Source organism: Phyllostomus hastatus, unplaced genomic scaffold (genome assembly GCF_019186645.2).
Source record: "Phyllostomus hastatus isolate PE091 unplaced genomic scaffold, TTU_PhHast_1.1 phas_contig_549, whole genome shotgun sequence".
Classification (NCBI taxonomy): Eukaryota; Metazoa; Chordata; class Mammalia; order Chiroptera; family Phyllostomidae; genus Phyllostomus; species Phyllostomus hastatus.
This window is the reverse complement of record NW_025333907.1, coordinates 302,123-363,070: the sequence shown is the minus strand read 5'-3', so window position 1 is coordinate 363,070 and position 60,948 is coordinate 302,123. Positions and strand designations below refer to the sequence as shown.

The window sequence follows — 60,948 nt, the reverse complement described above, 5'->3', positions numbered from 1 at the left end:
CACTGAACTACATTCCCCACGAGTCGGTGGCACGTTGTCCTTAGCCATGGGCCGAAATTCATATTAAGAATCTGAAGGGCGAGCGGGGTTCCCAGCATTCGTAGATTCTGCAACTCTGTAACACGTACCCAGCACCGGCACCCCAAAGACTCTGGAAGTACAAGCCTTTTAGGGGGCGTGGCAAGATGCCTCCCGAAGGCTACGCTTCCCACCGAGACGGCTCGTGCGAAGGGAATTGCATTTCCCAGAAGTCTGTGCGCAAAGCTCTTTAAGGCCTTGTAGAGTTGCACGCTGAGGAATTGGGCCGCCGGCTTCCACAACTGAATTCCCGGATTCTGAACTACATTTCCCAGAGGCCTCTGAGGCACGGCTTCCTTAGAAGCGCTCTGAGTTGCATGCTGGGAGATGCGCTTCCAGTGCGCAGGGGTTTTAGGTTCCGGATTCCCTGGACGCAGTCCAGGGCTAACCTCAACCTTGCGCCCCCTCGTGACGCCCTGTTGGTCATAGAGCTCCAAGCGGTAAGTTGTTAGCATCCCAGGTGGAAACCCGCGTGGGATACCGCGGGGGATGGCAGGGAGCCAGATGCCCCGAGCGAGGAGGCCTGAAGCGGAGCTTCGGCCTGCGGCTGCGGGAGCTGCTGCAGAGAGGGTTGTGTGTGTGTGCGCGCGCGTATGTCAGTGCCAGGAACCGGGCCACGTCCCCAGGATGATGTGAGTGCGAGAGTCTGTGAGGGTGACAGGCCGTGTCCCCATGTCTGTGACGCACTTGCGCGTGATTATGTGTGGGAGGCGAGAAGGACACGGCCGCGCCGTGACTTGGTGACTCTGCCTTGAGCTACCTGCCTGCCTGTGTGCTTTGCGGGGGTGGCAGGGCCCGGGTGCGTCTCCGTGGCTGCAGGATGTGCGTTTGCTTCTGTGTGGGGTGGTCAGGGCCGGGCACCGTGACTCTGACATGAGTGTCGGTGAGTGTGACAGGACCAAGGTGTGTCTCCTAACAGTGCGATTGTTCGGCCGTGACCAGTGCTGGATTGTGCTGGGATAACTGGGTGTATGGCCACGATTGAGTGGGCACCGGTGTGTGCGACAGTGTAACCCGTACCTGTGATGTCTCTCCCGCTCCTCTGCCTTTGCTTCCCAGCCAGGTGGCACCTCCTAGACCCAGGAGCCCCAGAGGAAAGTCAGAGCCTGAACCCTGTAATGAAAATGACCAACAAGAGGGGCGCCTAGTCCTGAGACAGCAATTTTAGAGCTAAAAGTGCTCTTCATACAGGCTTGAATAACAGGATGGAAAGGCCTCAGAAATAAGATTCCTGTTTTCCAGGGGAGAGGTCCCTGACTTGGCAGGTGGGGGAAGGGAACAACTACATATTTCAAAAGCCGATCGCTAGAGCCTAGTCCCGAGGAATCTCTGAAATACTCGGATCCGAGTTCCCCCTTGCTTCTGGTTGGTTTTAGATATGACATTTGGACAGGCGTGGTGTTGGAGATGTGTTCTGAGGTAGTCTGTGCTCCAGAAAGGTCCTGATGTCTCATTCTATCCTTCTCTTTCCCCCAAGCCAGCCATCCTTCAGAAAAAGTTTCCCGGGGAGGGAGAAGAATCCTTACACATCTTAAAATCAAGGTTCAGTTTTTGTTGTTGTTGTTGTTGTTGTTGTTGTTGAGTAAATGATTTGTTTATATGGCTTAAGAATATTTGCTTTTCTTGATCTGAAATGCCCTCCCTAACAGTGACCTATCCCAGTAATTCCTTCCGGAGAGGTGTAATAGCGTGCAGGTATAGCCGCCACCCCCCCCCACCGCCCCCCGCAGTGTACTCCCCAGTGACCCACCCTCTCCAGTGAGCACTCACCTCTTGGCCAATTGTTCACACCCCCCTGTATGTTCCTCTTTTCTAGGAATCTGATGGTATGGAAATACCGCTGGGAGGTTAGTGTTTGCGCTTTATTTTAGAGTGTGATTTGGTAAAGAGGATATTTGTTTTTAGGTGGACTCAAACAGTACACATCTTTGGTTTTGCATGGGCCTGGCATTCAGAGCACAATATAAAAGGAGAAGGTTTGAAGATGAAGTAAAACGCTTCATAGGGCTTTTGAGAGTGAGTTTGAGCAAATGTCTGTCATAAAGGCAGGGATTTCTTTCAGTAGTTAATAAATAGAAATGCATTGTATTAAGCCAGGTCTCGTTTGAGTCTCATGGTTTATTTAGTTGCATCTTGTATGAACTGTGAGAAGCAATTGATATTGGTTATAGGTTCTGGACCTAGAGCCCAGGTTGGTCAACTTTTTCTGGAAAGGGTCACATATTAAATATTTTATATTTTTGGTACAGAGAATTCCCAGGTACCCTGCACCCAATTTCCCCCATTATCACCAATTTACAGTAGTACAGGACATTAGTTTTAATGAATGGACCGATTTTGATACATTATTGTTAACTAGAGTCCATGCTTTAGTCTTCATTTTCCTTAGTTGTTATATAAGCCTCTTCATCTGTTCCAGGGTCCCACCCAGGAGACCATGTTACAATTCGTTGTGATGTCTCCTTGGGCTCCTCTTGGCTGTGACAGTTTCTCAGATTTCCCTTATTTCTTCTGATGGCCTTGACGGTTTTAAGTGGTACTGGTCAGGTATTTTGCAGGACACTCCTCCACTGGAGTCTGATGTTTTTCCCAGTTAGACTGGGTCTGTGGTACAAGATCACAGACAGAGGGTACAAACTGTCAACAGGATTTATGATTGTTGAGGTTGCCCTTGACCATCTGGCCAAGGTAGTATTTGTTCATTTCCTCCCTTGGGAAGTTACCCCTTTTTCCCTCTTTTCATATCATACTCTTTGGAAGTAAGTCACTATGTGCAGCTCACACTTAAGGTGTAGAGAATTGTGCCCCCTTCTCCTCCTCCTTTATTTTGTGATCGTTTGTTTTTGTTTTTACAACCCTTTAAGAATGTAAAACCCATTCTTAGCATCTGGCCCTGCAAAAACAGGCTTTGGGACTGTCATTTGCCAAGGCTGATCGAGAGTATTGGGGCTCCAGTCCTGTCTCTACCTCTTCTTAGCATTTTGGGCTTTATAAAGGAAGAGTTGTAAGGAGGATGAGTTAACATAGGTGAAGCCCCTTAGAACAGCCCCCAGAGCCTAAGTGTTCAATGAATCCTGGTTTGCTCTGTTTCATCACTGGAACTTAACATATGAAGTTCACTGTGATGAGTACTTGCAAGTTCTTAAAATGAACCAGAGTATAGAATGGGAATCCTTAGCCTAAGGTTTTTCCTTTAATTTCATTTCCCATTTTCCAAGGGAAATTGTAGTCAGACTTATTGCATATGTTTGTAAGCATGGCTGTCATTCTGCGAAAAAGTCCATAACTTCATGGCATTCACATGTGTGAACATGTCCCCCAAAATTAGACCCTTGGTGTAACCCATGACCCTTTGGCTCACAGTCTGATGCTCAATCCACTGAACTACACCAGTCAGGGCTAATTTTTTTATCTATTGATTTGAGAAAGCGAGGAAGGGAAGGGGGGGGTGGAGAGAGAGGGAGAGAGAGAGAGAGAGAGAGAGAACATCAATTTGTTGTTCCACTTAGTTATGCATTTATTGGTTTATTCGTATATGTGCCCTGACTGGGGATCAAACCTGCAACCTTGGTGTATCAGGATGATGCTCTAACCAATTGAGCTACCTGGCCAGGGCTCAATATGGGCATTTTAGTTGATTATTCAGTGAAGAAGGAAGGGAGTGGGACCACTTTTATTGAACACCTTCCCTGTACCAAACATTCTTCTGTCTGCTTTGCACACTTTCCCTAATTAGTCTGCAGAGTCGCTTAGCTACACTGTTGTGCTCAGGGTCTGATGGTATTGCTGAGACACAATGAAAGGATGTTCAAGATCAGGGAGGTGATTGGTTTGTTAGCTGTTTTTTTCAACACTAGGCTTTTGTCTTACTCTCCTTTTACTACTGTAACATATTGCCACAGATTTAGTGGCTTAAAACAGCACAGATTTGTTATCTTACAGTCCTAGATGTCCGAAGTCCTAAATGGGTCTCACCTGGCTAAAATCACGGTGTTGGTAAGGCTGCTTTCCTTTTCAGAGGCTCTAGGGGGCACTCTTTCCCTGCCTTTCCCAGTTTTTCAAGGCTGCCCAAATTCTTGGAATTACAGCCCATTCCTCTGTCTTCAAAGCTGGCAAGGACAAGTCAAGGCTTCTCAGGTCACATCACTGTGAACCTGCTGCCTCTGTCGTCAGATCTTTTTCTTCTCTGATACCCCTCATCTACTTTGATGGACTCTCGCAATTACATTGGACCTACCTGGATAATTCTGGGTACTCTTCCTATCTTGAGGTCAGCTGATTAGTGACTTTAAATCTGGCTGTGACCTAACACCCCTTTGCTATGTAAAGTAACATATTCACAGTTTCCAGAAATAGGACGTGGACATCTTGGGAGACAGTTATTCTGTCTACCACAGGCCTGTTCATTCAACTTTCCCTTAATGACTGCAATATACTGTATCCCCCCACCTCCTGTAACTATGAGGGTTTTTTCTTTGTTAACTTTCTTTTTAATTTGGGACTGTCTTAAATTATATTTTTTTATAATGGGATTACTGCAGGCCTGCTGCAAAAAAAAAAAAATTCAATTTCCTAAGGAGCTTGTAAAGAAGAAACTCGAAATTACTCGTGACCATATTGTCCAGAGAAAATGACTTTTGATATTATGGTATGTATGTTTCCAGTCCTCCACTTCTACTCTAAGCATATGGTTTTGTTTCAAGAGCACTGAATTCTGCTAATTGATCATGTAAATGAGCCAAAGACTCTCCAGATCTTAGTCTGTACAAGAAATCCACTTCAGCCATGGGTCACATTATACCTGTGTGACCGTGTGGGAAGGGGAGAGGCGTGCCAGCAATCCCCTTCTTGCTTTAAAAACATCTCCCAAGCCCTCCCTGGCTAGTGTGGCTCAGTGGATTGAGTGTCAGCCGGTTCAATTCCCAGTCAGGGCACATGCCTGGGTTTCGAGCCAGATCCCCAGTTGGGGATGTGTGAGAGGCAACTACACATTGATGTTTCTCTCTCTCTCTTTATCCTTTCCTTCCCTTCCCTTCTCTCTAAAATATATATAAATAATGTATTTAAAATGTTCACATAAATCTTCTATATCACACAGAAGAGAAGATTTAGGCACTCAGTGATGTTCTCATTTTGGCCTCTAATGGTCTCAATTTGGCATTGTTTCAGTTTAGATTCCTTCAACTGAATTTTTGATGCAAGATCATAGTTCTCCCTCTTTACTGATGGGGAGGGAACATTTCCTTTTTGTGTATCTCAGAAATTTTTTCTTTTTTGCTAAGATTGTTAATTTAAAAGAATTTCATTCTTAAGAGTTTCTGAAAGTAGTTAGCATCAATTATAACATTTTTCAGACACAGCAGGCTTGAATTTCATAAAAATGGGTTGAGGGGTATTGACATTATTGATCTTCAATAATAATAGCTCACTTGTATTGCACGATTGTTACATATTATTTTGTTTTATATGATTCCGTTCTTAACAGTTGAGATAGTCACACCCGGTAGCTACAGTTTTTACCCCAATCTTACCTGTAGGGGAACAGACACTCCAAGGTCACTAACTGTCAGGACTAAGATTCACATCCTGAAAGTCAGACCACAGGACCTGTGTTCTTAATTTCACCAAGACCTCTCCTCCCACATTACACATACCTTTTCAAACCTGCGTTCTTTGCTTGGTGATTCATCTTAGATTCCTCTCTCAATTAATGAAAGTCAGTATCATTATTAATAAATATCTGCTGTTATAGCAGACTGTATTTATTTACTCTATCCTTTACTGTGAGATATTTATATTTGTACCTTTTCATTTTTTTAGAATAATTCTCTGGAAAATCTGAATAAAATTGATGGAGTGTATCAATCTCAATGTCCTGGTTGTTATATTATACCATAGTTTTGCTACGGAGTACCATTAGGGTAAACTGGGTAAAGGGTACACAGGGTCCCTTTGTATTATTTCTTATAATTGCACATGCATCTACAGTTACCTCAATTTTTAAAAAACTGCTCCATAAAAAAATTCTTTAAAACATTCATGTGCATATACGTGTATACTGTTATAGCTTCTTCCTTGGGATACATCCCCAAAAGTGGAATTTTGAGTCAAAAATCATACTTCTGTTAAGTGCCTGCAGTATGCCTGACCCTATGGTATTAGTATTTGGAAGTATTAGTATGACTGGAAGGACACAGTAGCTTGTCCATTGCTTGTCATCCAGCAAGGAAGGGAAACCGTGAATGGAAGAAGCACAAGGCAGCTGGTGGTCAAGGCCTAGAACTCAACATCAAAGGGTGTGTCGGGGTCCCCAAGGCCACCACCTGGTTCAGGGATTCTCTAGATGGACCCGGAATTCAACACGCCGCCATACTCATGGCTAAGATTTATTACAGTGAAAGAGTCCAAAGGATACACGGCGAAGACCCCAGAGGGAAAAGTGCCCAGGAAACGTTGGGAGGAAACCAAACGCAAGCTCACGGGGACATGGTTAATGCCTCCGCCATCGAGTTCCGACAGTGCACACAGATGCAACATTCTGTATGAGAAGCTCGCAGTCTGAGAGCCCAGGGTTTATATGGCGTCAGTCACACAGGCACCCTCCACCTAGCATCTACCAAAGTCCCAGAAGCAAGAGCCCCTGTTATCAGTTAGGGAGTGCTGGGGTTGCTGGAAGTCCAGCCAAGGAGCAAGCTTGGAAGCAGGCCGAAGGAGAGCAGTTTCAGACCTGCTGTGTTACCTCTCTTCTGTGTGAGGGGTATATAACTTTCCAGGATGGTTCCTTCCATTCTTCTGTTTCTCTTTTTATGTGTCTCTTTCTGTTCATGTCTTATGGTTGGTTTGTCAGTATCTGTGTGTTTGTCTCTGTGTGTGTGTGTATTCATATGTCATATATAAACACATCATATTGTGTGTGTATATATTTATATATAGGGGATATGTTATATATAGTGTATCATCTGGTATTTGTATCCTAATTTTCCTACTGACAATATATCTGAAATATTTTTCATGTCTGAGTATTTCTTCCAACTTAGCAGTAATTACTAACATCAGTGTTTTGCATTGATAGTCTGCATGTGCTTACACAGTCAGCTGGTCTGGGCGCAGAGCGCTGACACTGCCCAGGCATTTCCTTCTCCTCCCTGTCCACCTGCTGTGTCCTGACCCTCATCACCCTATCTAGAGGCCAGAAAAGATTCAAGTTTGAATGATGCAGTCCCTCATGACCCTGGACAATGTGACCAGGGGACACTAAGCACCCTAAACACCCACTCAGGTCCAGCTCACAACCCACACTGACCAGAGCTAGTCCTACTGGGAGGTTTGAGGGTGCAGCCTCTACCCAACACCACCCTAAGTTTTAACACCAAGTGCAGGTTTGGGAGTTTCCAGAAACCAGCCTCAGGATCAGTAGTTCAGGACTAGAAGGACTCCCAAAACTCACTGGAAGCTGTTCTACTCAGGGGTACGGTTTATTACCCAGAAAGGATACAGAGTAGCATCAGCCAAGGAAATAGGTGTGTAAGGTGAGGCCTGGGGGTGTTCACAACATGAGCTTCCAGTACCCTCTCCCCAGGGAGTCAGGACTGGTTACTCTGATGGCATCCGCATATGACAACACACACAGAGCATTGCCAACAGACCACCAATATCCAGGATTCGCTGGGGCTTCACCATGTAGGCACAGTTGACTGATTGATTATATGGATGTATAGACATGATTGATTGATTCATTGTTCAGATGTTAACTTCAGTGTCTACTTCCAGGTTAACTGATACCCCATGACCCAAACCCCTATCCCAAATCACCTGGTTGGTCCTTCTAATATGACAAGATGCAACCTTCAGACTCTTGGGTATGGCCAGCCTTCCCCCAAGACTGTTGGGAATGGCCAACTGCCCCTCGCCCAAGGGTGTTGGGAATGGCCAGCACCCCCAGCCAAGACTGTTAGGAATGGCCAGCCCCATCCTAAGATACAGTATGGCCAGTTGGTACCCAAAACAAAGACTTTCCTATCAAGTATGAGGTAAATTACCTCTCAGAAGTTGAGGACAAAGGCTGAACCTGTCTTTGGTCAAGGCCAAATTCTTTTTTTTTTTTTTAAGATTTTATTTATTTATTTTTAGAGAGGGAAGGGAGGGAGAAAGAGAGAGAGAGAGAGAAACATCAATGTGCGGTTGCTGGGGGTCATGGCCTGCAACCCTGGCATGTACCCTGACTGGGGATCGAACCTGTGACACTTTGGTTCGCAGCCCGAGCTCAATCCACTGAGCTACATCAGCCAGGGCTGGTCAAGGCCAAATTCTTAACATTTACCCCCTAACAGGGAGCTGGCCAGAAATCCTCCTGCTGAAATGCCTGGGTCTGACTTCAAGGCAATAAATAAATAAATAAAAGCTCCAGTCTTCTATTCTGTGTCACTGGGTTTCCTGGAGTTTGAGAGTGCTTGTTATTGTTGTTGTTTTTCCCAGAATCCTTTTAATCTGTTCCAAATGTGTAGTGTTTATGTGTGGGTGTTGGAAAAGGAGGTGGGGGTTCTCTGGAAGCAAAGGTGGAGGAACACAAAGGTTGTAGTCAGTCATTTTGGGAACTAAGGTGCACTTACTTCAGTGCCTCTCTCTCCTCATCCAGCTCTGGCTTCTCTGGATTCCCTGGATTCTGTGTCTTCGGTAAAAGAAACCCCTAGGCAACTGATCTGTTCTTGACTCTAAAACTATGGCCCACGTAAGTATGTATTTCTCTTTCCTTCTTGAAATGTGATGTTCAAGTCCCGTGGCTGTTTTTACGAATTATCTGGAAGCCTCCTGCCCAAGCAAGTCCCATCCCAATACCTACTTCCCAGTCCGTCCTGTTCCAGTGAACAGTGATGCCACGTCACCCCATGCCCACCTGTGTGGCTAATGTTCACACAATGTGGAGCTGATTACTCAGTATCCCCCTTGTCCTCAGTTTTTTGTCAAGAGGAATATTGGAGCAATGGAGGAAGAAAGTCTTTTGAAAGAAAGATTTGAATCAGATCTATGGTTTGATTAGTTAGAGATGCTGGACCCATTTGCCCACAGGAGAAAATGAAAAGTCTGCACTTATCTTTTTTCCAGGCAGATAAGAGGGAATATTCCTCTTCACTGGTCTGGGGCTTAGTGTGTGGTGGCCGCCCAAGCTTTATGAGGCTTTAGAATCAGATGGAGGTGTGATTGCGCCATTGGACTCAGCAATCATGGTCTTGCCAGGGAACCTGAGAGGTCATTGGTGTTGTTGAACCAAACTGCCAGACCTGTGTATGCGGAGGCATCATCTGATACCAGTGTCTTTAAGTCAGGAACCAAGGAGGGACAGGGGCAAGGGTGGTAACAGGTAAGATCATCCAGGACAGAGAAAGAGATGATCATACCATCCCAGAACTGGGGAAAACCTTAGTCATCTGTCCAACCTAAGTGTATAACTATAATAATTAGAGTCTAATCCATCCTTATGATGGAGGAAAAAAATGTCTTTGTCATCACCGAGGAAGACTGCTTAAAAGATAACCTGGCCAATAATGCACTTGAGGCTTGAAAACATTCAAACATGCAAATCCCATTTTCGAAGATAAAAGATCTTATATAACATTTCTCAAACAAAACCATAGGAATTATCTTCTTTCCCCTTAAAGGGCAAAGGCTGCCACAGGAATCCTCACCAGCTGAGAATGTGTGGGAATGTGAGGCAGGCATGTGGCAGGCTCTGTGCTTGTGAGTGGGGGGGAATCTGGGATTGTTTCATCCATGCTCTGGCAGGGTGGGTGCGTGGGAATCTCTTCAGTGACATGAGGGATTCTGCTTCTCTCAGTCCTTCCGTACTGTCCCCTATCCATATCACAAGCTTTCAGTCTACGCACTGTATCCACTCTACCCAGCGCATAGGCCTTCCTCTCCTCTTCTCTCCTTCCTCTTGAAACCGTGCCCTTTCATTTCATCATTATGTTTTCAGGGTCTGGTGATGTTCTCAGATGTGGCCATAGACTTCTCTCAGGAGGAGTGGGCCTGCCTGGACTCGACGCAGAGGGACCTGTACTGGGATGTGATGTTGGAGAACTACAGTAACTTGGTCTCCCTGGGTAAGTTACCTGCGTCATATAACTTAGACTCTGCCCCCTGGAATGTCAGCTTCCTCCAGTGTGAACTTTAGGGCTGTCTTTCAAGAAACAAGTTGAATCTTCTTCCTGTTCCTGGGAATGCTTTAAGCTTTGTCAAGTTGAAAGTAGGTATACACACCTTTCCCTTGTCATCCATCAGTGATCTTCCCACCTTTGTCGGGCCCTTCCTGCAGTTCCCACTCTCTTCATGAACAAAGGATGAATTAGAATTCTGGAATATTTATTTCACAACCATCTCCAAGGAAACCAAGCTTCATACTGTGATACTATGTTAATCCCAAATTACCTGTGGTTCTTTGGGGTGACTTGATTTTCTCTAGTAAAGCAGCCTCTATGTCTGATATGGAAGTGGACTGAACAAACAATTCATGTAAAACCAAAGTGGGTATATTCCATTTCTGACATGTTGTACCTGAAGTGAGGTTGAAGGTTATAAATCTGTGAACTCTTGAGTTAAACGTTGGGTGATAATATCTTGTTGTCTCAGGAAATTTCTTGGCCCTGGCTAGTGTAGCTCAGTGAATTGAGCGTGGCTGTGAACCAAAGGGTCACTAGTTCGATTCCCATTCAGGGCACATGCCTAGGTTGCAGGCCAGGTCCCCAGCGGGGGCCACATGAGAGGCAACCACACATTGATGTTTTCTTTCCCTTTCTTTATCCCTTCCTACCCCTTTCTCTAAAAATAAATAAATAAAATCTTTTTTTAAAAAAGAAAATTTCTTATTTTTCTGTTAGTAAAATAACAGCCATGATATTTATGGCTAATATTGTGCTTTCTCCATACCAGGCATTGTTCTAGGCATTGTGTGTATGTGTGTGTGCAAACACATTTCATTTCATCCTCACAAGGTTATGAGATAGGCAGTATGATTGAGTCTGATTTGTAGGTGGTTATGCTGGGGCACCCAGTGACATGGTCAGACGGAGGCAGAAGCAAGATGAATGTAAGAATTCTGGCCCTGCCCTGGCTGGTATGGCTCAGTGGACTGAGCACTAGCCTACAAACCTAAAGGTCTCCAGTTCGATTCCCAGTTAGGGCACATGCCTGAGTTGCTGGCCAGGCCCTGGGTGGAGGCTTGGGAGAGGCAGCCAATCAGTGATTCTCTCCCTCTTTTTCTCCCTCTCCCCACCACTCTAAAAATAAATAAATAAATAAATAAATAAATAAATAAAATCTTTAAAAGAAAAAGGATTCCAGTCCAGAATCCATACCATCAACTACTGTGTTCTACTTGCCTCCAGGTAGCATGCCATCAGCACTTTAAAATAAGACCTTTTCCTTTTCTGTCTGGTCCACCTGTTCTCTATCCCTTTCTCTTTTTTGCAATCTCTGATTGTGACTTTTAGGTGGTTAAAAAATTCCATTTTCCTGGGTTTTCCAGGTATGTCATCACAACATCTACAAATTGTGCTTTTTAATCTCCATTTTTGAGATTTCTTCCTCTAATGTCTTTTGCTTAATTGTGTCAGCTGATACAAAACAGTAGGGCCAACAGTCAGTCTTCAGTGTTTCTTCATTAAACATTGTGGTGTCAGACATGGACTTCACATTTTAACAAAGGTCTAGCTGATTCATCTTCATGAAGTTTTATTTCTACGAGAGAAGTTTTTGGTTTGTAGCTAGGTTTCTTTGTTTGTTTTGTTTTCCATAAAAGGAGAGAAAAATATGTTTTTTCCCCCCAGATTTGGAGTCACCATATGAGACGAAGAATTTACCTACAGAAAAGGGCACTTATGAAATACATTTTTCCAGATGGAACCCAGAGGGGAAAAGTAAATCCCTTGGCCTTGACTGGATGTGTGAAGGTGAGTTGGAAGAAGCACAGGGCCCTCGAGAGGGATATTTCAACCAGATGAAAACCAGCTGTGCAAAAAAGCCCTCTGAGAGAGAAAATCCCTCTACAAGACCACACCAGAGACTTCATAATAGGGACAATTCCTATGAATGTAAGGAATGTGGGAAGGCCTTTAGTCGTGGCTATCAACTTACTCAACATCAGAAAATTCACACTGGTGAGAAACCCTATGAGTGTAAAGAGTGTAAAAAGGCCTTCCGTTGGGGTAACCAGCTGACTCAGCATCAGAAAATTCACACTGGTGAGAAACCCTATGAGTGTAAGGACTGCGGGAAGGCCTTTCGATGGGGCTCGAGCCTCGTTATTCACAAACGAATTCATACGGGCGAGAAGCCCTATGAGTGTAGAGACTGTGGGAAGGCGTTCAGACGTGGTGATGAACTCACTCAACATCAGAGGTTTCACACTGGCGAGAAAGACTACGAGTGCAAAGACTGTGGGAAGACCTTCAGCCGCGTGTATAAACTAATTCAGCACAAGAGAATCCACAGTGGTGATAAGCCCTATGAATGTCAAGACTGTGGGAAGGCCTTCATCTGTGGTTCGAGCCTCGCTCAACATAAAAGAATTCATACCGGTGAAAAGCCTTACGAATGTCAAGAATGTGGGAAGGCCTTCACACGAGTCAATTACCTTACTCAGCATCAGAAAATTCACACTGGTGAGAAGCCTCATGAATGTAAGGAGTGTGGGAAGGCCTTTCGTTGGGGTTCAAGCCTTGTTAAGCATGAGAGAATCCATACGGGTGAGAAGCCATATAAATGCACAGAATGTGGGAAAGGCTTTAACTGTGGCTACCACCTTACTCAACACGAGAGAATTCACACTGGTGAAACACCTTATAAGTGTAAGGAGTGTGGAAAGGCCTTTATTTATGGGTCAAGCCTTGTTAAACATGAGAGAATTCATACGGGGGAGAAACCCTATGAGTGTAAAGAGTGTGGCAAGGCCTTTAGTCACGGCCATCAACTTACACAGCATCAGAAAGTCCACACCAGTGAGAAACCCCATGAGTATAAGGAAGTTGGAAAGGTCTGTAACCCTGTAAATCATTTCAGAGCACAGCAGAGAATTCACACTGTTAGCAAACCTTTTGAATACAAAGAATGTCTGTCCGTAGGCCTCAAAGGAACATTCATTCCTTCCACAACATGAGGGAAATTTATGATACGATTTAACATCAGAATGTATTCCCTGGTCTCTCTTCTGCTTATAGAATATTAGGACAGCCATGATAGAAGCAGATTTTGAGACTGGAGAAATCACTCTTCCTTCATTGTCAGAGCATACTCAGCATAGGCATTTTTTTTTTTTTTTACTGGATGGGTTTAATGGATGCATAGAAGCTTTCCAGTACCTTTCAGTCTCATTTCAGATTCATTCTGGGGGACAACATACACACACAAGTCTTTCATCATGGTACATACCCTGCCTACCAGTTGTCATGACAATCCTGCCTCTTGACTCCCTGTGAGACACTGGGAAAATCAGCTGTTACCCCTCCCTGTGCACCGTTTTTGAAATGGGGGTCACCACACCTGCCTAATACTGCTGTTGTGGCTGAACGAGTTTGGTATGTGTAATTCCTTGAAAGTGTATCTAGAATATTGTGTAAGCTCAATAAATATTAGCTGTTGTCATTCTTACTGTCATTACTGTCGGTGATGCTATTAGTGAATTATTACAATACCCCCTGTAGGGATGGCAAGTTTAGAAAAGACTATCAGACTTCTAGAAGAAAATATAGTTTTCACAGCCCTGGGGCCAATGGTGTTTCTTAGGATACAAAAGACACTAAATGTAAAACAAGATTAATGAATTGAGCTTTATCAAAAGTACAAAGTTATGTTCATCACTCACATCATGAATGAAGTGAAAAGGCAAACAGCAGACTGGGAGAAGATATTTGTGTATACCCAACAAAAGACTCACTTAGACAATAGAAAGACTTGGCCAAGTAGCTCATTTGGTTAGAATACCATCCCAGTGTGCAAAGTTTGTAGGTTTGTTCCCCAGTCAGAGCACATATAAGAATCAACCAGTGAATGTATAAATAAGTGGAACCACAAATGTTTCTTTCTCTCTTCCTCTCTCTAAGATCAAAAATATATATTTATTTAAAGAATGCTTCAAGTCAATAATAAATCAGAGAGTGGGGGGAGGACTTGAATATGGAATAAGAGATCACCAAGTGGCCAGTAAGTGAAACTGTGTGCTCAACATCATTTCCCGTCAAGGAAATGCCAAGTAAACCACCATGTAAGGTCACTAGACGCTGACAGAATGGCTAAAATTAAAATTGTATGTGAGCCAGTTTGTTGGATATTCAGGCATGACCTGTTCAGGAAGAAGCTGAGCCAGCACGCAGTACCCCTACCTCATCCTGGAGGTCTCACAACAGGGACAGGGAGGTGATGCTGGAGGGAAGGGACCAGACTTCTCCTGAGGAAGGAGCCAGACCCTGGGCTGGAATCCTGGGAGTTGAGGGAGCAGTTCCACTTGGGAGGGGCCTGAGCCATCTTAGACAGTCAGCTCTAGAGTGAAGGTTTACACTGGGGAAAGGACCAGAGCCATGGTGGGAATCTGAGAATACCAGTGGGGAAGGCTGGAGCTCATGGGGGTGAGTTTGAAAAGCTGGGGGAGGAGCAGATGGGCAGAGGGAATGAGGAGAGACAGATCCTCGGAGACAAGGAAAGGAGCATCTGGGAGGCTCCTTGGAGAGCCGGAGGAGGGCTTGAATGCCTGTGAGTGGAGCCTGGGGAATCCAGGGTGCGTGCTGAAGCTGCTAGGGGGAGAACCACACGCGGGGATGGCGGTGTGGTCACAGCCCAGAGGAGTGTGGCTAACCTACACCTGAAACAATGTTGAGTTTCAACTGTAATTGAAAAAAGTTAAATGACCCCTGCCTGGTATGGGTCAGTGGATTGAGTGGGGGCTGCCAACCAAAGGGTTGCCAGTTTGATTCCCAGTCAGGGCACATGCCTAGGTTGTGTGCCAGATCCCCATTTGGGAGTGTGTGAAAGGCAACTGATTGATATTTCTCTCACACATTGATGTTTCTCTCCTTCTCTCCCTCCCTTCCCCTCTCTCTAAAAATAAATAAAAATAAAATCTTTAAAGAAAGAAAAAGAAAACTCTAATCAATAAACTAACTCCACACCTTGAGAAACTAGAAAAAGAAGAGCAAACTAAATCAAACGAAAAGTGAGCAGAAAGAAGAAAATAACAAGGATTAGAGTGGTGAAAAATTAATCAATGGAACCAAAAGTTGTTTCTTTGAAAAGATGAGCAAAACCGACAAACCTTTAGCCAGACTATGAAAAAAGTAATTATATAAAGAAAAACCAAGATCACTAGGGAACATTCCAATCTCTTCTAGGCATGTGTGGCCAAAGTAAAACATCAAAAAACAAGGCAAGTTTGAACACATCAACAAAGCAAATAAAGAGAATTAATGTGAGCACATTCAGTTACACGAGACCAGGGGTTGCCAAGCTTTTTTTGTTAAGGGCCAAATACTACATACTTCAGTTTTGCAAGTCTCATATGTTCTGTGTCACATATTCCATTTGTTATTTTTACAACTTTTTAAAAATGAAAACCACCCTGGCCAGGTACTCAGTTGGTTAGAGCATCATCCCCATATGGCAAAGTTGCAGATCCCCAGTCAGGGCACATGCAAGAATCAACCAATGAATGCATCAATAAGTGAGACAACAAAGTGATGTTTTTCTCTCAGATCAATTCACAAAAAAGTAACAATTTTTTTTCCTGGAGAATTGCCCACGTTCTAAGTTTGACTGTGTTTTCAGTTAAGTGACTATCCCTTACTTCTATGAGCTGATAGTTGATCTAGAGCTAATTACATTGTAATTCAACTTTTCGAGAATGTTTTATGGGCTATGGCTGGTGTGACTCAGTGGATTGAGTGCTGGCCTGTGAACCAAAGGGTCGGAGGTTCAATTCCCAGTCAAGGCTCTTGCCTGGGTTGTGGGCCAGATCCCCATTTGGGGAGGTGTGAAGGCAACCACACATTGATGTTTCTCTCCTTCTCTTTCTCCTTCCCTTCTCCTCTCTCTAAAAATAAATGAAATCTTTATTTAAAAAAATAGAATGTTCCATGGGCAGTGTTCTGTATTGTCTGTTATCTCCAGGTGGGGCTGTTCCTACATATGGGTGCTAAGAATGATGAATAGGATGATGTCAACCTTTTCATCAAACTTCTACATAAAGTTTCGGTCTCCATTAATGAATGCTTCCGAACCCCATAATTTCACTAGGGCTTCTAATTCCATTAATTCTCATCCACTTTTTGTGATTCCTCTAATAACTCTGCTACTCGCTTTCTTGACCTTCATGCTGCCAAATGGTCATAATCTTACCCCTACTGCAGGGGCTGGTTCCCACAGACAAGCCTATACTTACCAACCCCTTCAACATCCATAAATCTCAACTCCCAGTTTCTGTTCTGCAGTAGCATCACCCTATCTTGTATTTCCAGTTTAGCTTCCTTTTAACTCCACCCAGCTGTAGCCATTTCACAAGCACACCAGTACTTCTCATGTCCTGCCCGCTGCCTACTAGCAATACTGCTATTTTTTTCAGTGAAGAGATCAATTGTGTTGTGTAACTGTAATAGTTTGGGGCAGAAACATAAGGAAAAATGGTCACTGACATGATGTTATCTATTGATCATATCTCACTCAAGCTGGCGGAGAATAAAAATGATCATTTCTATCAGTATGAAATGATCTACTTTGTTGCTATTCTGTGTTTTTTTTTAGTCTATTTTGTCTGATATTAACACAGCTGTGCCAGCCTTCTTATGTTACTGTTGGTGTGGCCCATCCTTTCCCTTCTTTTTAGTTGCAACCTATTTAAAGCACATCTCTTGACACAAAGAATGTTGGAATAACATGGATAGACCTAGAGGGTATTATGCTCAGTGAAATTAAGGCAGACAGAGAAAGACATAGACCATATGGTTTCACATATAAGTGTGATTTAATGAACAAAATAAAACAAAGAAAACAGAAACAGACCCATAGATACAGAGAACAAACCAGATAGGAGGACAGTTGCAGGGCTGGGTGAAAAGGATGAAGGGATTAAGAAGTACACATTGGTAGTTACAGAATAGTCACAGGCAGGAACCTAATCAACAAAACAAACAAGCAAAATATAACCAAAGACATTGAAATTGAGTGCAGAGTGACAGTGACCAGAGGGGAGAGGGGAGGGAATTTTAGGGGGAAAGGGTGAAGGGTTTACAGGAGCAATTATAGAGGACACATGGACAATAATGGGGGGGGGCTGGGAGGTTGGGCTGGGGGGGAGGCAGAAAACTGTACTTGAACAATTAAAAGAAATGTGAAAAAGCTCCTGACAAGTTCATCTTCACCAACCACATCTTAAGTTTATAGCTTTACCAACAGTTTGTTGTGGGTTTTGGGGGCAGAGTGGGGTTAGGAGGTCAAAATCCAATAAAAAATAACTTATCAGCATAAGTAAATACCTAAAGACAGGAAAAAAAAGAATAGTCACAGGGATGTAAAGTACAGCAGAGAGAATATAGCCAATAATGTTGTAATAGTTATATATGAATGGTGTCAGGGGGATCACTTCATAAGTTATATAAAAATCTAACCACTATACTGTACACCTGAAACTAATGTAATATTGAATGTTAAGTGTAATTGTGAAAAACAGAATAAAAACTTTATTAAATAAATTGCAACTCCTGACACAATGCATAGTTGAAACATGTGTTTTCTTCCCTCGTGGCAATCTTTATTTTCCCTGGAAATAGGCACAAGAGGGCATTTGCCTTTTTTAAAAAATATTTTTAAAAGAGTATTTATTTATAGGGGAAAGAGGGAGAGAAATGTGTGACTGCCTCTCGAGCACCCCCTAGTGGGGACCTGGCCCGCAACTCAGGCATGTGACTGGGAATCCAACTGGTGACCCTTTGTTTCATGGGCCGGCACTCAGTCCACTAAGCCACATCAGCCAGGGCATAAATATATATATATTTTATTTTTTTAACAGGGTAACTTTTTTTTTAAGATTTTATTTATTTATTTTTAGAGAGGGAAGGAAGGGAGGGAGAGAGAGAGAGAGAGAAAGAGAGAGAAACATCAATGTGCGGTTGCTGGAGGTTATGGCCTGCAACCCAGGAATGTACCCTGGCTGGGAATCGAACCTGGGACACTTTGGTTCCCAGCCCACGCTCAATCCACTGAGCTACGCCAGCCAGGGCAGCATAAATATATTTTTAATGGAATTTATTTGGTGATATTTGGTTAATAAAATTATATAGGTTTGAAGTATACAATTTTATAATGCATCCTCTGAATATTGTATTGTGTGTTCACCACCCCAAGTAAGAGAGTACTTCTTATGTGCAGGTAACAGTTTATTTCTTCTTGTTGCCAGTTGGTCACCTGTTGTACTTTCTTTGTGAAAGGTCATCTTTCTCCACACTTAAAAAGTATCCATCTTTTCTGTAAGTAAATTATGCTTTTAAAAGTTTACTTTAAAATGATACCCTATTAAAGGCATTTTTCGGCAATAAGTCCAGAGCTCTAACTGCATTTAAATGTATACCACCTTCAGATTCCATAGAGGCTCAAAGCCTCCATTGAACGAGAAGATGCCTCCAGTGTATGGAAGATCTGCACATCTGTTTCCCATGGTTATACTAATTCACACTAGGGATATTGGGAGCTTGAGGCTGGTGGCTATTGATCACTGGTCTTCTCCATGCTGTGTCGGATCCCATATCCAAAGTATATGGCAAAGCCTGGTATGGAAATGAGACAATGAGAAGGGAAAGCAGGCACACTCCCCACCTATTATGGCTTCTGAGACAGTTTTTGGGGAAAGGTCATAGAAAGAAGGCTGAGTTTGGGCACCCAAGAGGCCTCTTTTCCCCAGAAAGCCACTTACCAATCACCATCCAAATGCCAAACTGGGCCCAGGTCGTAGGGGTCATCTGCATCATCAAGTAAATATTCACAAAGATGCTGAGCAGTGGGAGAACAGGCAAAGCAGGAACCTACAGGCAAAGTCAGTATATCCATGAACAAACTACAGATGCTGGAAGGGAGACCCTCTGCCCCACTGGGTAGGAAGGAAGGCTCTGGTCCTATCTGGGGTGTGCATTCAGAGCCTACTCATACAGGGGTATCCCGATGGATGTTCCCGAGTAGAGTGTGGCTCGGGATGGCCCATTGGTTTTAGTGACTCCCCTTGTCTTCCCTGGTCCATCAAAGTATGCAGAGTTCATTCTCTCAAGGTAGACAGTTTTGGGGCATAGTCACCTACCTTGAAGTGAAGAGGAGTTGGGTTCTGGGGCTGTCTCCAAATTATGAAGGTGATCCCCAGAATGAGTAGCAGCAGCAGCCCCGTCACTGTTGTGAACCCTGGGTCTCCAGCCACCAGACGGCTGGGCCACTGGGCCAGTATCAGGCACAGGATGGTCAGCAGGAGAGCTGCGAGGGTCAGGTTGGAGGAGAACAGATGCAACTCCAGAAGCTGAATATGTCAGGACCTTGGCTCACATCCCACCCCCACACTGCACACGACAAAAAGAGCCATTGTATCTCTAAGATTCCAAAGGCACACCCTCCCACCTCACCCTGTCAACTTCAGAACACCACCAAAGAGACAACCGACTGCTCACCCAGCAGCAAGGCACATCCATAGACCACCTGGCCAGATTTCCGAGTGGGGCTGGTGTTCACAGTGATACACAGACTTTTGAGAGTCTTTGAGGTTCCTGCTTCCAGTACAGATTCAAAAGAACTTGTTTCAAATTCAGGCTTTGTCTCCATGATTTCCAACTTCATTTTCTTGTCTGGCTGGTACCTGAAGTAGAAGTGTGAATGCAATATTCATATCAGCATCTACCCATCCAACTTCGGACAGCCTAATCCTCCTCTTCCCCACCCTGAGTGTGACAGTTCACTTAGGGGACAGCATGAAAGCAGGAAAGGATTCTCCCCATCCCATCAATACCTATCCATTCAAGACCCTCCTTCTTCAGGAGGTAGCAGAGCCCTGGCCAGGTAGCTCAATTGGTTAGAGCATCGTCCCAATACACCAAGGTTGCAGGTTACATCCTCAGGGCACAAAAAAGAATCAACCAATGGTCCTAAATGGTGTGGCTCGGTTGGTTGGGTGTTGTCCCACAAAGCAAAAGTTCTCTGGTTTGACACCTGGTCAGGGTACATGTCTGGCTTGTGGGTTCAGTCGTGTTTGGGGGGCATGTGAGAGGCAACTGATCAATGTTTCTTTCTCACATCAATGTTTCTCTCCCTCTCTTCCTCCCTCCCTCCCTTCCCCTCTCTAAAAATAAAATTTAAAAATAAAATCTTTTTAAAAAAAGAATCAACCAGTGAATGCATACATAAGTGGAACAACAAAATTGTTGTCTCTCTCTCTCTTTCTCAAATCATCTTTTTATAAAGAGGGAGGGGAGTCTCACCTGAGGACAAGCACAGAGAAGGCCACCAGGGAGTACGCAAGCAGAGTCCCAATCGACATGAGGTCCACAAGGTCACTGAGCTCGAAGAGGAAGGCCATGAGTGCTACAAGGAGGGCGCAGACGAAGTGAGGGGAGAGGGATGAGAACCCAGTGCATACAGCCGTGCTGAGGAAACTGATCAACAATGGGACGGGTTCTCTTTATTCACCTGCAAGAGTTCCAGAAACGATGGTGGCGATGATGGGGGTGTGGGTGCGGGGGTGAATCCGGGCAAGTCCCCGGAAAAGGAGCCCATCCTCTGCCATTGCAAAGATCACGCGAGGCATGGGGAACATGGAACCCAGGAGGCTGGAGGAGAAATGGAAATGTGTGTGAGGATACAAAGAGCAGGACAGACTGGGGCTTCTGCTCCCTGGCCTGCACTGAGCAAGCTGTCTCTCCCTCTCATCTCTCCATCCAAGGCTGGACCACCTGAGAACTGGAGAAAATGGGAGAGAAACTTACTTTGGTGTCCAATCCATGGCCCGCATGCAACCCAAGATGGCTTTGAATATAGCCCAACACAAAATCATAAATTTACTTAAAACCTTTTTTTTTTTTTGCTCATCAGTCTTTGTTAGTATTTGTGTATTAAATGTGTGGCCCAAGACAACTCCTCTTCTTCCGGTGTGGCCCAGAGATGCCAGAAGGTTGGACACCCTTTAGACACTGACCTGGATGAAAGAGCGCTGAGAGTCCCGGCTGCCACAACATATCTGGCAGGTGCCCATCCAACGTAGAGAAAAGCCTGCGGCAAGGGGCTGTCAGAATGAATCTGGTAGTAGGGCACCATGAGAGTGAGCGCCGCAGAGACCCCAAAGTACGCCAGGAAGCAGATGAAGAGCGAGATCACAGTGCCCAGGGGGATGGAGCGCTGAGGGTTGCGGGCTTCTTCCCCTGTGGGCCGGGTGGAAGGGCTGGCTCAGGGACACAGGCCCAGGTGAAGAGGACACGAGGTGCTCCTTCAAGAGCCGGCCAATGTTCTACCAGCCCTGTGTTCAAGGGCAGCCCAAATGGTGCCTAAACCCAAGCGGGGCAGAATGGCTGTTTTACCTGTGGTGGCGATGCAGTCAAAACCGACAAAGGCATAGAAACACGTGGCTGCTCCTCGGAGGATCCCATCAAAGCCAAAAGGCACAAACCCTCCAGAGCCCAGAGGGCCCAAGCTAGGGGGAGAGAAGGTAAGGGGAAGAACATGGATGAGGAAGCCATCTCTACTGGAGCGCACTCAACACCACAGTCTTGCCCTGGTATCTCGGTTGGTTAGAGCATCATCCCCAAATGTGAAGTTTGTGGGTTCGATCCCAGTCAGGGCATAGAAGAATCAACCAATGAATGCATAAGTAAGTGGAACAATGGCTAGAGCTTTCTCTCTCTCTCTTTCCCCCTCTCTCTCAAATCAATTAAAAGATAAATGAATAAATAACCACAGTCCTGGACTCCATCCCCCCGTCCCCAGCTCTCTGTTCCCAAGCTCTGCACTCCACACACAGGACTGTGCTGAGACTGGCCTCCTGACCTAGAAGTGTCATTTGATCCATTTTTGGCCAATTCGTAGTCCTGTTCCGTGAGCTGCCAGTGGTGCATGTCTCCCTTAATGAAGCCACAGAGGATGACGAAGCTGAGAACCAAAAGGTTCAGGCCCGTGAACACCTTGGTAACCAGGGCTGACTCCCTAGCTCCCAGAACCAGTAGACCTGTGGGGAAGATGGGAGAGGAAACATACAAAATCAATGAATCCAGCCCTGGCTGGGTAGCTCAGTTGGTTAGAGTATCCTCCCGATATGCCAAGGCTGAGGGTTTGATCCCCGGTCAGAGCACATACAAAAATCAACCAATGGGTGCATCAGTAAATGGAACAACAAATCCATGGTTTGCTCTCTCTCCCTCTCTCAGAAAAATCACTGAATCCATAGATAGAAAGCAGACTAGTTGTTTCCAGTGACTGGGGGGTAAAGGGGAGAGGGACACTTAATGGTTATAGGGTCTCTTTTTGAGGTGATAAAAATGTTTCAGAACTAGATGAAGGGGATGGTTGCATAACATTGTGAAGGTACTAAGGGACACTGAATTGTGCACTTTAAATTGATTGATTCTGTCCCTGGTGGTGTGGCTCAGTGGATTGAGCACCAGCCTGCGAACCAAACAGTTACCAGTTCAATTCCCAGTCAGGGCACATGCCTGGGTCGCTGGCCAGATCACGTCCCCAGTAGGTGACAAGCAAGAGGCAACCACACATGGATGTTTCTCTCTCTCATTCTCCCTTCCTTCACCTCTAAAATAAATAATCTTTAAAAAAATAAAAATAAAATAAATTGATTTATTCTTCCTGGCCAGGTATATCAGTTGGTTAGAGCATTGTCCCAGTACACTATGGTTGTGGGGTGTGATCCCTGGTTAGGGCACATATAAGAAACAACCAATGGATGTGTCAATAAGTAGAACAACAATTGATGTTTCTGTCTCTCTCTCTCCCTCCCTCTCTCCCCCTTCCTCTTTCTCTAAAGTCAATAAGTAAAAATAAATAAATAAAAATTAAAATAAAATGATTGATTTCCTATTGTGGTAACCATCTCCCAGTGTACACAAATATCATATCACCCACTTAAACTTGCATGATGTTACATATCTATTATATCTCAGTAAAGCTGGGGATAATAATAAAATAAAATGGCTACTCTTACATTATGTAAATTGTACCTCAATTTTTTTTAAACAAAATAATTTTTTCAAACTTTGGTCTCAGTACAGAGGAAGCAACTTTGTCTAAATTAATAGGTCTCAGCTGGAGGTGACTCTGTTGCCCAAGGGACATTTGGGGGTGGGTGCCACAAGCATCTAGTGACTAAGTCATGGGAGAATCACTCAATGTCCTACAATAATTGCCCCACAGAAAAGAATGATTCAGCTCAAAATATCAGGAGTTCCAAGTGTGAGAAACAACGGTCTATGTCTTGCCTTCCTGTCTCTCCCACCAACCACAAACTCTTTCTAATCTCTAATCTCCCCACCCCTTCGCCACCTCTAAGCCTTTCCCCTCCCGGCTCCCCCACCATGCCCCACTCTCCCCATCCAGCCTCGGACCCCTGCCTCACCAGTGAGCAGCAGCACCAGGCCCAGCGAGAAAAAGTCTAGGTACTTGGCCAGGTGGGGCACCTGTGGAGAGAAGCTTCCCTGCAGCACCTGAGAGATGCGGTTCCCGGTCAGGCTGTCCACGGCGGAGCTCCAGGCCCTGGCCACACTGGCACTGCCTGCAGGACACAAGACCTTCATTTGCAAACAGTCTGCACCCCTGCTCGGCACCATGGGATATATTTTTGGGAAAAAACGAAAGAACATATAAAATACCTAATCTCAAAGAGTTTCTTTTCATGGGACAAAGAGAGCAGACACAGATATTTCATAAAACAAGTAGACCATTTCATGTGTTAGAAGGAGAGTAATATTATACAAGAAAAGAGGGGCCCAGGCTGGTGTGGCTCAGTGGATTGAGTGCTGGCCTGTGAATCAAAGCGTTGCTGGTTCAATTCCCAGACAGGACCTGTGCTTGGGTTGCAGGCCAGGTCCCCAGTAGGGGGCATAGGAGAGGCAACCACACATTGATATTTCTCTCCCTCTCTTTCTCCTTCCCTTCCCCTCTCTCTAAAAATAAATAAATTGGCCCTGGATGGTATAGCTCAGTGGACTGAGCTCAGGCCTTTGAACCAAAGTATCGCTGGTTTGGTCCCCAGTCAGGGCAGTCAGGGCACATACCTGGGTTGCAAGCGATATCCCCAGTATGGAGTGTGCTAGAGACAACCACATGTTGATGTTTCACTCCCTCTCTTTCTCCCTCCCTTCCCCATCTCTCTAAAATAAATAAATAAAATCTTTAAAAAAAAACAATTAAAAAATAAATCGATAAAAATAAATAAATAAATAAAATCTTAGAAAAAAGAAAAGAGGGAAGTGGGTGGTCAGGGGACAATTTCATGAAGCCAACAGCTGAACAAAGAAGTTACTATGTTGAGGGAAGAAGCCTTAAGGACCATGTGTCTCCCCCACAGGAATTCTTCCCCAGTTCCTACAGTTCCTATTTCTTCCTGGTTCTTGGTTCAGTCATTAAAGGAAAGCAGGATAGAGTTAAGTACAGGATAGAGTTAAGAGTAGAGTAGCAAGATATAATTAAGAGTGAAGTTTGGGGGTTTTCCTGACACTGTCACCCACTTCCCCTCATAAGGCAGATAACAAAGTGTTCGTGAATGAGGATGGAGACCCCACTCCCTGCTCCTATTTTCCTGATCTAAGTCGCTTGTTTCCCTCACATGGCCACGTCCACTCACCAATGACATAGGAGAGGATAAGGGTCCACCCAGTCGTGAAGGCGCACAGCTGTCCCACCGTGACGTAGCTGTAGAGATACGCAGAACCGGAGCATGGTACCCGGGCCCCAAACTCCGCGTAGCAGAGCCCAGACAACATGGAAGTCAGGGCAGCCACCAAGAAGCAGAGGATAATCGCTGGTCCAGCTTTGTCCTTGGCCACTTCACCAGCCAGGACGTACACACCCGCCCCCAGAGTACTGCCCACACCAAAGGCCACCAGGTCTAGGGTGCTCAGACAACGGGTCAGGCGGCTGTCAGTCCCCTCCCTTGGCTCCAGAGGCAGCCTGCGAACTAGCTTCTGACCAAACTGGCGAACACGTTGACACAGCATCGTAGATGGAGTTGAGGAGGAGGCTTAGCTCTGCGGAGAAAACAACACAGAAAGCCATCAAGAACATCCAGCTTCCTCTTCCTGCAAACAGCCAGGGGTGGCCTCTGAAAATGGCTTGCTGTTCACTTGACTCAGAAACCCCCAAGAAATCATGGAAATCATGAAGTTCAGATCCTCATGTTCACTTTAAGAACACTCATGAAACTGCCCAGGCCATCAAAGGTGTGCATGTACAAAAAGCCACTGAGGATCTATCTGAAGGCTGTCACTTTGTAGAAGCAGTGTGTGCCATTCCATTGTTACAACAGTGGGGTTGGTAGGTGTGCCCAGGCCAAACAGTGGGGCTGGACACAGGTTCAGTGGCCCAAAAAGAATGTTGAGTTTTCTGCATGTGCTTAAAACTGCAGAAAGTGATGCTGAACTTGAGTTTAGATGTAGACTCTTGTTGCTGAGCACGTCCAGGCAAACTAAGCTCCCAAGGTGCAGAACGTACAGAGCTCACAGGTAGACGGACCCACACGTGAGCTCTCCCTGCCACACTGAGATGACCCTTCCTGAAAAAGAGCTGACTGTTCCTAAACCAACCAGAAGAGGAAATTGCACAGAAGAAAAGGATATCGCAGAAGAAACTGAAGAAACAAAAACTTATGGACTGGCCCTGGCTGGTGTGACTCAGTGGATTGAATGCCAGCCTGCAAAGTGAAGGGTCGCCTGGGTTGTGGGCCAGGTCCCCAGTTGGGGGCATGTGAAAGGCAACCAATTAATGGTGTTTCTCTTCCTCCCTTTCTCCCTCTCTTCCCCTCTCTCTAAAAATAAATAAATAAAATCTTTAAAAAACACACAAACAAACTTATGGCCCAGGAGTAAATTCAGCACAAAATAAATACTATTACAAGTAAAATTTAAAAAGTGTCCATCCATCCTTGGCCCCAGGATGGATGGGGGCAATAGAAGACCAATTCCACAGAGCAATGGTAAAAAGACACATTGGGTAAGTCATCCATGTCTGAGCCTTGTTTTCTTTAAATGTAAAGAAGACTATTAGGATGTGTCACTACTACTAAAAGGGTTGGTTGAAGAGAGAATCAAGCAAAAGCTTCTGATAAGACCAACAGCAGATGAACAGAGTGGATAAGAGGACTGATTTTTGAGGCCACACCACTCAGCTTCAAATCCAGCTCTGCCACTGAACAGCTGTCTGATTCTGCATGAGCTACAGACCGTGTGTGCCCTGTCCTCCCTCAGTAAAATAGAGGAAAATATTATCATCATTATTTCCTCCCGTCCTTGGTAAGTGACTTTTGGGCTTGGCAATAAGAACTCCCAAGCACCACATTTCTCTGCCGAGGGTCCTGAAACATGATTGCTTCCCAGGTTATCCTGTTTGTTTTTTAAGTGAAATGGGGATGTGGAATTTGGAGCTGGAGGGAAGAGATGGGATTTGTAGGGACGGAGAGGTTCTAGCCCACCCAGCTCAGGAGAAACATTGACCCAGTGTGGCCTCCCAATGGCCTCAGGGCCTGTAGGACTCTTCTTCACCCCAAATCAGAAGTGACAGGATGCTATCTGCTACTTCTTTGAGGCCCGGTATGTCTCCTCATTACACCTCTCTTGGGGCATGGATGGGGGGGGGGGTGGGGGGGGTGGGGGGTGGTTGGCAGGTGGGGAAGCCTTTAAAAGGAAGGAAATCTGGTCACATGCTACAGCATTGATGAACCCTGAGGACATTTATGCTCAGTAAAATAAACTGATCACAAAAAGACAATACTGTATGATCCCACTTCTGTGAATTAATTATGTAGAGTAGTCAAATTTACAGAAACAGGGCTAGGAGAAAAAGAAAAAAGGATTAAGAAGTACAAAGTGGTAGTTACAGAACAGTCAGGGGGATGCAAAGTACAGTGTAGGGAATACAGTCAAGGGCATAAGGGGGGTAAATGGTGATAAAAAAATAAAATTAAAAAAAGAATATTTGGCCAGTAATATTGTAAAAACTATATGTGTGTGCTGCCAGATAGGTACCATATTTATCACTTTATAAGGTACATATAAAAAAGGTGTAAAAGGTATTAGTTTCAGGCTGTACACCTGAAACTAATGTAAATTGAATGTCAACTGTAATTGAAAAAAATTTTAAAACAAAGCAAAAAAAAAAAAAAAGTAAAATGGTGGTTCCAGGGGCTGGGGAGTGGAAACAGAGTTACTGTTTAATGGCAAGGACAGGATTTCTGTTTTATAAGGTGAGTAAGAGTTCTGGAGACTGGTTGCACAGCGGTGTGAATATACTTACCACTACTGAACTGTACACTTAAAAATAGTTAAGATGCTGTCCTGGCTTCAGTGGATTGAGTGGCAGCCTGTGAACGGAAAGGTTGCAGGTTCAATTCCCCATCAGGGCACATGCCTGGGTGGTGGGCCAGGTCCCACTCTGGGACGTGTGAGAGGCAACCAACTGCTGTTTCTCTCACAGGTCGACATCTCTCTCCTCTTTCTCCCTCCTCTTTAAAAATAAATAAAATCTTTTTTTTAAGTAGTGAAGGTGGTTAATTTTACATTATGTGTATTCTACAACAATTTTTTAAGTGTTACCAATAATAATAGCGTTGACGGTTAAGACAGTAAATTTTATGTCTGCCACAATTTTTGTTAAAGGTTGTGCTGATGGTAATAATAGAGCCAGCTTCATGGAATTGTTCAGTGTAATAAATCAGCGTATACAACAGCCTGATATCTGTGGTGCACCCACCCTAAACCCCGAATAGCTTTTAACCTTTAATATTGTTTGCACATGAAATAAAACAACCAGCCTCCTCACCCTGGCGGGGTAGCTCAGCTGGTTAGAGCATGGAGGCAATACTTCAAGGTTCGGGTTGGATCCCAGGTCAGGGTTCACATACAAGAAACAACCAATGAATGCACCAATAAGTGGAACAACAGATCAATGTTTCTCTCTCTGTCTCTCAAATCAATACATTTTTTAAGAAGAAAACAACAACCAGCCTCAGAGCCTACGCGCACTCAACCCATCTCCCCCACCAGCTCCCACCCCTTCTCCGCTCACAGCTGTTTCTCTTGTCTGGAAAATGGGTCTTTTCTGCCCTTCAGATGGAGCCAGGCTGAGCAACTAAGTGAATGCTGCGATTGCCGAGGTCTGCAGGAATATCAGAACACACGCGCCCTGTCTGGGACAGAAGAGGGGTTACCCCGACTTACCGGACCGCGGGAGCAGATCCCAGATCACTGGGTCGGAGTCAGGGAGTTTGAGCTAAGCCAGGTCGGCTTGAGCTGATAATATCTTTAAAGCTGGAGCTGGAAACACTTAAAAGAACAGCTAGTTCTCCCCGCTGGGTAGGCGGGGTGGGGCCAAGGGCCTCTGCTGTGATGCAATCAGACGTGGAAGCTTCTCTGTCTCAGCTCTAAGATTTTTTTTTTAATGGTGGTAAAATACACATGACATAAAATTCTCCATCTGAGCCATTTTAAAGTGTTGTGTTTGGAACTGTTATGTGTATGCACACTGCTGCGCCCTCACACTCTAGAATTCTCATCTTGCAAAACTGATACTCTGTTCCCACCCACCCTCACCCCCACCCCCGTTTAACCCTCACTGCCCTCCACACTTTGGCCCCTGCCATCTACTTTCTGTCTCTAAGGGCCTGACTGCTCTAGATACTTCACAGAAATGGAGGCATACAGTATTTGTCCTTTTGGGGTAAGGCTTCTATCACTTGAGTAAATGTCCTCACATCTCCTTCATGCTGTGGCCTGTGTGAGAATCTCCTTCCTTTTCAAGGCTGAATAAGATTCCTTTGTATGGAATCTTATGTTTATCCATCCCCCCATCAAAGGATCCTTGGGTGGCTTCCACTTTCTGACTTGTGAATAATGCCGCTATGAACATGGGTGCACTTCTACCTCCCTGAGGCCCTGCTTTGAATTCTTTGGGATATATACCCAGAATTGCTGGGTAATATGATTCTATGATTTTTCTTAAATGCATGAATCCATTTCATCAAGGATCCCAGAAGTAGGGAGTCTATAACCTGGGACCCCGCTCACAACCCTACTCGGTCCATCTTCCACTTGTCAGGGATGGGGACACTTTACCCCTTTCCCTCTTAGTTCTTCTGGTTGGCTGAATAATTACAATGACAGCAAGCTCAGCCCCCACCAGGTACCTCAGTTGGTTAGAGCGTCATCCTGATACGTCAAGGTTTCAGGTTCAATCTTGATCCCGGGTCAGGGTACAAACAAGAATCAACCAATGCATGCAGAATTAAGTGGAACAACAAACCAATCTCTCTCTCTACACCCCCTTTTCTGTCTAAAATCCAATGAAAAAATAAGTAGTAAAATGACACAAGACAGATTAACAGGAGAAAATCAAGTTTTAATATGTGTACACGGGGAATTCACATAAGCATGAAAATTCCAAAAGCAGGAAGGCAAGGTAAGGTATATATGTCATTCTGGACCAAGAACGGGGAGGCAGGGATCTAGGTTTTCAAAGGGAGGTGAGACCATTTAAAGGGGATGAAAAGAATTCATGTTTAGTGAAATGTTTGCTGGGTCACCTTGAAACGATGGGACAAAGAGAGGACTCTGACCAAGGGCCTTGCCAAGTTCCTTCCTATCATGCACTCATTTATAATAAACTGCTGTATCTGTGGTGATCTCTCCCTTCCTGGAACAGGTCCTCTATCTTAAATTCTTGTACGCAGTAAGTGGGAAAGGCCAAAGGTTCATCCTGAGCCTTCTGGGTCTTCAAGATTTTCAGCTCAAAATATTCTGCATACCACAGGAGCATGGCTGAGGGTGACTCATTCAGAGTGGCCACATACTTCGAAGCTTCCCACAGGGAGTGCAAGGCCTGAGGCAGCTTACTTGAAAAGGACAGACAGACCAAATGGGACATGATCAAGTAACCCACGTGCAGAAACACGGGGTGCCAGTGACCCAAACTGGATTAAACCTTTATTTATTTTTTTTAAGATTTTACTTATTTATTTTTAGAGAGAGAGGACAGAAAGGAGAAAGAGAGGGAGAGAAACATCAATGTATGGTTGCCTCTCGTGTGCCCCTTGCTGGACACCTGGCCTGCAACCCTGGCAAGTGCCCTGACTGGTGATCGAACTGCAACCTGCTTGTTTGCAGGACCGAGTTCAGTCCACTGAAATACACCAGCCAGGGCTGAATTAAATCTTTAAAAAGCCAATCACACAGGGAATAGATGGAGTGACATGGCTTAAGCTGTGGCGAAGACTGTTGGTTGGTTGTGTAGATCCCCAAAGCTGGGATGATAGTTATTCTTTGTTTTTTAAATTTAAAAATATCTCAGTTTTAATTTCTACATTACAATTTTTTTGTTATAATACTTGTTTTTTTATTTAATCTTTATTATATTTTTCCCATTACCATTTAGTCCCCTTATACCCCTCTTCCCCCAGCAATCACCACACTGTTGTCTGTGAGTCCTTTATCCTTGTTGCTCAACCCCTTCCCCTGATACTAGCTGTTATCTGCTGTCCATCTATGAGTATGTCTGTTTTGTTAGTTCAGCTTGTTTGTTAGATTCCACATATGAGGGAAATCATTTGGTATTTTTCTTTCTCTGACTGGTTTATTTCACTTAACATAATATTCTTCAGGTCCATCTATACTCTTGCAAAGGGTAAAATTTTCTTTTTTATGGCTGAGTAGAATTCCAATGTGTAAATGTCCCATAGTTGTTTTATCCACTCATCTACTGATGGACACTTGGGCTGCTTCCATATTTTGGCGATCGTAAGTTAACGCTGCAATGAACATAGGGGTGCTTATGTTCTTTTGAACTCATGTTTTGGGTTCCTTTGGGTATATTCCCAGAAGTGGGATCATGGAGTCAAAAGGCAGACCCATTTTTAACTTTTTCAGGTATCTCTATACTGCTTTCCACAGTGGCTGCACCAGTCAGCATTCTCACCAACAGTGCAAAAGACTTCCCCCTTCTTCACATCCTCACCAGCACTTGCTGTTTGTGAAAATTATTCTAAACAGAAGACATCTGAGAGTTGACAAGATACAGATAGAGCCTTCTCAGAGTTTCCCTTATCTATCTAAAAGTAGAAAATTCTGGGAAATAAGACTGCCATAAATTCCTTCTTCACAGAGGGGCTACTCCCAAGAGGAGGAAGCAGTGCAAACCTATTACTCTAACTTCCCCCTCCAGGCAAAAGATAGAAGGACCATTCACATCTGCACAGACAAGCATTATCATGAAGTTTCTCCTCTCCCCTTTGTTCTCCTAAAATGCCAGCTCTGCTTTCTCAGAGGGGGTGAATGGAGGTTCATCCTCGGCTTCTCCTCTGTGGTTGGGCTGAGAGGAGGGGTACATCTGGTTAGTCACCCCACCTGCAGGCTCTCTTCACCTGTGTTCTGGATGCCATCTCTGGGTATTGACTCAAGAACTCAATCTGTTCCAGTTACAACATTCCCCCACTCTTTCCTTATTACCCCGGTGGTTCACTCTGGCATGAGTCATACCTTAATTTCAAAAAATCAGAATGAGTCAAAGTGGATAATGCTGCAAAAATCATTTGCAAGTTCCCAGTCACCCCATCTCCCAGTCTCCCTTTCCAAGGGTTAGAAATGCTACTTTTCTTACAAAAATGACTCTGGATATACAAAATGATTTATTTCTTCAATATTTGGTAGGACTAAATATTGGTGTCATTTGGGCCTGGAATTAATTAATTAATTAATTAATTTGGCAGGGAAGAGTACTCCATTCAGCCCTGGTCAGTGTGGCTCAGTGGACTGAGCACTGGCCTATGAACCAAGGTGTCACTGGTTCGATTCCCAGTTAGGACACACACCTGGGTTGTGGGCTGGGTCCCCAGTGGCAGGTTCGTGAGAGGCAATCACACATTAATGTTTCTCTCCCTCTGTTTCTCCCTTCCTTCTCCTCTGTCTGAAAATAAATAAATAAAATCTTAGAAAGAAAGAAAGAAAGAAAGAAAGAAAGAAAGAAAGAAAGAAAGAAAAGAATATTACATTCAGCAAAATGTGATCTCCCTGGCCAAATACCACAACAGTGTGACAATGTAGATGTGTTTGCTCCATGTGGTTGTAGATATTCCAGGAAAGTTTAAAAAACATGAAGTCTTATGGTATGAGATCTTGAGGCAGGCTAAGTAGAAATTTCCCAATCTGAGACCAGACCTACTCCTGTGTCATGAGTTTTCCTCAAACTGAGACAAAAACAAAACAAAACAAAAAAACCCCAGAGATGTAAGAGGGGGCGTGTTTTTCTGACAAGACAATTTTGAGAATTTTAGTCTGAACAAGCTTTCCAGAGTCAAGAGAATTCTTGCTAACTCACATTAATCAGGGCCTGCAACCTTTCACATTCTGCATGGAGTTTACTCAGCAGTCATGTCACAAAAAATGCTCAAACCTAATCTTTAAAAAAACAAAATCAGGCACCGGCTGGTGTGGCTCATTGGATTGAGTGCTGACCTGAAAACTGAAAGGTTGTCAGTTGGATTCCCAGTCAGGGCACCTGCCTGGGCTCTAGGCCAGGTCCCCAGTTGAGGGTGTGTGAGAGACAACCAATTGATGTTTCTCACACATCGATGTTTCTTTCCCTCTCTTTCACCCTCCCTTGTCTCTCTCTAAAAATAAATAAAAAATAAAATACTCTTTAAAAATTTAAATAAAAATAAATAAAATCTGAAAGAAAGGAAGAAAGAAAAAGAGAATAAAGGAAGAAAGAAAGAATAATAACAAAACAAAATCAGGTTCTGGCCAGGTAGCTCTGTTGGTTAGAGCATTGTCCAGATATGCCAATGTTGAGGGTTTAATCTCTGGTCAGGGCACATACAAGAATCAACCAATTAATGCATAAGTAAGTGAAACAATAAATGAATATTTCTCTCTCTCTCTTTCTCCCTTCCTCTCTAAAATAAATAATTTAAAAAAAAAAAACCCTGAAAAACAGCCCTGGCTGGTATGGCTCAGTGGACTAAGCATCAGCCTGAGAACCAAAGCGTCACCGGTTCAATTCCCAGTCAGGGTGCATGCCTGGGTTGTGGGCCAGGTGTCCAGCAGGGGGCATGGGAGAGGCTACCACAAGTTGATGTTTCTCCCCTTCTCTTTCTGCCATCCTTCCCGTCTCTCTAAAAATAAATAAATAAAATTTTTAAAAAATAATGATAAAAACTTGAAAAACAAAATCAACCAGAGGATAAGGAGTAAAAGACAAAGAAGGTAAAGGAGGTCAAATATATGGTGACAGAAGACGTTTCTGGGTGGTGGGCACACAATGCAATATACAGATGATATATTATACAATTATACATTGAAACCTATATAAATTTATTAAACAGTCACCCCAATAAATTTAATTTAAAAACCAATCAAATGGACTAAATACTCTTTGTTTTTTAATCTGCTCTGGCTGGGGTGGCTCAGTGGATTGAGTGTTGGCCTGCAACTCAAAAGGTTGCCAGTTTGATTCCCAGCAAGGCACATGTCTGGGTTGCGGGCTGGGTCCCCAATTGTGGGTGTGTAGGAGGCAACCAATCAATGTATCTCTAGCACACCAATGTTTCTCTCCCTCCTTTCCCCCTCTCTAAAATTAAACAAAAAATAAAATCAATTAAATAAATACTCTAATAAATACAATGAAGCATGATAATCAATTACTTCACTAAGGCAGATGGCCTCCTCTGACCCACAAGGGGTCAGGCATGCAGAAAGGATTGCAAGGTTAGACCAGATTGTTACAGAACAGAAAGGGTTCATTCACCAGGAGCTACCAGAGCCAACCGAGAATTAATATGGAGGAAGATTGGCTATTTTATTACGAATGACACCACCCAGGGGCTGGGAAGCTAATGCTCAAAAGCCCAGACTCCCCAGTGGTGTGTAAGCTAAAATTCTATATGGCAAAATCACAAGACACTGCAGGTTAGGGGTTAGGGGTGCTGGGAGCTGATCAGTTGGATGTGAGGTCAGAGTGATGAACCATTTGTTCAGGTCTTGAGGACAGCTCTGAAGTCCCTTCTAGCATCCTTCTGTCTGGTTTCATGGGAAAGTAGCCAGGGGGTCATTCCACCTTCAGGCACAGGAACTGACACATGACTTAAGTCTCTGTGTTATCCTTAGCTTGCTGGAGGTTCAGACCAAGTGACCATTAGTCAGGTCTGGACTACTGTCTTCTACTGCCTCGAGCATTGCTGATTATCTGGGCAAAAGGGCAGGTCTCTCAGGGGGAGAGACAGTGAGAGAGGAGAGAAGGAGAGAGGTGATTTCTAGAGGTAGGATGTAAAACTAAATTTAATCAAAATCATAAGGACCCTTAAGAATTTAACCAGGGACTAATTATATACATTCTCTCATTGTCCCAACTGTTAACAAAATTCAGCAGTGTATAAATGTAGAAACCAATGGATAACAGAATGTGGTAGGACCAGGTAGGGAGACTTTAGCTGAAAAACGCAGTGATTGCCTCTAAAGACTAGTTTTGAACATCCATGCCATCAGCTTCATTCTCACATCCAAGTGGCTCCCAAATTGGGAGCATCAGAGTTGGATTGAAGAGCTTATCCTGGTAAAGCAAATCAAAATTAAGTATCCTCACCTGAAGCTAAGAGGCTTCTCCAGCATTGCCATCCACTTTGGGGTTAACTAGAGTAACCCTAGTTACTCTTCTGACATTATTTGTAGAATAAAGTTTTCATTCACCCTCTGAGAAAAGAGAGGGCCATGATGTACAGAGATACATCAGCATGGAGGGGTTCGAACTTTGTGCTTTTATTGGATTATAATTGGATTACAAAAGCGTGGGGGTTTGCTGTTATGTGGTCCCTGGGCTGTTGGAGCATTGTAACACGAGGCTGCAATTTGTTCCAATGTTGTCTTCCACCTGTGGCTGTAGGGCGCTTTTAGTTCTGTTCTTGCTGCCAGTAACTTCCAGTCCTAGGGACAAAGGATCGCTGGCAGTGAAGATGGGTGAGGAGGAGCCGGTCTGCAGAGTCTGGAGAGACAGAGAAGGATTAGAGTCCTCTTGCCGAACTTCACAGAAACAGGGTTAGGGAGTTAGGGTTAGGGTTAGGGAGTTAGCCTGGGTCGAGCTTCCAGTGCCCATTGCTCCCTTAGTCTCCAGTCTCAGAAGACCGGAGGACAGGGAGAAATAGAGAATGTCCCCATGTGGGCCACCAAAATGTGAGGGTTGTCAGTGACCCAGGCTGTGAAAGAATTCACAGAGAGAAAAAAGTGTAGAGAGTAAAGTTTTTATTCACACTCCAACAAAGGAGAGGGACATGATGTGGAGAGATACCCCAGTCTATTTATTATATATTTGAGAGAGGGGGAGACACATTGCTTTGTTTTTCCACTTAATGATGCATTCATTGGTTGGCTCTTGCATGTGCCCTGACTGGGGATCAAACCCACAAACTCGGTGTATGGGGACAATGCTCTAACCAACTAAGCTACCTGGCCAGGGCCCATCATCCATCTGATTTGAGTATGACTGGAACCCACAATTCACACAACGTCCTAATAGCAGGTCATAATGCCTGATGGCATGGCCTAAATCCAAAGCCAGCCCTCAAGCAGGGAAGATATAATCCCACCTCAGCGTATACCCCAGGAACCCAGATAACTTCAAACATGGCCAAGAGGAAGAACTCAGCTGAGCAGGATCAGAACACCCAGTCATACCTGTGAAAAATAGTTGGATTGATTTTTTTTTTAATTACAGTTGACATTGGGAACATTTGAGATCTTGGTCCCTGGCATATGTGGTCAGTTTGGCTCAAATAAACCCTTATAAAAAGTCAGCCCTGGCTAATGTGTCTCAGTGGATTGAGTGTTGGCCTTTGATTCCTAGTCAGGGCTCATGTCTGGGTTATGGGCCAGGTCCCCAATAGGGGGCAGTTGAAAGGCAACCAGACATTGACGTTTTTCTCCATTTCTCCTTCCCTTCCCCTCTCTAAAAAGAAATAAAATCTTTTTTAAAAAAATCAAAGAAAAAAAATTTAAAAAGTGGCCTGGCTGGTGTGGCTCAGTGGATTGAGCACCAGCCTGCAAACCAAAGGGTTGCGGGGTTCAATTCCCAGTCAGGGCACATGCCTGGGTTGCAGGCCAGGTCCCCAGTAGGGGGCATGCGAGAGGCAACCGATCGATGTAACTCTTGCACATTGAAGTTTCTCTCTCTCTTTCTCCCTCCTTTCCCCTCTAAAATTACATAAATAAAATCTTTAAAAAAAATTTAAAAGCGAACCATTACAGTTGATATTCAGTATTTCAGGTAGATCAATATTTGACCTTGGGAGAACAAAACAAATTGAAAAACATCAGCCCTGACTGGTGTGGCTCAGTTGGTTGGGCATCCCTCTGCAAAGCAAAAGGCTTTTCCTGAGTTCAGTCCCTGGATGGGATGCATACAAGAAGCAACCAACTGATATTTCTCTCACACATCAATGTTTCTCTCCCTCTCTTTCTCCCTCCCTTGTTCTCTCTCTAAAAATATATAAATAAAATCTCAAAAAAAAATTTTTAAGAACATTAGGGCCAAACTGAGGACCCAAAGGAAATCAGAGAAATTCAGAAAGCTTAGGAAATCTGGGAAAACCTGGGATAAGAGGAATAAAGAATGTTACACTACAAATCAAAACCCAGGTCTGCAGACAGAGAGGTGGGCAGGAAAGTAAAACCCGGCGTAAGGAGAAAAGGGTTGGGACCCAGCACCAGGGATGTCCCAGGGCCCTGGTGGCCTCTACTCTAGCTGGGCTGGGGAAGAGAGACTCCAAAGTCTTCCAGGGCCAATGCCCCTGATTGTGACATCACACCCATCGCCTTGGTGATGGAGCTTGTCACTAGAAAGGCAGACTCTGTCAGAGAATAACCAACAAGGTGGGCACTGGGAGCGTCTGTCTCCTGAGTGGCCCTGGGTGGGGAGCCTTGCAAACAGGGAAGTTGCCCCCAACACCTGGGAGGATGGGACATGGGTAGCATGGTACCCACTTTCAGGGGCATGCTAACCAAGATCTTACCTGTTGTATTAGCTGTGGGGTCTCAGAGGAGCCAATCAAGGCAGCTCATTGAGAGCATGATTTCAGCAAAGCCTGCAGCACCCAGAGCTGCTCTCCATGGGCCTAGTACGGTGATGGTGGCCTACCTGCTCCAGTACCTGGGATCATGGGCAATATGTTGTCAAAGCTGTAGGTGTCTGCGACTACACCATCATCAAGTGCCCCCTGGTGGACAGTGACTGTCCTGCCTCGATGGGGATGGCCTGTGACAACCAGCATATGGGCAAGGACACGGTGAAGCAACCAGGGCTTGTTGTGATTTTTTTGTTGTTGTTGTGATGTTTACACATGGTGTGGAAGAGAAATAGATCTCGACAGGCAGCCAGGAAGAGACAGAAATCAGAAAATCTGACTTCCGGCCAAGATGGAGGCATAGGCAGACACACTGTGCCTCCTCTCACAACCAAGATAGGGACAACAACAATTTAGAAACAGAACAACAACTAGAACAGACAGAAAATTGAACTGTGTGGAAGTCAGACAACCAAGAAGTTAAGATAGACCCATTCATCCAGACCGGTAGGAGGGGCAGAGTCGGGCAGCCGGGTGCAGGTTGCGGTGCAGAGAGTGGAGAGCATTGGGACCGGGCGTGTAAGGCATCTGGGACGTGCAAGACCACAGAGGGTGGACCCTGAACATGCAAGCAGCAGCTGGAAGACCCTGGCTGAGGGGTGGCAAACGGCAGACACAGCAAGGTGAGAATTGTGAAGCAAGGCACTGCACGCAACCCAGGATCACAGCGCTGGGAAATAGAGCCTCAGGACATTGATTGAAAACACCTGTGGGGGGTGAGGTGCAGAGAGAGACTCCCAGCCTCGTAGGAGAGGTCGTTGGAAAGTCCCACGGGGTGCATAAGCGCACCCACATGGGAATTGGCACCAGAGGGGCCCAGTTTGCTTGGGGGAAGCGGCGGGAGGGACTGAGGTCTGACAGAAAGCAGAGCAAGTGCCATTGTTCCCTCTTGGACCCCGCTCCCGCACACAGTGTCACAACCCAGTGACTGGCATGCCCCACCCTGGTGAACACCTAAGGCTCCACCCCTTATACAAAACAGGTGGGACCAGACCAAAGGAAAAAAAAAAAGATGGCCCAAACAGAAGAACAAATGAAAGCCCCAGAACCACTACCTTTAAGCGACCGAGAGATAGCCAACTTATCAGATGCATAGTTCAAAGCACTGGTGATCAGGATGCTCACAGAATTGGTTTATTTTGGTCGCAAATTAGATGAAAAAGTGAAGGCTACAATAAGTGAAATGAAGAAAAATGCATAGGGAACCAATAGTGATGGAATAAAAGCTGGGTCTCGCATCAGTGGAGTGGACCAGAAGGAAGAAAAAAACATACAATCAGAAAAAAAATGAAGAAATAAGAATTCAAAAAATGAGGAGAAGCTTAGGAACCTCCAGGACATCTTTAAACCTTCCCACATCCGAATTGTAGGGGTACTAGAAGGAGAAGAGGAAGAGCAACAAGTGGAAAACTTATTTGAACAAATAATAAAGGAGAACTTCCCCAATCTGGCAAAGGAAATGGACTTCCAGAAAGTCCAGGAAGCTCAGAGAGTCCCAAAGAAGTTGGACCCAAGAAGGAACATACCACATCATAATTACATTAGCCAAAGTAAAAATGAAGATGAGAATCCTAGAAGCAGCACGAGATAAGGAGACAGTAACCTACAAAGGAGTTCCATCAGCTGATTTCTCAAAAGAGACCTTACAAGCAAGAAGGGGCTGGAAAGAAGTATTCCAAGTCATGAAAAGCAAGGACCTACATCCAAGATTGCTCTATCCAGCAATGCTTTCATTTAAAATGGAAGGGCAGATCAAGTGCTTCTCAGATAAGGTCAAGTTAAAGGAGTTCATCATCACCAAGCTCTTATTTTATGAAATGTTAAAGGGACTTATCTAAGAAAAAGAAGATTTAAAAAAAGTATAGTAAAATGACAGCAAACTCACGATTATTAACAACCACACCTAAAACAAAAACAAACTAAGCAAACAACTAGAGCAGGAACAGACCCACAGAAATGGAGGATTAGCAACAGGGTAGTGGGAGGAAGAGAGAGGGAGAAAAGGTACGGAGAATAAGTAGCATAGATGGTAGGTAGAAAATAGGGGGAGGGCAAGAATAGTTTGGGAAATGTAGAAGCTAAAGAACTCATGACACATGGACATGAACTAAAGTGGGGGAATGTGGGTGGGAGAGGGTCTGCAAGGTGGAAAGGAATGAGGGGGGTAATGGGACAATGGTAATAGCATAATCAATAAAATATATTTAAAAAAAGAAAAAAGAAATCAGAAAATCTCACCAGAGGGTCACTGGGCCCTGAGTCCTCACCACACAACTCCTTGCTCTTCCAGCACAGAAGGGCCTGGAAAAATTTTGCTCAACCTATCAGGGGGGAAACCCAGATTCACTCCTTTTGCCTTATTTCTTTCCTGAATACACCTGTAATTTTTCAGATCGGTTGGGACAGTCCCCACCTTTATATTTACCTTCCTGCCTTGGGTCCCTGGTTTCCAGATATGATCAGAAAGCACGAAGCTATTCGTTTTCTCTACAGGATCAGTGTGGAGTGAGGGAATCTTTCATTGTTCCTCTCCTTCCAACAACAGGGAATCTGAGCTGGCAGCCATGCTGACTCTAAACATGATCTAGAGGGCAGCTCTGGGGAGCAGACATCCTGAAGAAATGGTAAGGACGGAACCCAAACCCTAAAAATAATGAGGTTGATAACAGGCCCTTAGGGGAAGGCTGGACCTCTGGGCCCTGCAACACCCTGGGAGCCCATCGTCTAGGGACAGCTCCCGCAGGGCCTGCAGGTGTGCAGCTTGGGGTGCCAAAAACTTTCAGATGAGTCCTTTCTTCCTTACACTTTCTCTTAAGTGGGGAATGACAAGAGTGGGTGTAGGAGGTTAGTTTCTTGGGGTCAATCAACTCAGCAAAAAGCAGTTCTCTGGCCCTGACTGATGTGGCCCAGTGGGTTGGGCATCGTCCTACAAAGAGAAAAGTCATGGACTTGATTCCCAGTCAAGGCACATGCCTGGGTTGTGGGCCAGGTCCCCAGTTGGGGGCACGTGAAAGGCAACCACATACTGATATTTTTCTCTTTCTCTTTCGCCCTCCCTTCCCTTCTGTCTAAAAATAAATAAAATAAAATCTTTAAAAATAACAGTAATAGTAATTAAAAAAAATAAAGCAGCTCTGGCTTTTGCTGAAAGCAGGGCACCGTTTTTTGTGGTACAGGCCAGGATTGACTGACCTCTCTCCAGCCCTGTGATTGTAACTAGTTATTTTGATAATTTCCTTTGGCCATTGTTGTTTGTTTATACTTCATTCCCTCCATCCCACTGTTGACAGGAGAGGCCTGGTTCTTCTTGCTGACGCATGTGAAGAATTACATATCAGCAAATATAGTAGTATGTAATCAGTTTATCAGTGGCTCGCTTCCATGGAAGAAAACAGGACCAGATAGAGCAGGGGGTGAAAGGGAAAGTTTCAGGGCAAAGCAGGATGAGAGTAGCTGAAGACCAGGGTGGCAAGCCCCTGGGCACCCTAAGGCCAGAGGCCCTGTGGCCTGAGAGCTAAGAGCCACCAAGGGAGAGAGAGTGAGTTCTTTGTTCTCAGGACTTATATAGTTGGTGGGACAGGAAAGAAGAAGTTACATAATGATTAATGGGTAAATGTGGTGCCAGCTTTCCTGGGGGAATGTGACTATCCAAATTCTTATCTTGCTCCAGACCCCATTTGGTCATCTTGTTGTAAAACAAATACCTGACAGTTAATTAAAATTGAGACACTTTCCAAAGTTATTTATGGGCTCTTTCTGTAAGCATCAGGGACTCCCTCCTAAAATAGATAGTGACCAGAGGTAGGCAATTAACCAAAGTTATTTATGGACTCTTTCTTTGGGTGCCGGGACCCTCTCCCACATTCAGGCCTTGGGATGAAAGCACAGTTTCGAGGCTTTCTTTCTTGTTAATCTAGTGTTTCTTGTGATATTGAAACACCTGGCAATATTATCAGAACAGGCTTAGGACTGCTGAGTTAGCATGTGAGACTTGTCTCCTTCTTCCTCCCTGCCTCGGTTTCTCTTTATTCTACCTAATTGGTAAAAAGCGTTTCCTGGCAACCAGGGTGCTAAATGCTGGCCAGTGACAGTATTGCAGTCTCAGAGTTCTTCCTATACTGTCTCCTGCTTCACCACTATTGTTTTTAGAATGGCCTGGTTATGTATGGCTACCCCACTTTTTCAGTCCAGCCACATTATAGGCAATTTAATGTGTTTACTTTCTTTTTAAAGGAAGGAAAAAGCAAAAAAAAATTAACAAAAAGAAAAACAAAAAAGAAACCTGGCGTAGAGAGGTTCATTCAGGTGAGTGGTCTGCATCTTTCTATGTATAAATGTCTTCATTGAGGACCTCAGAATGAAGTCTACCTGTCTAAGCTCAGGCAGCAAAACCAGGGCATTTCATCTCAAAGATAGATGTATTTGGGAATGCACCCCACACTACGAAGTCACGGAGGTTCTGCCCTAAGACAGCCCCAGGACTAGATTCAACTGGCACTTTAGCGTCCCTCCCACATCCTGCTGTGAGGTCAGCACACGAACACGTTGCATTACCAGAGATACCCTGAAGGGGGCTCTCCTGATTCCTGTCTAAACTAAGGTTTCTTTTATGCACTTTTTTTTTTTTTAAGAATTTCTTTTTAGAGAGGGGAAGGAAGAGAGAGGGAGAGAAATATCAATGTATGGTTGCCTCTTGTGCATCCCCAGGTGGGGACTTAGCCCACAACCCAGACATGTGCCCTGCCCAGGGAAGTGAACCAGAGGCTCCACTCAGCCACACCAGCCAGGGCTCTGTAATGCATTCTGACAGTCCTATACTGCAAACCCGGCTTATCAGGAAGATGCTCTAACCAACTGAGCTACCTGGCTGTGGCACACAAGAATCAACCCATGAATGCATAAATAACTGGAAAACAAATCATTGTTTCTCTCCATCTCTCTCTCTAAAATCAATAGATTAAAAAAATGAATACATTTTAAATAAACTACAGATCATGCTTTCATATAATATGTCCCCTACCGATTGCCTACTTGAGACCCCCTTATTGAAAAATGATTTGTTGTTGAGGTGTGGAAATTATTTGTAGTTTGAGCCTATAATACATGAGACTTATTTCTTCGAGAAAAAAGATGGTTCATTATTTATTTGAAATTAAAATTCAAATGCATGGCCTATATTTTTTAAGACTTTATTTATTCATATTTAGAGAGAAGGGAAGGGAGTGAGAAAGAGAGGGAGAGAAACATTGATTGGTTGCCTCTCACAGTGGGGACTTGGCCCACAAACCAGACTTGTGCCCTTTAAGTTCACAGGACAATGCCCAATCCACTGAGCTGCACCAGCCAGGGTTGCACAGTCTACATTTTATCTGGTCACCTCTTTCCACTGCCCAGTGACACACACATTCCACTCTCTGTGAGTGTCCCTGTCTGGCAGAACCAGCTCCCTGGTCAGAGGGTTCTCAGTCTCACACCAAAAGACTCATCAGTCACTCTTAAGTGCAATGATTGAGAAAAATGTTTTTGAGCAATAATACTCTTTATCAAGCACTGTTCTGTTTGGATGGGGAACTCGAGAAGAACTTGTCTTGCCCTGGCCAGGTAGCTCAGTTGGTTAGAGCATTGTCCTGATCCTCCAAGATTGAGAGTTCAATCCCTGGTTAGGGCACATGCAAGAAGCAACCAATGAATGCATAAATAAGTAGTGCAACAAATCTATGTTTCTCTTTCTCCCTTCTTCTCTCTCTTACCTTCTAAAATCAATAAATAAAAATAAAAAGAATAACATGTCTTCAAGGGTCTTATGGACCCAGTAGGACACAGAATCATACAACGAGATACATAGAGACTGATGAACATGCAATAAAGAAGTCATACAGAAATAATACCTCCTTCTTTTCTGATGCTTCTCCATCCCCCAGACCCTTCTGAATATTATATTGCCTTAGTTATAATCCATGTTGTACAACCTGAGCCATTGGACCAGTAAGAGTCTCCCACAGTCTGGATTTTGCTGGGTACACAATCTTGGTACAGCTCACTATGTTCCTATTTTTCTGCCAGTTGATGGTGACATCAAGGATTGGTCCAGACTCAATATTCCCAGTATGTTCTTGGCCATTTGGTGACATGTAATTCCTATAAAAAAAAAAAAAGCACAGCTCTATGTAATAGATACTTCTGAGCATTTAGAAAATTGTGATCTAAAAAAAAAATGTGGTCTGTTGTACCAAAGACTGGGGGACTTAGTATTGTCAGAAACAGTTTTTGTTTTTGTTTTGTTTTGTTTTTTTGTGTGAGGGAATCCCATGTGAGTTTGAAGGATTCACAAAGATTGGCCTGGTGACTAGCTAACAAAAAACATTCCAGGCAGAGAAAAATATGTTGACAGCCCTCTGTCAGAAAGGACATGAAAGAGCCAGCATGAAATTTATTGAGGGAGGGAGAGAGAGAGAGAAATTACAATGAAAAACTAACAGAGACAAGATTATTAATGTCCCTGCAAGCTCTGTAAAGAATTCTGCTAGTGTGGCTCAGTGGATTGAGTACCTGCCTATGAACCAAAGGGTTGCCCTTTAGATTCCCAGTCAGGGCACATGCCTGGTTGTGGACCAGGTCCCCAGTAGGGGGCGCGTGAGAGGCAACCACACATTGATGTTTCTCTCCCTCCCTTTCTCCTTCCCTTCCCCTCTCTAAAAATAAATAAAATCTTTTTTTTTTAATCAAAGACACTAGGGATGATTAAGGTGCTTTTTAGCTGGGTTTATGTCAGGATAGTTACTTGCTGCCTTTTGAAAAGAAGACTCTGGTCTAGCTCCAGAAAATATCCCAGGGAGGCCCAAGTGAATGGAGGGCCAGCACATAGGACGTTGATTTTTTTTTTAATCCGTTTCATTAATTTTGTTTCTTCAGGTCTTTTTTTTTAAGAGTTTATTTATTTATTTTTAGGGAGGGAAGGGAGGGAGAAAGAGAGAGAGAGAGAGAGAAACATCAATGTGTGGTTGCTGGGGGCCATGGCCTGCAACCCAGGCATGTGCCCTGACTGGGAATCGAACCTGCAATACTTTGGTTCGCAGCCTGTGCTCAAGGACGTTGATTTTTCACCAAAGTGAGACATCATAGCTGGGGGTGGGCAGTGGGGTGTAGAGAAATGTTTGCAAGGTGAGTATTTTGGAAGGTGCAGTCTCACGGACTGTGACTTCCAACAGACTTGATATGGTAGGAGAGATGGTGTGATCTACTAGCAGTGAGAGTGCATACATAAGATTTTATGGCTGTATCAATAGATCAGTAAACCAAATTTGACCTCAAACCAAAATGATTTCACAAATACAAAAATGGCGTTAACCAGAGATGAGCTTTTCCACATCGGCCGCAAGGGGGAGCTCCAAGCGAGGCCATCTCAGGCACCGCTGAAAAGCTGTCCTGCGAATGTTTCCATTTCTGGAGAAAGATGAAGCAACTGGGAATTTGAGAAGGCTGTGTCTGCTGGCAGAGAACGCTTTTAGTGTCAGGGGACTGGTTTCAAAACCCAATACCACCACTTGGCCCATTACAGGATTCCTTTAATAATCGTCCATACTTCATGTTGTCCTTTTAAACAGGGGATCGAGTGCGGGCCTGCAAACTGAAAGGTCACTGGTTCAATTCCCAGGCAGGGCATATGCCTGTGTTGTGGACCAAGTCCCCAGTTGGGGGGAATGCGACAGGCAATCGCGGATGTTTTTCCGTACATCGGTATTTCTCTCCTTTTCTTTCCCCCTTCCTTTCCCTCTCTCTAAAAGGTAAATAAAATCTTTTTAAAAATAAAATAAAATGAGCCAAATCAAACAGTGGTTAAGTTTTAAGTAAATATGAGTGCTTTGTTATTAAAACGCCCTTGTCCTTGCCCCTAGGTGATCAAATGACCCATGCTAACTGCTTTCCCAGAAACCTCTCTCCCCAGGCTGAGGGCTGTAAGATGTGGAATAGCCAGAAAAATAGAGAAAACAAAAAGCAAAGTATTTCTAAAAAGAATATGGAGAATGAAGTCATACAGGTTTGACTTCTACCTGCTCCTCAGACAATGCGGGACAATAAGATGCTGCAAGGAGAGTTTTTAAGGAGAATGTATGTTGTTCCACTTATTGATGTACTCACTGGTTGTTGTTTTTAAGATTTTACTTGTTTTTTAGACAGAGGAGAAGGGAAGGAGAAAGAGGGAGAGAAACATCAATGTGTGGTTGCCCCTCACCACCCTCTGCTGGGGACCTGGCCCACAACCCAGGCATGTGCCCTGACTGGGAATTGAACCGGCGACCCTTTGGTTCTCAGGCTGGTGCTCAACCCACTGAGCCATGCCAGCCAGAGCTCAATGGTTGTTTCTTGTATGTGCCCTGAGAGGGTACAGAACCCACAACCTTGACATATGGGCACAATGCTCTAACCAACTGCTACTCAGCTAGGGCCTTTAAAATAAGGTTTGAACCCTGGCTGGTGTGGCTCAGTGGATTGAGTGCTGGCCTTTGAACCCAGAGGTCACAGGTTTGATTCCTGGTCAGGGCACATGCCTGGTTTGCCAGCCAGGTCCCCAGCTGGGGGCATGTAAGAGGAACCAATTGATGTCTCTCTCACACATCCACAGGTCCACATTGGTGTTTTTCTCCCTCTCTCCCTCCCTTCCCATCTCTCTAGATAAATAAAATCTTTTAAAAAAAATAAAATAAGGTTTTAAAGATAAAAATTGACAGCTCTCACTCCCCACACCCAGTGATGTCTGCTCACCACCCATGCACATGAAGGTCCTGTGGTTACCACAGTTAGTGTCTTTCCTGTGTACTTGATTTTTTTTTTAAGAGAGTAAAACTTTTATTCACACTCCAGGAAAGGAGAGGGTCAGGGTGTGGAAAGAAACACCAGCACTGAAAGGTCAGGACTTGGAGTTTTTAGTGGATTACAGTGAAATTAAAAATGGGTGGGAGGGGGTTGCTGTTGTGTGGCCCCTGGCTGTAGGCATTGTAATGTGAGGCTGTGGTTTGTTCCAATGCTATCTTCCACCTGTGGCTGCAGGGAGTGGTTAGTTGTATTCTTGCTTTCCAGTAATTTTGCAGTCAAAACATTGTAGGGAAAAAACAAGTTTCCTCATGTCAATTGCAGGCCACAAAGGTGGGTGAGGAGGAGACTGTCTGCAGAGTCCAGAGACTCTGGATTAGGATCCTCTCTCCAAACCTCACAGAGACGGGGGTCAGAGGTTAGCTTAGGGCCAGCCTCCCACTGCTTCCCTGGTCGGAAAGTCTTAGACCTGAGGAGACAGAGAAATAGAGAATGTCCCTATGTGGGCCACCAAAATGTTAGGGTGGTCAGTGACACATGCTGTGAAAGAACTCACAAAGAGAAAGCATAGAGAATAAAGTTTTTATTCACACTCCAAGAAAGGAGAGGGGGATAGTGTGGAAAGAGACACAAGCCATCACTTGGATTCTTTAAAATTAGTGTCTCTCTTGGGAGGTTGGGGGACTGGATGAGAGAGGTGAAGGGATTAAAGTACAAATTGGCAGCTATAAAAAAGTCACAGGGATGTAAAGTATAGCACAGGGAATATAGTCAATAATATTATAATAACTACAGATGGTGCCGGGGGGGTGGTATTAGACTTATTAGGGGAAATCACTTTAGTTACATAATTGCCTAATCACTATGCTGTACACCTGAAACTAATAGGCCTGCATGTCAAGTGTAATTTAAAAATAAAAAAAAGAACAGTTGCTCCCCTCCCAGGAGCACACCAGCGCCTTTCCCTTCCCCTTCCTTTTTTCCCCATGGGGGTGCATCTACTAAACTAGAAGGCTCCCCCGCCCATGAGACATGCAACCAAGGCAGCTCAGGGGAGCAGTGGGCAGCTGCAGCCCTGTCCCAGGCTAACCCCCTGATCCCATCCTCCAGGGCCCCTCTTCTCTGACTCTGCGGTGAGCTGACAACAGCCCCACCTCACCTCACTTCTTTCCCGTAATTCTTCTAAGGAGCCAAAGCAGCCCCACCCAGTCTCTCTCCAGCTGCTTCTCCTGTCTTAGGCCCTTCCTTGTTTTACTGACTCCAGGTTTAATAAACTAAGGGTACTCTCAAAATAAAAAAAAATAGTAACAATGAAATAAAATAATTTTCTCTCCTACTATGCGCATTCTCCTGCACCTTTTCTCTTTTTCTTTTCAATTGTATTGAAGTGATATTAGTTAATAAAATTATATAGATTTTAGGGGTGCAGTTCTGTAATATACCCTCTGTATGTTGTATTGTGTATTCACCGCCCCGAGTGCCTTTTCTTTTTCAATCAATAGTGTATCCTGGAGATTTTTCCAAATATGTGAAAGCTTGTTCACGTTTATGCACAGCTGCATACCATTCTGTTGTGTGCCTGTGGGTCTCGATTGTTTAGTCCCCTATTGACAGATTGTTTCCAGTAGTTTGTGGTTGGTTACACAGAATGCTACAATTAATAGCCTTGAACTTGTTGAATTCGGTATATGTGCAATTACTTCTGTGGTATCATTAACAAGAAGTGGTAAAAGGGCAAATGCTTTTGTAACTTGAATTGCCAAATGGCCACCAAAGGAGCTGGTCCTACAGCCTCAATATCTGACTAACGGTGTTTCTCCACTAGATTTCCAACAGAGTTTGTTTATTTTCATGAAATGATTTGTTCATATTCTTTAAAAAATGTTTTTTAAGATTTTACCCATTTATTTTAGAGAGGGAAGGGAGGGAGAAAGAGAGAAACATCAATGTGCGGTTGCTGGGGGCCACGTCCCGCAACCCAGGCATGCGCCCCAACTGGGAACTGAACCTGCGATGTCCTGGTTCACAGCCCAAGCTCAATCCACTGAGCCAGGCCAGCCAGGGCTGATTTGTTCATAATCTTTACCCACTTGGGGATACAGGTTTCCAAAGATACTCAACCATCCATGTTGGGGTGTACCTCCATTATCCATGTTCACAGCACACAGACTGGAAAGACCTGGATCTTAGGTCAATGTAATTCACCTCACTGTAACACCGTGGAATCAGGATTTGTGAATATCTCCATTTAAGAGATGAACAGAATGAAGCTGGGCCTAGGGGCATATCACCTACTGAATGAAAGTAATTGAGCCCTGACTGATGGGGCTCAGTTGGTTGAATGTCATCTTGCAGAGGAGAAGGTTGCCGGTTTGATTCCCAGTCAGGGCACGCACCTGGGTTGCTGGCCAGGCCCCCAGCTGGGGGGCAACTTCCCAGTGGGAGGCAACTAATCTATGTATCTCTTGCATATTGTTTCTCAAATAAATAAATAATTAATTAATAAAATATTTTGTCCTTTTTTAGAGGAATCGAGGTATAGGACAGGATGTAAGGGGATTACTTGAAATCCACTGGTGATAGATTAGGGAGGTAGGAAAAAGCAAAGCAAGGAAATCTCTGAGAGTGGATAACAGGAAAAACAAAGAGACACATACCTTTCTTACGTTGGTGGGTACAGAATAGTTAACTATGGACACTCACAGCAAGTGGTATTGGGGACCAAGATGACAATGAGGGGCCTGTGCTCTGGTGGGAGGTTGTGCCCTAAGGGCTCTGAAAAGGAGATTACTCTGACCTTTCAAAGGTATGTTATCTTTTTTAGTTTTTAAGGCCAGATTGGTTTTGTGCCAGATGTCATCACAAGGTTTGACAGTAAATGCCCGATCACCCACTTATAAACTAACTACAAAAGGGTCTCAGAGGTAGGTTATCTTAGATGCACAAAGACAATGCACAGGTTCAGTTAAGGTCAACATTGACCTTTGTCAAGGAAGCTACAGGCTAGGATCATGAGCACGCTAGGACTCTATTTTAGTTAGAAATTTTCATGGTTACTTTCATTCTGTGAATTTGTAGGGTCTGCCATGCAGGTCCATCCCCCCCCACACCCCTGAGATTGTCAGGTTTAGTGTGTGGCCTCTTTTTTCTTCCACAGCAACTGTAAGTAATTACTATGATCACTATTGGTACTTAAAATAAGGATGACTAATATTGTTTTTCATAAGTGTTGCTATTTTTCTAGCAATAAGTATTACTATTACCACTATCATTAATTAAAATAATAAATGCTACTATTATTTGCCTTTGCAGACTCTGCTCTAACTGCTCTCCTACCCTGCCTGCCTTCCCCCTTCTCCCACTGAAGGAGACCTTCCCACAGATGTGCCGTAGCTCAGGGCTAAATAACACTGACTCAGACTGTCTAAGGAGCCATCCTGGTTTGTCCTAGCTTTGTGACCTTGAGCATAGGGCTTAGGTCTCTGGGTTCTCAAACAGGGAAAGAGCCATTGCGCTTCCTCATTCCCGGGATAAATCCATGAAAGAATGTGATTCAGCGCAGCATGGTGGGGTTCTGCTGAGCAAACAATCAGTGCTCAGTGAATGGACTAGGGTTTGGTTTGGTAGTGTTCTCCCTAGGGCTCAAGCTTCCTCCCCCAAATCTGCCTACTGGGCTGACTCATTCATCCATCCATCCATCCAATCCTTCATCTATCCATCTATCCATTCATCTAGTCATTCATCCATCCAGACAATCAGCCAGCCAGCCAGACAAACAGTGAGCTTTCTGAAGGTCACCACCTAAAGCTAAAAGATCCCAGACATGTGTCTGATTCATACTTTGCCCTGGAGACACTCCCAGCATGATGGAAGGTGGCTGCTGCCTGGGATTGCCCAAGCGCCAGAGTTTACGTGTCACGAATCTTACCGCTAAATCAAGGCTTCTGCCTAAACACGTGATTCACATCTGGGTACCTGCAGACGTTTGTCTCCCTAGGGATTTGTACCTCTTCCTCAATGTTTATGCCTCGTCTACTCAGCCCCTTTTTCTCTCTTTACATTCACCCATGTTTCCCTGACCATTTAGGGGTGGTGACAGGTGGGATGTCAAACTCTTCCCAGAGCTCAGGGTGCCCACCTGTGAAACGGGGATGGTGGCAGCCTAAATATGTTTTATCGACTCCCCATCACTCACGGTAAAAATCAAACTGGACAACTTTCATAACTGACTCATCAACTATTGACCACAGAAGCAACTTCCCTGGAAAGACGCCATTAATTTTGACCTCTTCTGTCCTCTCCAGGAACTTAGGAACTGAGAGATCAGACTCCTGGCTCTTGGGAAGTTTCAACCCTCCTCACAGGCCACTGGATTCCAAGTTTCCAGCTCCATGAAGGTCTTCTGGCAAAAACATTCAAGGGCCTTTCAAGTCAAGTCCCTTATCCTGCTAATTCCAGGTCTCCCAGCACCTTCCAACACACCCCAACACCTGAAGCCTGTCTTACCACTCTTCACATGGGGACCCATGAGGACCTCAGAGCTGGGGGCCACACAAGAGTTGAGCCTTGTCTGCTAGTGATATTAGTCATAATAGGCACATTCTTTCTTTGTTTTTTTTTCTACATAGTCCAACTGTTTATGATTTCTGAACATGTATTAGATAACTTTTAAAAAGAGATTATTTTGTTGTCCTTATCCCGAAAACATTTGGGCTTCAGGAGATGCGGAAGGAAATCTTAGTGCTCTCCCCCTCCCCCCAGCAGACCCCCTTACACTTTTCCGCTTTTCCTCTCCTGAGCTCCAAGGGCCCTTCTTGTGTCTCTATAACTTGTTTCCTGGGCCCATTTCTTCTACGGCTCACTTTTGCTACCTCTGTATCTTTCTAAAATAAGCTTTCTCTTATAATTTGGAAAAAAAAAGAAGAAAAAATTCTTAGATGAACTTGCCTCATTTTCGAACCCCTAACAGAGGCTCTCAACCCCCTACCGAGCCAGTTTCCTGGGAAGTCAGCTGCCCAGGAGGACTGCCATTGTCTTTAGCATCAGAAAGCCCAAGGAAACCTCCTGTCTGTCCCCAGGGAAGCCCTAACACCCCTCCCTTTGTTACGTATATGGCTCTAAACCTTTCTTCGGGCTGCTCCTCCAGGTTCCCGTTTCTGGGAGGTCCCTCAGGGAAGTGTAAACAAACCTCAGCTTTTCTCCTGTTAATCTGTGTATTGTCAGTTAATTTTGAGAACCAGACCCAAGCTGGAAGAGGAGAACATTTTTTTCTCCCAAAGCTCTGTTTTAGAATTCCTTTCATGAAACTTACCAAATGGTGAGGAGTTACCCCTGAACTGGCTCCCCACCCTGCAAGTGCCACAGGTTTTCGTCGTTTCAAATTTTTAGCTATTGACGACCAGCCTCATGTGTAAGGAGTTGTAGCTCCATTTCTTCCTGCTGAATTAGGACTTGGAAAAGAATGGGTTTCAACTAATACTTGTTAAACTAGGAAAAGCATCGCAAGACTCTTTAGGACTATCCAGTAGAAGTGGAGTTTGAAAATACAAAGCAATCCTTTTTGCCTATCAATCCTCAATAGAAAATTTCTTAGAAGAGACCCCACAGATAAGGGGATTCTTAGAAAAGGAACCTGGGGGGGGTAATGGTGGGGAGTATATGCAGATAACTGTAATTGAACAACTATAAAATAATTTAAAAACAGAAAAAGGAACTTAACAGGATTTAAAAAAAATACTTTATATTTTTTTTCCATTACCATTTTTGTCCCTTATATCCTCTTCCAATATCACCCCCTCCTCCCCTCCCAACAGGATTCTTGCTGAAGGCAGGTTGAGGATTTGGACATTAAGTGTAGAATGAGGAACTTGATCAGATATTAAGAGGATTCTTGGTAAAACTGGGCTAGGCAGGCCAGAGGCAGGTCAAGGGCCAAGGTCATGGCCTTCTGAAGTGGCTCAGGGAAGCCTGGCTCAAGTTTGGTCAAGGAGAAGGTCTTGGTCGGTAGATACTCTTGAAGTGTGAACAAAAAGGCATTTATGTGTATGGTGTTTTCCCCCAAAATCAGTGACCCCGGATGAATCAAGACAAAAAACATCAGACAAATCCCAGTGGAGTTCTGGCCAGGTAGCTCAGTTGGTTAGAACATCGACCCGATACTCCAAGGTTGTGTGTTCCATCCCTGGTCAGGGCTCAAACAAGAGTCAGCCAGTGACTAATACATCAGTAAGTGGATCAACAAATCCATGTTTCTCTCCTTCTCCCTCTTCCTCTAAAATCAATATGTTTAAAAAAGGAAATCCCAGGGGAAGCACATTCTACAAAATACCTAGGCAGAATGCCCCCATTTTGTAAAGGTCATTACAAAGAAGGAAAGTCTGAGAAACCCTCACCAAGGAAAGCCTAAGGAGAATGACCGTGGAATGTACTCTCCTGGATGGACAGAAAAAGGATGTGAGGTTAAAAAAAAAAACAAAAAAAAAACAAACCCTGGCCCTCGCTCCTGTGGCCCAGTGGATTGAGCAGTGGTCTGCAAACCGAGGGGCTGCCAGTTGGATTCCTAGCTGGGGCTCATGCCGGGGTTGTGGGCTGGGTCCCCAGATGGGGACCTCTGAGAGGCAACCTTGCTAAATGATGTTTTACAGTAAAAAACAACAACAACAACAACAACAACAAGGGACTATAAAGAATGGACTGTAGCTAATAATAATTACATTGGCTCATTAATTATAACTGATATACCATACTAATGTAAGAAAAATTATAGAGGAATCTGGGGACAAGTATAATGGGAATTCTCTGTACTATCTCATTTTTCTGTAAATCTAAACTTATTCAAAAATTAAGTATATTTCTCTCTCTCTCTCTCTCATTTTGTATTTTTTTTTCTACACGCTTATGCCTTGGTAAAATCTAAGAAATTTGCCAAAGGGAGTATGCACCATTTCCCCACCCCCACCCCCAGGCTTCCATAGTCAATAGAAGTTGAATTTGCCATTATTAACAGGTGTAGGCCTGCTCTTTGTGTTCCCCAAGAGTCTCCATATTCTCTAAACAGCTCATCAAGCCTCATTCTTTGCCCTGAATGAGGGTCTAAATGTCTTTCCTGAATCCTGGGGAGGGAGGTATGCTTGCCTCAAAATCCCCATTTCCCGTTCAGATCACTCCCACCCCCGCCCTCCAGGTAGCTGTCTTCTAGGCCCCCAGGCCCACAGTTCTAATTCCCGATTGAAGAAATTCTTTGTAAATGAAGAAACCTCCACCCACGACTTGCCTCTGGCCTGCCCAGCCCACCCTTACCTAAATCATTCTCTCCACCCTTAATATCTGGTCAATGCAGATATCTAGTCAAATTCCTCACCCTCTACCTTTTACTAAGTCCATGACCTGCCTTCAGCAAGAATCCTGTAAGGCCAGTTTAGGAACGAAGCTCTACCCAAGCTATCTCTTAGTAATTCTCTGTCCACCAGCTGCGCCCCCCATTTCTCCTCATTATATTTACGAGTTCGGCTTCACTGACCTGCTCCACTAAGTCAATCTTGACCCTAAGCAATTAGGAACATGCCACCCCAAACTGCCACTCTAGAATATTGACTATTTTGAGTAAGTAGCACCTGAAACACAGCAAATACAAGAAAAATACTTTCTTTCTCTCAAAAGCGGGGAATTTAATTCCCCTATGAAAGATATCCTTTGGGCCTGGCTGGATTGATCAGTTGGTTGGAGTATGGTCCCCATACACCTTGGCGTACTGGGTTGATGCTCTAACCAACTGAGCTACTCGGCCAGGACTCCACTGGGATTTGTCTGATGTTTTTTGTCCTGATTCATCTGGGGTCACTGATTTTGGGGGAAAACACCATACACATAAATGCTCCCACCAGTTGTGGGTTCCTTGCCTGGTCAGGGCACATACAAGAATCAACCAATGAATGTACAAATACATGGAACAACAGGTTGACTTTTTTCTCTATGTCTCTCCCCCTCCCTCTCTAAAATCAATTTTTAAAATGTTTTTTAAAAGATATCCTTCATCAGGAGGAAAGCCACATTCTTATGAAGGTCTAGAAGCTAAGATGAAGAAAAAAATGGTATGCTTTCATCCTGTTGATCTGTCTTACAAGAATTTAATTTTCAGACCCAGCCAAAACAAAACAAAATATCCCAAGACCTAAGTACACCACCCCCCATGCAAGACTTGAATATAGTCTTTTTTCTTTCTGTTTTTCAAACTGTAAGAGAAAGTTTATGCAGAAAGTCACAGGTAGAAGTGAGCAGTAGATAGAACACAGGGGGCTCAGTAACTGAGTTACAAAGGTAAAGAGGCCCTTGGAGCTTAGGAAACAGGTAAAGGTAACTCACCTAGGGGAGAAGAGATGGTGGTGGGGGGTGAGGGTGGGGGACAGGAAAGCCATAAGAATAAGAGTAATTTCTCTTCCACAAGCCACATTGTCTTGATATAAACTTGTAAATTATATTGAGCCTAGTGGTGAAAAACACGAGCTTTTGAAAAAGACGGCTGTGTCAAGTTTAGTCCAATGACGGTCACTTGAATACAGAGGCTGGCCAACACTTTCTGTCAAGGGGGCCACAGAAGGAATAGTTCAGGTTTGGGGGCCACAAGAGTGTCTGTCACAAGTAGCCAGCTCTGCATTTGTCACCAGGGGGCAGCCAGATGACATATAAATGAATCCACGTGGCAGTGCTCCAATAAAACGTTATTTATGAACACTGAAATGTGAATGTCATGTCATATTCATGAGCCAGGATATGTTCATTCTTCTTTTGGGAGTTTTCCCCCCAATCCCTCCCTTCAAAAGGCAAAATTCTCAGCTGTATGAAAATAGACAATCAGGTTCATGGGCCACAGTAGTTCAGGTGGTTCCACTGCCTCGGGATAAAGGGAAAATGGGGCAAGACTTAGAACAATTTAGGTTTATTACTCCCGGGAGAAAGGGAGACACAGCCTGGGGAACCAGGGGGCCCACCCCAAGGGCTTTGAATTCAAGCTTTGCTTGGGTTCAGTAGGGAGGGGCGCAGCAGGTGGTCTGAGCAAGTTGGGGGGCAAAAGAGGTGCTCTAGACTGGATTCCTCCACAAAGCAGAAGCAATTCTATGGTGGCCTATTGGTGGACACCACACGACTCACTCTGCCTTGGTTCTTCAATATTATAATGCGGCCTTCTTGGTCCTCACGAAAACGCCACCTGGGTGAGGGATTTCTTTTTTGTCTTTTTTATTTATGGTCTTGTTCCCAGCACTTTAGACTGAAGATTTCAAACAGCAGACTGCACGTTCGGTGCTCGGAAACTAGTAATTGATGTGGATTGCATTAGGAGGTGGCAGACATCAGTAAACAGAAGAGGTACCCAAAACCCCCAGGTTCCCTGGAGAAGCACCTAATCTAGTCTGGGAAGAACCCTTCCCCCACTCCCCCCCCCACCCTAACCTCACTTACAGGTAGTTAATGTAGATAAGATGGCTGAATTCCTCTAACTTCTGAAATAAGATTACCACCCATGGCCCCCAGGGTGTAGGTAAGGGTTCTGCAGACCCGAAGGCCTCCAAGGCATGAATGGCGTGCATAAAAGGATTTCAAAACCGGGTTGGGGGGATTTTAGCAAGTGAACTGTTCTTATTGGTATGCAGACCACTTAGATAATGCTAAGACCTGGGTGGGGAGGGTGGAGAGTCCCGGGGGATTGTATGGACACAACAAGATCTAGTGATTTGCAAATGCAGACCTTTCAGTTCCTCAGGGAAGATCCTGATGGAGACTAAGTTCCTGGTGACTATTTTCAGCCTCTCCCAACCACCTGAGGCCAGCAAATCTCCGGTCTTGGGTCTTTGGGATTTGATTCCTTCCATCCTGAGTCAAAAAATAAAATACAGTTGAAACACTGCTTTTCAAGAACATTAAATAAAATAAAATTTAAAGCTGCTGATTAAGGTGTAAAGACTTTAATTTGAGACTTCATGTTAACCAATACTTAATAAATTAACTATATATAAGTAACACTGGGTAAAAAAAACCCAAATGTTGGGAAATACCTCTAAGAAAGCTGTTACCTTGTGATTTAAGTATACATATTAAATGACCAAAAGACAAACTGTAGACCAAGTGAAAGTCTGAGAAATATCATTTTACAATGTTGTGAATCACAGAAGAAAATATTAAATTGGGTCTTTTGCTTTAAGTTCACTTAAAGTCATCCTTGAATATTGCCTTTGCTCAATTCCCTTCCACTCAGTTTTAAGTTCGTCCTACTTAAAAAAAAAAAAAAAGATGTTTTTTGCTTCTTGCCAGGCCCAGGACTGGCTTTGGGAAACGGGGCACACAGGGAAAGGAGAAAGACAAGCCATTGCTACCCCCGACCCCCGCCCCAAGCTAAGCATGTGAGACAAATAAAAAACTGACCAATAATTGAGCATCAACCACTGAGCAAGATACTAGGCAAACAATGCCAAGCACAGGGTGTTTGCAATGCCAAAGGGTACAGGGTTTTAGAGGGAACAGGCTAGTCTTGGGGGGAGCCTCCCCTTGTATCTAAGTTTCCAAGCTGCTCTCCAAAATGTTCCTTGGAGCATTACCAACACATAACCCCAAATCTATAAAAATAGAAAATGTCTAACAGGAGGTTAATGAAGTGATGGCAAAAGCATACTCAGTATTGCTATGCAACCATTTTTTCCCTATTACTGTTTATATATTTTTTGAAATTCATCCAACCATCCTCGGCAGACCGCTACGAACTGGAGTCACCAGATGAAGGCCTCAAATCCCAGAAATACACACACACTAAGTTAAACTATACACAGTTTAAAAAGATACCAAAAAACGTATCAAGAAATTGAGTTTTAATAGTTATGCTCATCAAAACACAATTTAGATACTTTTTTTTAACAAGACTATTGGATTTGAAGCACAGAAGTTTGTTCTCTGTGTAAATGTTGATGTGAATATACAGAGACAGATATAATAAATATGATAAATCACTGTTATGTGTGCTTGTGGTTTTTGGACAGGGATTTTTTTTAATTTCTAATTTTTTTCAAGTACAGCAGACATTGAGTATTACTTTGCCTTAGTTTCAGGTGTACAGCATAGTGCTGAGACCAGGGGTGTCAAACTCATTTTCACCAGAGGCCACATCAGCCTCTTGGTGGCCTTCAAAGGGCCAAAATAATTTTAGGACTGTATAAATGTAACTACTCCTTAACTATTAAGGAGTTGAGATTACATTCAGCCCTTGGAAGGCAACTGTGAGGCTGATGAGGCCCCTGGTGAAAACGAGTTTTCACATCCTGGGCTTAGACAATCATATACTTTATAAAGTGATGCCCCTGATATTTCCAGTACCCAATTGGCACCATATTTAGGTATCACAATATTATTGACGATTTACTTTGCTATACGTATTTTTTTTTTTTCTGCTTATGACCCTATTGCAGGGATGGCCAGCTCTGGCCCTATCCACATGTTATGCTGGGGCAAGACTTTACCTGAGGGGCTGTCCTGCATATAGGACGTTTCCCAGTAGCCTTGGCCCCTGGCTACTGAATACAAGTATCCCCCTGTCGCCCCACCAGTTATGACAACTAAAAATGTCCCCCGACATCGCCAAATATATCCTGGGTAGAAAAACAAATCACTCCCCCATGGAAAACCACTGTTCTAGAGTCTAAAACCAATGGCCTTCCTCACTCACCCCTTCCGCCAAAGGAATAAGCAAACGCCTAGTGGTCAATAAATAAAATAAGACATATTATGTTTAAACATTTGTTCGATGCACGACTTGTTATTTTCTTGTGGGTAATTCTCTGTATTTTCCAATTGTTCACAAATAATCTTTAAAATGTTCCAGCTTCAAAAACTTTAAAGATTACATGAGGCTGTATCTGATCCGGAGGAGTTCCAATCAAAGGGGGTAGGGTGGGTCTGGGCGGAGACTGGGGAGGGGAGTGTTCTTGCCCCAGGTGGGGGTGGGGGCACTGAGTGGGTCTTGTGCTTATTTAAGAGCCCAGCAGCTCTCACCTACCAGTCCCTTGGACTGGAAGATATTCGCTTGCAAGGAGGAGCTCTGTAAGTACCATTTGCACCTTCATTTACCCTTTTATAAGATCCCTATTTCTTCGTTCCTTACTTTACCTTGCTTCCTAGGCTTGTTAAGTGTCCTTGTAGGATTGCACCACCCGCCCTATCCTGCTTTCTGCAAGCTGACCCATCGGCCACGTGTCTCTGCTCTCCTGCCTTCCTGGCTGGCCTGTTGGATCGTGAAGGTATGTGGGCGGGGGTTAGTTTGGCCTAATTCTTAAATACATCGAACTAGGAACATCTGTGCATCCTACACTCGTAAGTTCTACCAACACGTAAGTTCTACCAACACAAGGTATTTATTGCAACCCTTTGCTTCAAGTCCCTGTAGGGAAGTATACAGCAAACCAAAAGGGGACCAACTCGGGCTAAACCTGGGCCGCCAAGCCAGAAAGGTGCTTTTTAAATATTCAGCCTTGTTCTAGTGACGATTGCATGACCTTAAATGTCGTTCGCCGGAAAAAATTACGACCTCGATAGTGCGGTGGTAAGTAAATCTCCAAGACTCTTTTACTTCCAGTGTTTTTGTGTCTCTTTGCATTCCACCTTCTAGGGTTTGGGGACTGCTAACTTGGGAGGCCTCAGCAGTTCTCCCGGCGAGTTCTTCTGGCCACGGTGTGACGGCGGGCGCCCTGGAACCCCTCAACCTGTGGGACTCAAACTGTGGGGGCACTTTCGGTTCTGACGAGAAAGTGCCGCCATTTTTTGAGTTCTACCGATTGAGACCGTGCATCCGACGAGCAGGAAAGGCCTCTTAGCCGGTGTCCTGGCGGGAAAGGTGCGGCGATAAGAGTAACTGGGCACCGCCCAGGGGGCGCGCGTCTAGTTTAGTAAGTCTGTATGGTTCCCTCTTAAGCAAGGCAATGTCTCGGAGTGATGTGGTTTATGGGACTTTTAATTTACATTGAATAGTTAGAAATGCTGATATTTTACTTTCGGGATCAATCCTGTGATGCATTTGCCAGTGTTTTCCACCTCGGTCTCCATGCCGCCGTAAACCAGGACTCAGACCGTGGTACCCAAAACGGGGGCACTTGCCGTGGTTCAGACTGGAAAGTGCTCCCTTTTTGTGTGTCCCGGTTTGAGGAGAGCATCCAAGAGGTCTTTGTAGGGGGAGTGATACCCATTCTACCTCCGGGCTTCCCCCCTCCCCCTCCCAGCCCGCTCTTCCATAGATCCGCCTCGTTGGCCGAGCCGCTGCCCACCGGGTTTCCAGTCTCCCTCGGTGAGGTCCGCGATCCACTCTACAGATGGGTCCTGTTGCTGGCACCTCCTGACTATAAAGAGCGACTGCTGAGAATCACCCGTTTGGTTCTGCAAAAAGATCTTCCCAGTAACGCCCTAGCTGTAGACTTTGTCCCCTCAATGTGTGGACAAATCGTAATTGCTCGCGGCTCTTCATTCCAAAACCCAAGAGACCAGGGTTGAAGTTACATGGTGATTTGAAATAAAGTTTTTAAAAGTTATTTACGTGGTGCACTTGTAATTCTTGGAGGAACCTTCCCCATTGTGGACACTCACCTGGAGTTGTAATGCGTCGCAAAGTAGTTCGGTGGGGAGGGTGGTCAGTTGAGTCGGATGCAGGTTTCACATGGTTTGGGGGACCCATCACTAGCGTTCTTCCTCCCGTGTCTGGCTCCTAGCTACCACCGCTTGACTAAAAGCTTGAAATTTGGCAGCTTACAAAGGTTGTGAACAGTTTACATTGCAAAGGGTGAATTAGGAGTAATGGACTCGGAAGAGGGGATATTCCAATTTAAACAGACTGCTAAGGAATTGGGGCACACCTGCAAAATCCCAATCTACCAAAGTGTGTGTGTGTATATAGAAAGCCATTGGGGAAAAGAGGATGCACAGGTGATATGCACATGTGAGTGAGGCAAGTATTCTCAACCAGTAGACTCTAAAGCTGCAAGTTGTGGGCCAATAGTGGGTACTAAAAATTCAGCTGCTTACCTTTGCTTGGGGAAACTAGCTGGGGCTTTTTTTTTAAGATTTTATTTTTAGGGAGGGAAGGGAGGGGGAGAGAAACATCAATGTGCGGTTGCTGGGGGTTATGGCCTGCAACCCAGGAATGTACCCTGGCTGGGAATCGAACCTGGGACACTTTGGTTCCCAGCCCGTGCTCAATCCACTGAACTATGCCAGCCAGGGCTCTAGCTGGGGCTTTAAATAATTGATTATTAAACATCCCTCCAAATTCACTATGTATCATGAAAGCTACTGTACCTTTAATCTGGAATTCAAATAACCTAAAATTTAGGGAGTTTTGCTAGTTATACCGCAGTGAGCAAGCCAGAAAATGTATATACCTCCACCTGAAAGGACCCAAGGATCTAGCTCCCTGACATTAATTCCCCAAAAAGTACTGCCCACAGGTTTTGTTGGTAACCTAGGGACTGGTAAGTGGGTCAGGTTTCTCAGCTTCTGAACATGAGACCCATTAAGTTTAGAAGCAGCCATTCAGGTGGTCTTGGAGGCCAGGTAACGCTAAGAAGGTAAAGGACACAATTTCAACTCAAAAGCTTTGGAAATTAGAGATTTTATTTTATTTATTTATTTTTTTAAGAGGGGAAGGGGAGGGAGGAAGAAGTAAA

At 44.4% G+C, this 60,948-nt stretch overlaps 2 protein-coding genes across 2 annotated transcripts; one reads left to right on the top strand and one right to left on the bottom strand.

Moving 5' to 3' along the window:
* The first annotated feature begins 386 nt into the window (after positions 1–386).
* ZNF331 (zinc finger protein 331) lies at positions 387–13,741 on the top strand. The gene is made up of 4 exons (XM_045847241.1): positions 387–518; positions 8,714–8,806; positions 10,052–10,178; positions 11,901–13,741. Exons 2-4 carry the CDS (start codon positions 8,798–8,800, stop codon positions 13,226–13,228), a joined length of 1,464 nt encoding a protein of 487 aa, XP_045703197.1. The 5' UTR covers positions 387–518; positions 8,714–8,797; the 3' UTR covers positions 13,229–13,741.
* A 5,072-nt stretch (positions 13,742–18,813) lies between these two features.
* Positions 18,814–25,295, bottom strand: LOC123824151 (cationic amino acid transporter 3-like). The gene is made up of 11 exons (XM_045847255.1): positions 24,923–25,295; positions 23,696–23,851; positions 22,120–22,297; positions 21,654–21,766; positions 21,275–21,497; positions 20,770–20,909; positions 20,562–20,664; positions 19,758–19,942; positions 19,400–19,566; positions 19,022–19,130; positions 18,814–18,875 (listed from the first exon to the last, which is right to left on the bottom strand). Exons 1-11 carry the CDS (start codon positions 25,293–25,295, stop codon positions 18,814–18,816), a joined length of 1,809 nt encoding a protein of 602 aa, XP_045703211.1.
* Positions 25,296–60,948: the final 35,653 nt, after the last annotated feature.

Excerpts from the sequence above, each read along its gene's own strand:
- ZNF331 (XM_045847241.1), top strand. Across the intron at positions 10,179-11,900 it reads CAGTAACTTGGTCTCCCTGG|ATTTGGAGTCACCATATGAG; the intron begins GTAAGTTACCTG and ends TTTTCCCCCCAG.
- LOC123824151 (XM_045847255.1), bottom strand. The coding sequence starts at position 25,295 with ATGCTGTGTCAACGTGTTCGCCAGTTTGGTCAGAAGCTAGTTCGCAGG. Across the intron at positions 19,131-19,399 it reads CAACTCCTCTTCACTTCAAG|GTTCCTGCTTTGCCTGTTCT; the intron begins GTAGGTGACTAT and ends CTTTGCCTGTAG. Across the intron at positions 18,876-19,021 it reads TGGCATTTGGATGGTGATTG|GCTTTGCCATATACTTTGGA; the intron begins GTAAGTGGCTTT and ends TTTCCATACCAG.